A 70,185-nucleotide genomic window follows, 5' to 3' on the forward strand; every position below is an offset into this window, starting at 1 on the left:
TGCTGAACACCAACCCATCTGTGTAGAAAAAAAAACACACGAGCAGCTTCTGCAACTGCGAGGACAGTGCGGCCATCTCTCGAAACCGCTGTAAACGTTAACCACCATCCTGTCACCAAGCCCAACGCCAGTAAACTGAGTGAAGCTACTGCATGCGTGTATTTTTTTGACAAAACGTCTGACATTCATTGCCGCATGTTCACCAACAGCTGTCAGTAACTTCGATAGAGTCGTCCTGCGATTTATCAATGGTTGCAAAAATTTAAATATGAGAAATATTCAATATGGTACAATTAGTAATAGTATAATAGTAACCACAGCCTCAGTTCCACAAATTAAACAAAAATATTGGGGGGGGGGGGGCAATAGAATATTTATATATAATTGGTAGAAACTTCTGTGCCAATTAAATTAAATGTTATGGCACATTTTCTTCAACATGCCACAAAAAATTATATTTATTAAACCGTAAGATGTGTGTTGCCTGTAGTCCTGTGGAACATGAACGCTTATACAGTTCTATAACCCATCTCAACACATTATGGAGTCAAAAATCCAATATAATATCTATTTCAAAATTTTACATATATATGTATTCATGATTGTTGAGTATTTTAGGTACCCCAAGCAGATTGTTTTTTGATGAACAAAAGGATGTGTTTGAGGTGGTCAGGTAGCCGTGGAATCTACAGTGAATTTAAATATATTAAATTATAAAAGCCATCAACAGCACCATCAAAAGTATGCAACTGGGGACTTAAGTTTCTACACATTTGATCAGTGTTGCTTTGGCATAAAAGTGAGATACATTTAGTGTTCAGTGACACTAAAATCTGCACAAACTTTGAATGAAATTCCATGTATGAAATGACCAGAATATTCTGGAAAGTACAGTGTAGCCAGCAAAACGGTTTATACGGGAGAAAAGCTGTCATCCGCAGCCCTTTCATCAAGGCTAAGCCAGGCAAAGGCAGATGGGACTGATGAAGGTGGGGTCCGGAAAAGGGATCAGGACGGCAGAAGAACGGGCCACGAAGAAAAAAACAACGTTTAATAAGTTCTGCACTGTATCAAATGTACGAGCACCAACGCTATCTCACAATAAGGGTCAGAGAAATGCCACAATTTGCATGTGAGCATAGGATCTGGAGAAAGTGACAAGGAATGAGTCCTTCTTAATAGCCAATCAAAACGGAGATTTGGGAATGATGTGCTGAAGCCTTACATTCCCAGCACCGTGATTTGCTGACCGGACCGAAACTTGGCACGAGCAACAAATCACACAACAAAAGGTTTTCTGTAGAAAAATAACATTTTAAAAAAAGAACCATGTGCAGAAGCAAGAGCGCCAGGTCCTTCTGGGTCACGGTCCGTTTCAGGGTGCGACTGTGGGGTCCAGGAGAATAGAGGTGAGGTCCGCAGTAACTGCTGCTTGCTGCCCCCCCCCCCACTGCCTTTCCCCTCCACAGCAACAGCAGATGCTCACCATGTGCATAACTCTTCAATCCTTGCTGCTCTGAGGGCTCACCATCACCAGGGAGACTCCGTCCTCCTACATCGGTGATACGACAGATGTTACTACAGTTACACTGGAGGTTTTCGCCTCCCTCCCCCCGGCGGACGCGCTAAACGGCATAACAAGCCACATGCTTTTATTGTTCACGCTGCAATGCACGTGTTGATAGCTCGTGTTACACAACTGCATTGACCAAGCCTAATTCTTATTATGAGTAAGAAATGAAAGTCTTACTACAGGGAGGCTCCTATAAAGCAGTATTTCATTTCACGTTGATGCAAAGCGGGGTATTTACCCCACGGACGCCATTTCACAAAAATGACCTTCATGACACACCCATGAACTCATCATGACTTGAAATACTTGCAAGTATTCCTTACAGCATTTAGTCCACATGTGTTAGTTTATTTTACAACGGAGCACTTATTTAATAAATTATTAAAGGTAGCAAAATTTCTAAACACACTGCCCTCTGAGACAGTCCCTTGTGGAAAAGTCGCTCGTCACACGACGATCCGATACTGTCACATGAAGAGCACCGTCAACCACACCTACATTGTTACATACATATATGTGATACCAGTAATCGAAAAGTATTTCAGTACCAAACGTATACAGTTTACACGTACATGTATGTGCAGCCAGAACTGCAGACGTACAAAGAACAGAATTCCTTATTAAAAAAAATTCCAGCTTTATCGTTATAAATATTACTTACATAATTCATGAGCTACTGATGAAAAAAATATTGGTTCTGGGCATCAAAACAGCTGAGCAATTTGACTCCATGTGCAGCAGCTGGATCCCACGCCCAGCTGGAGAATAACTGGCTAGCGTTACTGCCGAATTCGTTTTTGCGCGTTTAGCCCTTAGGGAGGAGACCGTAGGACATGTTTTGGGTCGTTCACGTCACCCCTGGGTGTTTTGGCACATCATGCTGATGCGGGACGTGAGCAGGGCTTTGGTTGTCTGCTCTCAGAATGGAGAGGGAGGAAAAAAAGGAGTATTCTGTGGAGTGTGCAGCTTGGGGGGGGGGGGGGAGGGGGGTATCACCACACCTATGAGCACCAACACTGAGCCCGTTCTCTGCCTGCTGCCTTTGAGTTCTGCCTAAAAGCACCGTACCGCAGTAAATATACACTATGCTCACTGGAAACACTGCATTCTAAAAATGTAACACATTCTATATCCAAACTCTGACAACTGGCAGCAGGGCACAACTGTCAGAAGTTTCGATTTCGATATCTGACGAGTCACATGCCATTTCTTGTCGTCCCAGGTTTCACTCCTAACTATGAAACTTTTAGCATTTTAGCATTACGTCATTGTATGTCAGCTGGCTTTTCGTCGAGTGGGGGGGCTTTACGTATAAAAGCAGCCAAAGCATGATGTCATTCATTCTCTCAGACCCATCCGAATAGAAACGGTAGGAATTTCGGGAATGTTTACTGTTGCTCAGTTTTCAATCAAGGAAACTTAAAATACATTTGATAACCTTACAGTAAGCCATACAGTAAGCCTTCTAGTATACAGTAGGCCTTACTCATAGCATACTGTACACCTAGTATACAGTAGGCCTTGCTCATAACATACAGTATGCCTTCGAGTGTACAGTAAGTCTTACTCATAGCATACTGTAGGCCTTCTAGTATAAAGTAGGTCCTACTCATATCATACTGTAGGCCTTCTAGTGTTAAGTAAGCCTTACTCATAGCATACTGTAAGCCGTCTAGTGTACAGTGGACCTTGCTCATGGCACACTCCATCACAAATGACAAAGTCCCTAATTGGTACTTTCATGAGGAAACAGCAGAAAGTAAAATATCAACATCCAGCTGCAAAACAACGCAGTGGTGTCAGACCTCAGGGACCTCTGCCTGTCAGGACAGGTATTCCTCATATCTAAACTGGATCAGAGTCTCTGAACTCCTACCCAAGTAGGCAGTGAGGATGCTGGTATTCCATCAAGGAAATATCCCGATGAAAAGTACTAGATAAAGGCTCTGGGGAATGTCTCAGTATTAATCTACAAGTTTTGTTTCTAAATTAGTTAGCTTACAAAGTAGACTAAGTATAAATTGAAATATTATAGAAACAAAATCTGACGGCAAAGCATAATCCCATAACTACATCCAGCACTGTCAGAATCCGCGTTTTGGTTTAGTAGTTGCTCGAATACGAATGTGACTCGGCAGAGTCGAGGCTGATCAGGTTATGGCTGTGGAGGTCCCAAGGATCCCCGGGCATTAGTGGCGGGTCGGTGCCTTTGTTGTGCCCTGACCCGGTCTCCTCCTGCTGGGCAAGCAGTCAGTCACGGGAGACGTAGACCTGTGGGACAATGCTGAACACCCGGATCCGCAGGTGGGCCGCGATCTGGAGGCACACTGCCGTGCAGTACCGCGTCAGGTCTAATACAGACAGAACCTGTGCGGGCCAGGAAAGGCGAGACAAGAGAACAAATCCTCATTAGAGTCTCTCCCACAAATGACATCTGTACTGTCACAGCAATGCGATGACAGAGGAGACCTCAGGATGACTCACCAGTGCGATCCAGAGGACGATGTACTCATCGATGAAGCTGTTGAAGTACTGGTTAAGGAAGAGGAGGCCAGGACCTATGAACGCGGTGTCCTGAAGATGGAGCTCACTCTTGGTCATGTGGGCCACCTAGAGGAGGGGAACATCGGAGACATTACTGTCAATGTGGGCTGACATCATGTGAACATCACAGACAGCTGTGACCATCAAAATCAATATGTCCAGTGGCAGAATAGAAGTAATCCCAAACCCATATTACGACTTTATTTGAAGGGTATTCCGAGCATTGGGGTGTATTAAATGTAAAACAATGTTTGCTTAGTTATACAAGATTTCTGGGATGACACTGTGCATTATTTGCAACCACAAAATTCCAACATAATAAAGCAAAAAGAAATTCAAAATATTTTTTTAACCGCAGAATCTGTGACCCAGTGAAAATGGTTCCACAACCCACTTTTGGGTCGCGACCCACCGGTTGAGAATCGCTGTCATAAGGTTCAGTTAGCCGCTCTTTCCTTACCACCATCTAGAAAATGTTGACCACAGGAGAGAAACAACTCACCACTAGCTTATTTGAGATCTTGGCGGTGACCAGGCCGAAGGCTATTATGTACAGGCAGGGGTGGAGCTCAAACAAATGACTGGATGACTTCTTGAAGATGATGAAGGCCAGAGTAAGGATGAGGCTGATGTGGAGCCCTGGAGAAAGCACGCTGGTGTCCTGCAGGAATTGCAGAGCGCTTGACATTGGCTGCTAGATGTTATGTGTCAACATAGTGCAGAAAGAATGAATCCAGGTATGGTCCCCACTAACTGCAGCTGGTCACCTCCTTAGGTTCAGCTCGTTCGTGTCGGTCATACTGATTAATGAGGTTGATAACTGACGAGTCACAGTTTAAATACACTACTTATAAACAGCTACAATCATTTTCTTGGTAATTCCTGACCTGGCAATCCATGGTGATCTGCAACAGCATGTATTTTATGCTTCTTAAAAACTAATAGAACAACCGTTTTTTTCATAACCATTCATCAAATTCTGGGTCTCAGGGAGCATAGAGCCCATCCCAAGAAAAACAAGGTACTGGGCAGAAGAACACTGTGGATGACACAGACACACAGATACACAGACACACACACACACAGACAGACACACACAGACACACACACACACACACTACACACACGGCAGTTTACTGGCAACAGTTCAACTAAACTACACTTTGGACTGCAGAGGGAAACCCAAGTACAAACGAGAAAAGCCACATGAACATACAAGCTGCGCACATAGGAGCAGAGCTGGGAATCACACCCACAACCTCAGAGATGCTGGGCCACAGATCCTCCCTGAGTCACCATCCCAAACCAAGCAAACTTCCCCTTCTCTGACATTGCAAAATAGATGCTAAATATCAGCTACACATACAGTACAGACGCTCCACAGGTTACTATGGTCCGTGTTACGATATTTTGATGTACAGTATTTCAACACTATTATAAAATAAGCTTTGTGTTAATGATTTTGCCCAACTGTAGGCCAGTGTGAGTGTTCTAAGCATGTTGTGGTAAGCTAAGCTAGGCTATGATGCTTGTTAGGTTAGGTGTTCTAAAGTGCATTTTAAGTGCATCAAGTGCATTTTTGCTTTACAATATTTTCACCTTACGATAGGTTTATCGGAACGTTACCCCAATGTAACCCAAACAGCGTCTGTGTTATAATAAGTACAGTCAGTGCAAAGCAGAATCACAGAGGTGTCTGAGCAAAGCATGATCATTTTACACACATCAAGTTTAACAAGTAGGAACTTACAGCCACAGTGGAGCCATTTTTGCCAACTCCACCATTCATAATGACTTCGAAGTAGTTGAAACAGGAGTAAATGGCTCCACCGATTATTCCCAGGATGGGGAAGGTCTGTAGCTTTATCCCAATGACAGGCAGCTGTAAAGAAAGAGGCACGAGGGCTGAGGCGACGTTATGCAGACGTTACCGAAGCGTTCCGGTATTCAGACGAAGCTGTAAGCATGCGGAGCACAATGGGAGGAGAAGCCGATGTGGGGGGGGGGAGGTGAGGGCCGTGTCAGCTGTTCAAAGAGTTCATGGCCATGAGCGAGCTGCTGCCATGACAAGAGCATCCCATAATTACCTTGGCGCTTTCCCATGTGCAGTTTAGTGAAGCTTCCGTGGGCAGCACAGAGCAAAAGTGAAACAGAGGGTCTATTCAAAGAGTAATCGTGTAACACTGGGTATTTATCTGGGTGTGCTGTGACCCAATGGCACTGAGCCGTTAAAGGGCATGACCTTTGGTCACCAGTCATAGCTGTGGTTTGCACGGTGTCACATTTTTAATGGTACGGATCAGCCTCAGGTCTCATTTCCAATCCCACAGCGGTAACTGTAGAGTTTAATTACTGCCTAGAAGTAAGTAAAAACGGAGGGATCCTATTAACTGAGCCTGCCTGTGGAGAGCATCAGGGTTTGTGATTCTTTTGTTTTAATTACTTCACGTGGAATGGCCAGAGTGTGTGTGTGTGTGTGTGTGTGTGTGTGTGTGTGTGTGAGAGAGAGAGAGAGAGAGATACACAGAGACAGAGAAAGCAAGACAGACAGGCTGGAATAGGTAGACAGGGACAGAGAGACAAAGAGGCAGAAAGACAGAGAGAGAGAGAGAGAGAAAGAGAGAATAGGTCTTCCTTACAAACCCTGGGAAACAGACTGCATGTGGTGTTACCTTGATGTAAAGCCTTTCTTCAGGATAATCAGCATTAAAAACAATTATTTGAAGAAGAAAAAAAAACAGTTATGCTGGGGGGTGGAGGTAGGATCCAGACTTAAGGTGAGCGCCCATGTGAGGTCAGAGGTCAACCACAGTGCCCATGTGAGGTCAACCACAGTGCCCATGTGAGGTCAACCACAGTGCCCATGTGCATGTGAGAGAGAGAGAGAGAGAGAGAGAGAATGTATGAAAGAGAGAAAGAAAGAGTGTGAGAGAGAAAGGGGAGATAGAGAGAGGCGACAGAGGCTGTACCCTGGTGTCCCACAGAGCCACTCCTCCGAAGGCTGACATCAGGTATATCACCATGATGGCCGCCTGCACCTCCGTCACATCCACGCTGGAAGAGGAGAGCACAGAAGGGGATTAACAGCAAGCTGGGGCTGGGAGACACAGAAGAAGAGCCTGCAAACGGGTATCGTATGTGCAGGGCGAGAGGGAGAAGCTGGGACAAGCCCCGGGGGGGAGAGGAGAGATGACTGAGGGGGGGGGGGTTCCACTTACAGGCCAAATCGCAGCGTCCCGGAGACGTAGGCCTGCCAGTGCGCGCAGAAGAACATGAACATGCCCACGAAGCCGCAGAAGAACATCCAGTTTGGATACACTCCCATTCCACAGGATATGCACGTTCCCACGGATACGAACACTGGGCGGAACACAGGAGATGGGAAGGTTATCCATTCCTCTCTTAATGATGTTATAATGGAGCCGCCCATGTACGGTGCCTTGGGGTGACTGTTGTGAAAGGCGCTATATGAAAATGAATTGCTGGGACGTGCAAATAAAAATGGATAGCTTTTGGCAGAAAATATCACGAATGGTCACGTCGACTACAAGGACGGCATGTTAAAACTTTGTGCCTGTGATCAGAAGGTTGTTGATTCAGATCCAATGCCTGTCAGTGATGTCATTGTTGGGCACTTGACCACAAAACCTGAACGTCACTTTGGATAAAAGCATCTGCTGTACTAAAGTAAATAGTTAAACTCTATCCAAGCTTGTTCCCTCAAGGGCACAGCGAGTATGTGTGTCTAAGAGATCCCGTAACTTAAGCTACACTGTCACTACACCCTCCTGCTTCTCTATCCCTAGACAAACTGTCTAATCCTCCTGTTGCTCCACGCACAGCTGTGGGCAGAGTTACAGATCAGCTAAGTCCACAACATTTCTCTGACATGGTACCTGTGGACACAGCATCGCAGCCATGGTCAAAGAGCTCCCCAAGCGCCGAGCTGCTGTTGGTCCTCCTTGCCTGCTTCCCGTCGATGGCGTCCAGGGATTGGTAGATGAAGAGGCCAAATGCGCTGAGGATGAAGGCCCAGCTTGGCGCCTGTGAGAGCGAGAAAGACTAGTCACACCCTGCTGTTCTCCCATTGGCCGGAAGGGGCCAATCAAAGCCTTTGATGTTAATAAACATATTAACCAACAACAAGAAAAATGAAATGCCAAATGTTTAGCTTCCCTGTTTTTTGACAACTAAATGTATTTTTTTTTAATGTTCTAGAGACATTTCTTAAAATATACTTAAAATTCCATTGTTTGTTTTTCTAGCCGGATGATATTTCCAGTGACAAAATGCATTCTCTTGTTTAATTGCAACCAACAGCGGCTCCCGCTGCAGGAATCCCTTCACCATAATGATCTCTCCCAGCCGTGTAAACGGTACAGCAGGATTGCATCACCGAGTGGCAGCCAGCCGGACTCGTAAGCAAGAAATTACAGGTTCAAATGCCGGTAGGAGAACCGGTTTCCTTTGAGAAAGGTGCCCAAGTAAATACGCGAAAGATTCACTAAATGACTAAAGAACAAATAAGTCACCATAGCAAAGGTGTAGAAATGTCTGAAACGCAGGTAAATGAAAAAGGCAATCGATTTTTATTCGACCGGAAAAATGGATGAAAACAAAGGCGGAGGCAGTCGGGCCGGGCAGAGCTCAGGGATGAGGAAAACGATCCGGAGTGTTCCGGCACCAGTACGGAATACAAAACTGGCCCTCCTAGTGACAGGAACCAGGGCGGTTTATGACCTGTATAAGTGATTGCACGCTAAAAGGGATTTGTCACTGGACTCTCCTGTCATTCTCCTCAAAGACCCCAGTTTGGAACAGGAATACGACGACCACAATCCCACCTGGAAAAGAATGTTGCGTAACGTGGATTTTCACAGGGGAGGCGTGTGCATTTAGGGGAAGAGGGGGTGTCTGACAAAGTCAGGGGGCATAATGGCGCCGACGAGCAAACAGCAGAGCAGAAGCTTAAAGCCCATGGAGTGTTTTGTTGTTCTTTTGTTTTTAAACAACCGGCATGCCGAACAACCTGTTCTGTTACGCTACTGCAATCACGCGAGTTCCGCAAAATCATATAATGCAACTGGCTGTTTATGACCCAGCTAAATGGCGAGGCCCGTTTTATTTTCAGTGTAATGAAATGCAGTTAGCAAAAAGGGCATTACAGCTACACAACATTCATCTTGTGGCTTTGCTCTGGAAAAAGCTTAAATCTGATTCCCTGCATGTATATAATTAGCTACACTTACAGAGGTAAGACCTCTTAAGTATGATGCATTTTCTAGCATAATCAATGCAGAAGCAGGGCGACCGAACTGAGCGAGAACCTGAACAAGCCGGTAAAATGAATAGTTTGCCCTTGTTGACCGGAGGTCCAACTCACCCACGCAGCGTTGGCCGTGAAGGGGCGCTAAGTAGGACTCATGCCCCCACTGTCCTATCTACCTCCTCGGCCCAGTTACGCTGCTGTAACGGAGAGCTGGAAGACGGAACAGTGACTATGCGGCAGGAAAACGCATGTAAAATTGGCATGTGGGGGACAGCCAATCAGGGGCTTGAGCTCACTGACCAGGGCCTACCAGCAGAGATAACCATAACGAGGCAACTGGGGGAGTCAGAGAGACAGCGAGACAGGCTGTTTAACAGCATGCGCTGCCTGGAGCATCACCAGGTGTGTAACTGTGCATGCGTGAGTGTGTGTGAGCGTGCACACGTCTGCCCCGCAGGTCCAGATGTCCCCTCAGTATGGACGCTCTCAGGCTGCCAGGGCCTGATCCTCCGTCTGCTGATGCAATTCCCGTTTCCCGGCTCCTTCCCAGAAACGCACACCTTAAAAACGCACGCGGAAGAGAAAGGCCAGACATGCAACCTTGTAAGGCGGCAAGATGTCACTCGACCATCAGCACAACGGTGATGAAACCTTGGAAATAAATACAACCCAGAGCTCCTCAATACCGGAGATGTTTATTACAGCCGTTCACTGCCTCCCTTATAAAACTTTTAAAAGATCCTCTGTAATAAACCACCTGACTGACAATATCTTTTTGTGCAAACATAATAGGCAGCAGCTTAATGTGCTGGGGGGGGGGGGCTAGACACCGACCCCATTGCCCAAAGGAAGTGCCTCCCTCCCCCCACTGAGCAAAGATATGTTCAAAGTACATCTTGCCCCCTGAGGAGCCGGAATTAAAGTTTTTATGAACCTTCTGAATTCCCAATATTTGGATACCCTGCACCTGTCCTGCACGTCCACAAATGTCCAAAAAATCTCTCAGCCAGAGGTCCAAATATCGAACTGCATATCTACACACAAAAGGGGTCGTGGTCAGACGTCCAAATACTGAACATGACTTGCACGTCATGCAGATGTAGATATGGTCCTGGACCGACCAACGCGATTTAGACAATGTCCGACAGGCATCTTGTGTTTGCTGGGCCGGTGGCGCACCTGCCCCTGTAAGAGTCTCTGTCCACCCCTGTAAGAGTCTCTGTCCGACCCTGTTAATGTACATATGGTATTAAACGAAAACACTTCTAAAAAAAAAAAAAAAATCAGCCAAATAATGTAATAAATATTGAGAAACAAAAAAACTTAATTTTACCTTAATGCTTAGTCTATTTTAATCAGCTTTATAACCCAAGTAAGGTGACACTTACAAAGAATTTCACTTGACGTTTATCTCCAATACATAGAAGACAATAAATATTAAATAATTCAAGTAAACATAAAAGAAAATAGAGGTATTAGGTACTTATAAAACCTATACTACAATACTCCAAATAGTAAATATATATGTACTCTAGATGTATACAAACTGGCTGTAACCGTAGTGACACAGTACATAAAAATCTAAAAATCCGTTAAAATATTTAATTAAAAGCAGCACGATGTGACTGTTTTGCTGTCAAGTCCTCTGATAAAATTCACTGTGTTCAAAGCTACGGTAACTTCTGGCCGGGGACCAGGCGGTGATGTCTGTCACTCCTCACGGAAATGTCACCTGTCATCTCGGGGGGATCGAGCAAGACAGTGAAGGGTGACTCGCAGACAGGAATGCGTCCATAGTCCTAGTGTGTCAAACTTATACAATGTTTAGCTGATCAGTTTACTTTGATCCAGGATGTTTGGTGGTTACATCCTTTCCAAACCAGTCGATCGTAACTATTCGATACAATGTCGCGCGAGAGATAACTTGGGGGGGGGGGGTGACGTGTTGGAAACCTGACAAAGCTAACATTGTTCTCAGTTCGTAGTAGGGTGTGTGACTATTCAGCTGTTTGCAATACGCTAACCGAGTGCGTTAAAATAATATCGATCACGGTAAACGCCCGGAGAGAGCAAACAAGTCCGCACACATGCAGGCAGGCCTTGCGGAGCGGGGTGGGAGATTATAACACAGGCGTTATTGTGAAAAGGAAGGACCAAGTTTGTCTAGTCACGCTAGTCGTTTGCTAGTTAATATTGAAACCTGACAACACCAATAATAATAATAATATGAAACTGCAAGTGCGCATAGGTGTATGTTAATAAGATATTTAATGCAACAGTTATCACAATAATTCCTCAAAACATTTTAAAGCAGCAAGCCGTTTGCACATTGTGATGAAACAGGGATGCCTGAATTCGCCGCGAGACAGGGCGCCGGTGCCGGACGGCACGAGCATGTGGGCCCCCGCAAAAAGCGCCACTCAAAGTTTACGGTGACCGGAGCCAAAGCAGAGCACCGCTTACCTCCTCCGTGGCAGACGGGCAGTAGAAGACCAGAATAACCGTCGTGACGATGTTGATTATAAGCCCTGTAATGGTCAGTGTATTGGGAGCTACCCAGGTCGGGATCTGCTGAACCAGCCAGTTCCAGTATATCTGACAAGGCGGCTCGAAGAGGGAGCGCCCCGACGCGCTGTATTTGTGCTCCTCCAATCGCTTGAGTTGCTGGGCTGAGAGCGGCTCCAGCCGCACAGCGGATGGCATCGTCGCTGCTCCCTTAACGCGCTGCCTGCGGTGTCCGGCGGCTTCCAACACGCGCCACCAGTCCGGTCGGTGCAGGGTCGCGCATGTAGGCGCTGCGCGGCGGAAGGCGTCCTCGCGCTCTGCCAGCGATCCGTGCTCCCCGGGCTGGAGACTCGAGCGGCTTGGACAGGAAACTCACGCCCGGAAGAGGATGCGACCGGGAAATATGAATCCCAAAGCACGCCTTCTACTGACTATATCTGCCACAGGGGTCGTTGGAGAGGAAAATCCGTTTAACTGATGCGTGCTCGATAGCTGTTTAATACATTAAAGGCAGTTTTCATAAATGACGCCCACAAGAGAGATAAGTCCAAATCTACGTCCATAAGTAACGCCCGCACGGTCAGACTTCTTGCACTGTGAAATGGTTCAGCTTCAGACCGCTGGAGACTGATATGATTCCTAGTGACTCCGAGCTAAAGAAATCTACCGACTGCTTAAGCATTCAACTACAATAAATAATAAGCTATACATTGTGTTCACTGGCGTCTGATTTCATTTCCAGAATTCGATCAATGCCTCTATGTTCTCACAAATGAAGTATATAACGAATGTGTGCAATGTAAAAAATGTGCCTCCATTCATGTAATACGTATCCAGCGTTTTTCATCAGTGCTTGCTCGTTGTTTCACATTGTACAGAATCATTTTAGAACCTTTTGTGGGATTATTTTTCCCCATACGTTTATAATCCTATTTATGGAATACATATAAAGTTTTAATAAAGTAACACACTCCAACACCCTCATATATACACATGACATTTTATTCATCTGCCTTCAGTAAATCATAAATTACAAATGAGTGTGGAAGTTAAAAGCATGCTCTGATCTCCAGGCTGAGTAAACTATGTTCTATGGCCTCACAAAAAAAAAAACCAAAAAAAAAACAAAGGTTTTCCAGTTATTTTATATATATATATATATATATATATATATATATATATATATATATATATATATATATATATATAAGTAACTGGAAAACTGAATCACCAAGGTACTGGCTAGAGGCTGGTTTAAACAGACTTCTGTCAAAAATCAAGAGACCTTCCTTAAACTTCTTCCCCTCTATTCAGCTCCCAAATGAGGGCGTTTACCGCAGTCTCCCCTTGACACGTACAAATCACTGTTGAGTGAAATCAGAACTATTCATTCAAATTTTCCACACTACCAAACATGTCTCACACAAAGCAGTTTGCCAAAAACACCACTGACATGCTTTTGAGCTTGAAATAGTTGTTAAACATCAGCCTTTAATAAGACAGGGCCTGAAACAGCTGTATATATACTGAGTCTATGGCAACAAGCTCCACTCTTGCAGTACAGACAGCATGCTGTGTTGAAGCCCCGCCCCCTTTCCTTCCACGAGCCCCTGATTGGCTGCAGATGGCTGGGACGAAGGAGGGATGGGTGAAGCTCCAGTGCAGAAGCCAGTATTCCGATCACTTCTTCTCTGGCTCAGGCAATTTTGACTCGTTCATAAACTTATCAATCAGATGTAAAGGAACTCCGCGATGCAGCAGGTCAGAGAAGTTCATCCCCCCTGGGGGAAAGATGAGAGGCCCAGTCAGTGTCCGTGCAACAGGTGAGAAGGGACCACTTCAGCTTAAGGTCTCTAGGGGGGTGACAACCTCAGACTGAGTTAGGGGTAGGTGGACTAAAAAGAGAGACTACGGTGTGGTCAGTGATCAGGCTACGCTGCACGGTATCACATCGCAACGTAATCGCGATTACAGCGGGATGTGATGTTGTGCAGTCCGAGATCAGACGGCAGAGGAAGGTCATAGTGGGGGGAGAAATTTTGTCAGAAGAAAGTGAGAGGAAGAATATATGTGAACACTAGTCAGAAAAAAACTGCAAGCCCCTCAGTACCAAAAACCCCCAAAGATCTAGTTGTTCTACAGTCTGGCCTTCTGGACCAATGAACAGATAAGTAGTGAGTAAAACCAAATACAAAGTGCTCTTCCACTCAAATAAGGTATAAGCAACTTGTATGATTGTGACATGCATGTAACGCTCTCATTTGCTTTCTAGTGGAATTTGATTTGACTCTTGTCTTGTTTAGCTAGGAGAATGGACTCTGGTATAGTTCACTCTGGTCTTGGGGTTACTCACCTTTTGTATGGTAAACTTTACATGAAGATCAGAAAGCTGTTAGCAGGGCAGATATGTTATGCAAGCAGGAGGCTCAACGTCAACCTCTACTACAGACAGCCAAAGTCCCTGAGTTCCCTAAGGTAAGACACTTCAAGACAAGCACAGTGTAGCATACATGGACAGGAGACTGAACACGCATTCTTCCACTATTTACTAACAAAAGCACATCATTTATTCATGATTTGGTCGCACACCATTAGCCATATTTGCTACACTGTTGCTCTGTCCTGAAGTCCCATTTTTCCTTTCACCGACTTTGACTGTCTGCCTCTTAACTCCAGTCGCTGAGCATCTGCTGGATTATTGGCAGGTGCAGAATGAATGACATAAGCTTCATATGCCAGAACCATATGAAAGCTTACCTTGGATGAGAACATACATTCACAATTCCTTGGTGACTAGGGGAGAGAAAAGAAGAGGGGTCAGCATAGTTAAAGCAGCCAAGGCCCAAGTGTCCGATTCCGGCACACTGTCACGAGACTCCGCCGTTCTGGCAAACCGACTCAACTGGAAATCCACTCAGTGTCTCTGAGTTTGGCTCAAACATCCACACGTTTTTTCCTAATTTATGTACCCTATGATCAGCACGCCTGGGGAACAATAGCGATCGTGTAGCTAATTGGCCGTTAGCTTGCCTCCTTTTTTTTGGACCTACTGTGGGAGTGTTGATACTTCTCCTGCTTTAATATCTATTTTTGGTGCTGGATTTAAACACCGTATGATGTCATTTGTTTTTTGAGTCTACCCGTCATGCTTGTACAAACGCCTTGTAGTCCACAATGTGTCGATATTTAGTGTTACGAATTTTGGCAGTTGGAAGTGTGTGTTATGAAACTGAAAGGAATTTAACTCATTAGGTCTGAATACTGGAGTTATAGGTGTTTCAGGGGACATTAATTTGGTGACTAAACCAGTGACAACAAACTTGTAAAAGTGTGAAATCGCACCTTGTCGCCACTTTGAAAATCTTAAGAAGGTGACTTTTGTCTTAATATCATGTAAATATTTTTATTACACTTTTCTACTTTTACTAAAGCCACAAAGATACAAACTAGACTTTACAAAAGTTTTTAGTGTGCTACAAAGCTAAGTAAAAATAAAAATAAAAAAGCAAAATATTGGCCTTAATCCGTTTTGCTACATGGCAAGAAATTAGTTTACAACTGGTGCATTATGGGAGGAGGTGTATACTGAGAGTAGTTAACACGATGTGAACAATGACGCATGTTGGTCAAGGTATGGAGAGTAATCCAGGGGTTAGAGGTAAGAACAAACCATAGGATGTAACATGTGGCTGTGATGTCATTATTAGGCTCACATGCACCTCAGTATGCATGGGAAGAGTATAAGGGCATTGAAAGGTTATAGAGATGAAAAAGTACATTTCACAAAAGGGACCCCTTGGAAATCATCGTAGTAAAATCCAAAACAGAGCATAAAACAAAGGCAAAGAAGAATCAGACAAAATGAAAATCAAAACAAAAAATGCCTGGAATCTAAAAAACATTGTTGAAAACAATTAAGCCAGACTAAGAACTCAAACTGGCACTTCAGCGGTCCAAGAAATTTCCCCCCAGTTCACCGATTTCTCTGCTGATTTTGTACCGTTTACCAGTGAATGAACGGCTTTCAGCTGGCCTAGTGACCGGGCCGCCATAAGGAGCGAGACAAAGCAGAGAGAGAGGGCGCATTTCCGCCGACGGATGTGATCCTATTAGGCCAAACTAAACTCCATCTGCAGGTGAGCATACAAATTACTGGGTGTTTTCTAGGCCTAAAGAAAGTCTGTCCACAGGGCTAATGTGGGCTTCATCTTACGCTTGCTTTAGAAACACAAACCTACAGCAGACCTTCATGTTCCTGCCAGTCACAGGGCCTTAATACCACTGGATTTCATCTGTCTTGGAAGAATCATTTGTGAGAGCATTTCCCCCCCATGTCAAACTGACATAAACTAGAGGGATTCCTTCTGGAATTATTCCGTGTTGAATGGTTCATGGCCACACGGTAGCTCCGAAAAGTCTTTTTGCTGTAATTAACTTTTACACAATTGGTACATGATTAAAAAAAAATTATGGTGCAGTTGAGCATAGATCAATAGATCAGCTTCAGAGAGCCATCCAGGAATATGAGTTCATGCTGAAAATGTAGAATAATGTAATGTGCTCATGGGAGGAAATATTGAAACCAAAAGCCAAAGCCAAGGAGATAAAAAAAAGATATAAAAAAAACCTTTCAGAAATGATGTGAGGTGTGCAGTAGGTCATCAAAGCCAATGAACGGCTCCACCAAAAGCAAGAGCAGCAAAGGGCATTCCAGTGCCCCGCTGTGAACGTTTGCACATGAACATGAAGTGATTCTAGGTTTCTCTGCGGTTCATCTGCTACTGCATGTTTTATTTACCGTTATTCAGAAGCTGTAATTGATTTTTAACATGCAGAGTCACCTCTGCCCCCAGCAGCCAGCCTAGTGCAGACGGCCCCAGCGAATAGGTGCAGCACGGTTCAGGGCCAGCTGCCTGTGTATACTCGGGCCGGCCGCCAGCCACCTGATATGCTATCAGTGACAGCGGGGGGGGGGGGGCTTTTGAGCCTGTCCATATGGAGAGGAGTCCGAATGGAAACACCTGGAAGGAGTCCAAAGACTCGGCCACTCAAAATCTCCATATTCTTCTGGCAGAACAGAGTCTTAAGACATTTGGAGATAATAAAAATACTACCTCAACAGCATTTAAAAACTGATTTTTATGTTTAACCTGTGTAATTTACATAAAAATATACCTGTGTGTGCTTTGTTAATTAGGGTATTTATGATATGTGTATTACAGTTTTAATGCAGTTATCATTAGATATATGGCACAGTGATATTCTGGAGAATAAGGACTGACCTTTGACCTCCAGCTTGCACTCCACCTGTGCTTCCCCAAGATCATTGATGGCCTTGCATGTGTAGACGCCCCCATCGTAGGGACTGGGTTTGCGAATCTCCAGCGTGCAGACGCCCTGGTTGCTGAACATGCGGTAGCGTGGGTCGTCGAGGATTATAATCTTGTTTTTCATCCACATGACTTTAGGCTACAGCCAGAATGGAAAAATTACACGTTATTTTATTCGAATGACAAAGGTGTCCAGAACTCAGAGTACAAAGGATGTTAGAATACAATGAATGTATCATCTCCAGAACCTCATTTTGCACATTTCACACATTTTAAATGGCCTTCAGGCTTCTTGCTTGTGGATGAACAATGCTGAGTGGTCAAAACAAGGCATGGACCTTGATGCAAACAGCCTGTAAGGAGGCGTTACTCCTAGCAGCCTGTTTCAGGTCAGGGGGAACGACCTGGGGTTCCTGAACAGGGCTGGGACAGAACCTGAGAAGAGGCAGGTCTGCATATGGCCAGCATGAGGATGACAGACCCACCCGGGGATTGGCACGGACACTGCAGTTGAGCCTGGTGTTGTAACCTGCCACAGCAAACGTGTTGATCAGCGGCTGGGTGAACTTGGGGGCCTCAGTGAAATCGTACTCGTTGTAATCCGGAATCTTCAGGTTCAGGCCTGGGGAGGGAAGGTGACGGGATTGTATGATACTGGCACTCAGCAAATCATGGGGGAATCGGGATCAATATGCATCTGTCCTACTGTTTCTGCTTCTAAACATGCAGAAGCATTCTCCATTCGCAGCGGGTCACTTTCATATGACTCTCACGTGAAAAAAGAATTTATTCTCTGAAATAAAAGGGTTTGGCATGTAAAAAAAAAACTGCAATGCAGGAACATAAAGAGCATACAGTCGTGCAGGAAGACCTTAGGCTTGTGAATCAGCAGGGAAGGATGTATGCAAAGCTGACTTCATATAAAAGGGGTGTTTTTGTAGAGACTGTCTTTACAATAATGTGTATCTTAGCAATAAATCTTTTGATAAAGACTCAGGAGTAGTGACCAGGGAAGTGGTGTAGCTTCTGTACTAGTAATTCAGTGAGTAATCTCTGAGCTCCCTTCGTCTCTCCCCCCCCCCCCCCAGCTACTTCCTGGAGTTGCGGCCAACCTGCACACACCTTCCTTGACGATAAGGGCGCTGTCCTTCGTCACGGTCGCGCTCTCGCTCAGTCCGCACATATTCTCCGAATACACACGGAAGAAGTACTCGTTCCCCACCACCAGGTCGGGGATGGTGATGCAGGTGCGATGGTAGTGCTCTATGCAGGTGTACCACTCCTGACACGGGGTGGAAAAATGGCACAAGATCAGCATGGTCAGCGACAAACAACACTCTGCACAAGCCACAGTTACTGAAGGGCTCAGCTCTTACAGAACACAACTAAATAACGATACAGCCTAAATAATCAGGCCCAATCCAACAGCACCAACAGCTACACACCATGGTTTTCTTGTCCGCTTTCTGAATGGTGTAGCCAGTAATAGGGGCGTTGCCATTGTCTTTCGGGGGGGTCCAGTCCAGCGCCACGTTGACGCCCCACACTTCATCTATTTTAACTGCCTGAGGAGGGCCTGGAAGGTCTTTTGGGGAGGGAGTGGGGGTTGGCAAGACAATCGTTTTGATTTTATACATTAAAAACATAAATCAAAGCCTCATTATAAATCATGGAAAATATTTCGTATAATATCATCTATCTTTCCGCAGTGCAAAGTAGAGAACACCCTAGCTGGGGCGCCAGTCCAACGGAGGGAATGTTTGGGACGGTTTGGGAAATTCAGAGATACCTAAGTGCCGGTTCTTGGACTGTAAGAGGAATCCTATAAAGCACAAGGAGGACATGCAAACCTCCACACTCACAGAACCCTGGTAGGGGGTGAGATAACAGTCCTACCCCCTGAACCACTAAACCACACTAGTTTAACACTATGTTAAATGTACAGTATGTAACGTTAACATTTTAAATGCATATACAGTGGTCGCAGCAAGTCTTGGGACATTTGCTTAACTCAGCAAAAATATAACAAATTTATTGGCTTTATGACAAAAAGCATTACTTAATTCATTTGTTCACAAAAATTGCAACATTTTTACAGAATTAAGCAAGCATGCCAAGACCTTCTGGGAGTACTGCATTGCTGTCCCAAAACTTACCCACTATCTGGATGTCCAGGATGGCAGTGTCCACATGCTTCTCCACCTGAACACTCATCTGATACTTCCCGGAGTGCTTCCGCTCAGCTTTGCGGATGAAGAAGATGCTGTCGCAGTCCGTGTTGCGGATGCTGACCTGCGACGGCTCCACGATCTGCTCTTCCTTCAGCCAGGTCACCTTAGGCCTGGGTTTGCCCTGGAAACAGGTCATGGGACGACTGAAGCCAAAGGCATGACATCATCAAAATAATGGCATGACATCATCAAAATAATAAGACAGAGACGGCCAGTAGTGCCCGACGAGGCCTGTTGGGTTTTTATATGTCAAAACTGACTTAAATCTTTAGCACATGCTTCTAAACATGAAGCAGCAGGATGATTCCTCTTTTCAAGAATTATTTAGCAGCTTTACCACAAAAGGTACGACGAGGTTGACAGCCTCCCCAACTTTACGGATGTACGTCTGCTTCAGATGCCTAGGCACTCGAATCTTGGGCGCCTCTGGTGGGTTACATTGGCGTGAGAAGGTGGGATTAGAGGCAGATGGGCATACCTCACACTAGAAGTTATTGTACTGTACATTCAGATTCATTCATTCACATTCAGAGTACTTAATTTACCCCAAAAAGGACATTTTTGGGTTGCAGTAGCAATTCACATAAATGAAAAAGAAATGCACACACACACAACGTAGGCATAAAGGAAGACATAACACATAAGTTATATACGTACAAATATACAAAAGTACTATACTGGATTTAAAAACTAAAGACTTACCCTGAAGATATGCCTTTAAGTGTGCAAAATAAATGTAAATGTGCATTGTGCATTGCCTCAATGGAGAAGACTCCACTGTGGATGTAGGAATGACCTCCTGCAACAAATCTTATTGCAGTGGAACTGAAGGAGTCTCTGACTGAACAAGTTGTCCGACCAACTGTCTAGAAGATGTATAGTACTATTGTACTAAGTATAATAACTTGATTTTAGTAAGACTCTTGGTGTGCAAAAACAAAATAATCAGAACTTGACCAATGACCTATGACCTCACCTACCACCTCTTTGACCAGGATGGCGTGCTGGGTGGTCCTGGGTTGGCTGGCTCCTGCAGCATTGATTGCCATGACACGCACTAGGATCTTGCCCTCTGTTGGCAGGCCAGTAATGGTGTACTTGGTCTTCTCTACAAGTTCCTTGTTAGCAGGAATCCACTCGTCAGCTGTCAAGCACATCGCATCATCATCGTCAAGCTAAAGCAGGTCAAAAATAGACTCAGTAATTCAAGTACTTCATGAAAGCATGCTATATTCAGGTTTTTTTCCTAAGGAGACCATGTCCTCGGTCTGAAAACAGCAGCGAAGAAAGCTGGCCGTGTGTTTCACACTCTTTAGCCTGCATGTATATAGGAAAATACTGCAGAAATGTCACATATCAGTGCTATATGCAGTGGCAGTGTGTTAGCCGCACTAGCTACTGAGCAGCAGCCCCGTACATCCTTCGAGGCACCATTCCAGCATGTATCCGTCCAGCCCCGCCGCGCCAATGGTGTCTGGCGGCCGCCACTTCATGGTCACCGTGGTATCCGTGACCTCATCCACCACCAGCATTGTGGGCTCACTGGTCACCGCTGCAGGAAGAGAGCATCAGAGAGCATCAGAGAGCAAGAGAGAGCATCAGAGAGCAAGAGAGAGCATCAGAGAGCATCAGGGAGCATCAGAGAGCATCAGAGAGCAAGAGAGAACATCAGAGAGCATCAGAGAGCAAGAGAGAGCATCAGAGAGCATCAGGGAGCATCAGAGAGCATCAGAGAGCAAGAGAGAGCATCAGAGAGCATCAGGGAGCATCAGAGAGCATCAGAGAGCATCAGGGAGCATCAGAGAGCATCAGAGAGCATCATTCACCACAATAACGCTCATTAACTAAACTATAAACTATGCCTATTTAGGATGCTGACAATGCTACAGTGCACATCATCGTAAAAAGTCAGTCGGACAGGAAATTACACAAATGCTACAGACATGTTTCATGTAGAAATTACAGCATCGTGCCTCTCAGATGACGTGGTCTTATATTTCCAATCTGTTACATTTCCGCTCCTACGAGCTGACTTTCTAAAAATGGTTTGACTGCAGCTTACAGCTGGGTCAGAGTTTGGGTGGGAGAAGCCAAATGTCACTAAAGCGTTATGCCCCACATTATCTGGCAGCCATTATAAAGACATATTTGTCTTCCCCCCCAGACACATGTCACAGGCAGAACAGCCTGTGTCGCATTGTTTGACGTGGAGCAGCTGCGGGGACGGGAGCTGGGCAGCCCAGGCATGCGGAACGCCTCCTTTCTCAGCTCACAATACAGTCCCTTTGTCTGGCCCTCAGAGGAAAACAACACCCTGGAATGACTTGGCACCGCCCAGTGCATGATGCGTGTCATCATGGAGAATAACACAGAACGTCAAATGTGACTTCAAACATCCATTCATCTTCCGTACCCACTAGTCCTATGCAGGATCACAGGGTCCAGACTCTATCCCAGAAGCTACATGTATTCTGAATTATGGTACAATGAAAAATGGCTTTCCTGTGACCTCCTGGGTTGTGCTTTTAACCATTAGGCTAAAGTCCCAGATCCTTGTGCACAGGGTAAGGTTCCATGCCTTAGGGGACTAATATGGGCACCAGAATGCTCACCCAGGGGCACGAACGATTTCGAGGGCTCGCTGGGTTTGGATACGCCGATGGCATTCACGGCAAAGATGCGCACTTCGTAGGGGACCCCCTCGATCATCTTCTTGGGCTCAAAGGTGGTCTCTTTGCAGAGGTCAAAGTTCAGCCGCATCCATCGGGAGCTCTGCTTCTTTTTCCTCTCTATGAAGTAGCCTGACAGATAGAGGCACACGAGCATGAGAACAGTGAAATACTGATCCCATGTTTGTTATTCATTAATGAATAGTGACACATCTTTTATCTCTAGTAGTTACTAGAGATATTTGTACTATATTTGTTCATGGTTTGTACTTCAGTAGTCACTATTGAGTATTTGTGAAGGCTGTGTAAAGGCTTCTATTTGTGGTGCGAAGGGTGACTCATTACTTTGTTTTAGGTTTATTTTGTAAGCAATTTCTGAGAAATTGCGTTATTTTACACCTAAAATAAGGGATTTTCAAAGCTCAGAGGTGGTATTTACCTTACAGCACCCACCCATATTTAAACCTTCTTCAAAGTCCTTCAAATTCAAATATCTCTGAGGGCTGCACTCATTGAAGAACATTAGCTATAGTCCTGAATCTCCTAAATCGGGGTTTATAACACCCTATTTACCCTAGTTTGTACAGCAACGTCCCTTACTTACCTAAGATGGGTGACCCTCCATCATAGTGAGGGGGACTCCATGACATAAAGCACCAGTCTCCCCCCACTTCAGTAACGAGAGGGGCTTCTGGTGGATCAGGAATATCTGAGAGGAGACAATCCATTTTAATACATGTTAAAATTTCATCTAAATAGTTGTTCTTTGGAACTAAATCCTGACAGTCTGTTGATTTTTCAACTCCACATGCAGAACAGGATCTCAGGAAATTCTGACAGTGATAATTATATACAGTATACATAAAATAATTTGCACAACAATTTGCCATCCATCCATCCATCCATGTATAACTTCTCATCTAGTACAGGGTGACTGTGAGCCTGAAGAATTTCCTTGGAAGAACAGGGTATGAGGTAGAGGACATCTGGGATAGGATGCCAGCTCATCGCAACCTGAATACTAACACACAGAATTACACACTAAATGCAAGTTAGAGACACCAATTCACCAATAGCCGTGTGTTTGGAGAGTGTGGGAGTTCCCAGCAGAACGGTATACCTACAGTAGGGGAACATTCTTATGATAACTGCAGTATGTACATGATTTTGGTCATAACAGTGCTGGAAAGATGTCCACATGCAATCTGGTCACCATGGCATCAGACATTCTGGACTGACACATCCTGTTTGGGGTCTTTCTCAAGCTCCTTACCCACAACCTTCACCTTGACAATGGCTGAGTCTTCACCCGCCTCATTCTGGAGTACAATCTTGTAATTTCCTGTGTCTTCCCGCTCTGTGATATCAATGGTCAGGCTGGTGTGGTCAGGGAAGGTCTCAGCTCGAACACGGCTGCCCGTGTCCAGAATCACCTACAGGGCGGGGGCGGGGGGGCGTTCATTCTTCCCTTGTGTATCACAGTTCTCATTTAGGACAGTACACAACCAACTACATTGGCATCCTTGCACCCCTGTTCAGAGCCCCCCTTGGTTGCTCCCAGGGCAGTCTAGACTCACCCGCTCCCCCTTCATCCACACCACTCTGGGGGCCGGCTCTCCGCTGATGGGGACCTCTAGCCTCAGCTTGTTACCAGCTACGATGGTCACAGTGTTGTCAGGGAAGTTCAGACGGTCCAGATGAACTCTTGGGGGGTCTGTAGGGATGAGGTCACATGACTCGTGTGATCTGTTTGGGTAGCCTGTGTCTGTGGACTTACACTGTAGTCCCAGGAATTTACCTTGGCTTACATTGCAGGCATGGCTCCTTAGCTAGATGTACACTATATGGTCAAATATATGTAGACACCCCTATCAATGAGGATTGCCTAAAAAAGCTACGCCCATTTCTGACATAGCTGTATAATTACGCATACAGTCACACAGTCTCCTGCAACAAACATCAGTGACAGAATGGTCGGTTGTACAGTAAAGGTCAGAGACTTTACACTTGCCGCCATCATAAGATGCCATCTTTCCAACAGCTTAGTTCACCACATATCTGCCCAGCTAGAGCTGCCCTGATCAGCAGCTGGTGAGGTGATTGTGATGGGCGAAATGGCTGGGAGCAAGTTTACAGACAAGGATCTCGCAACACAACATCAATACCAAACCTGAACAGCAACAAACCCCACCAGCAATGAATCAACACCCAATGGAAGGTTTTCCCTGAAGAGTAGAGGCTATTATAGCAACAAGGGGCAGATCAACTAAGTTTTAATACCCTTAGATTTGGAATGAGATGTTGGCCAAGATGGTGTCCACATACTTTTGGCCATATAGTGTATGTTCAAGATTTAGTGCCCTAACTTGTTATGTCTTTACCACAGTGCCATTCTCAGCTATCTTCTTCTCCCAGAGGGCCTTACCTATGATATGCACATGGGCGGAGAGCTTCTGAGTATATCCCTCAGGCACAAATGTGTAATCCCCTGCATCGGCAATTACGGAGCTTTCAATCTCTAACCTGTGGTTCCTGTAAGGACAAAAAGTGCTCAATCAGGAAATTATTAAGGATGGGCACCTTTGAAAGGCTGTTAAAAGGGCCATCTTTGTCTAAAAGCACTTTTAGAAATTTGGATCCTTCAAACGAAAGAAGGAATAGGGTCTTTGTACTAGGAAGATCTAGACAAAGGTTTTTATTATGTATTTATGGGCTGAGAGTCTTCATTTGGAGAAAATGTATACATGATTGGATGAAGACAGCCAACGGAAGCTTTTACCAGATGGAAGTTGCTTCTCGGCTACAAAGACGATGGGACGTACCTGGCTCTTTGCAAGATGTTGATGCGTTCAATGGCCTGGATCGCCTGCCCATTGCGGTACCAGCGGCCGGGCACGTTTCCCGGGGAGATTTCACAGTGCAATTTCAGTGGCTGGCCCAGGCGAATCGTTATGTCACTCAGGTCCTGTATGATCTTCAGGGGTTTCACTAGAGGGAAGGCAAGGAGAAGGAAGGAGATAACAGGGTGGCTGAGGAGTGTCAGAAAGGAAAAGTAACTCTGAAAGAATGGGAGGAATGGTTTTTAAATAAAATAAAGTTGTAGGAAAGCAATGAAAAAAGAAAGAGGAATAAGATAGTTCGGTAGGCAGTGATACATACAGTCAACTTTCACTTTGGCCTGACTAGTGCCCCCAGTGGCCATGAGGGAGTAGGTGCCTGAGTCCTCCCTCGTAGCATCATCAATGATCAGCAGGTGCTTGGTTCCCTCGCTCTTGATCCGGTAGCGTGAGCGAGCTCCAGTCTGGACCTCCACACCATTTTTCAGCCTAGGAGACAGAACTATGGCTCAGGACACAGGATATGGATTCCTAGCCACAATTTCCTTGTGAGAAACACTTCCATCAGTCAATTTAGCCATCTTGGCTGTCATGAGCGACTGTGGGACAAAGGCAAGCAAGACACACCATCTGACTTGGGCTCCCTCTTCAGACACCTCGCACTCCAGCTCGATTCTCTCATTTACTGTGGTATTTACAGGTTCGAGCTCTTTGACGATATTCACCGGCAACTCTGACAAGCAGGAGCAAGACAAAAGTCACAGGTAATGACAACATCAACACATCAACACGTTTCCCTAATAAACACACGTACATATCTCGTCACTGTCCGATGAAAACTGCGTATTTTACTTTTTGATGATTGTGACTTTTTACTATAGATGAAATACGCCCATTCTCCGCTGTCTACTGATAGCGTTTGACATCTAATTGACCAATGAAAACATGTTTTATGAGTTCATGCAATTAACTACTATTAGTATGAAGCAGTACCGTGTTTGTACAAATTAACATTTGCATGCATGATGCTTGTTTGTCTGGATTACTTTACATCGCTGATTTTACCAACTATAGCTATCTAATTAACATCATTGACAGTGAATATAAAGTGAAATTAGTTTGCATCTCCTTGACACTGACATATATACCTCTCTAATAGTAATCCATGTAAATCCTTTTAGGACATTAAACCATTCACTGGCTGCTGTGTAAAGACAGATTTCTACTTATGGTTAAAGTGTCTCATGTTGTTGTTTTTGGTCTATTTTATAAAGTAGTTTCTGAGAAAATGCTTTTTTTTCACCCTCCTAAAATACTGGATTTTTGGGGACACAAGTTTTTCATGATATGTGTGTGTATCAATATCTGTGTACGTAACCTATGAATATATAATAGAACTGAAATATACCTTTAACAAACAACTCAGTGCTGCACTTCTCATCACCAGCGCGAACGGAATAGGCAGCATCATCATTTTTGCTGCAGTTGTTGATGACCATGATCCGTTGGGTGCCCTTGTGCTCAAAGATATATCTGTGGAATGGATCTTTTCATCAACGCCCTGCCCCAAGAAGTACCTCACAGTCTCCCAGAAAACAAAAAGTGTCTCAAAGAAGAGAGGACAACACAATTTTCTTGGACAGGCTTACAGATAATCACAACAAAGGGAGTCTCAAAAGTACTGTTCTGTGTTCAGGAAAGGGTTCAGGACCAGGGTCACTATCATCAATGCAGAGATGAAATGCAGACTTACTTCCTTTGGCTTGGGGAACGGCAGCAGATTGCAGAATGTGCAGGAAATCGACGTTAGGGCAGGCAGGGAGGAAGGTCATGGGGACACATGACAGACAACAGCACAGAAGGACAAAGAGATGTCATGTTGAGAGGGAACTGGATAAACCGTTAATGACCACAAGAAGAAAGAGGACAAGGGGGTGCAGCATCAAAACCAGGGATCCTGAGACAGGGGCCCTCAGAGTCATAGACTAGCAAAGATACAGCAGCCTCCCAGATGACTTTGTCTAGCTCACAATGTGTTTAACCTGAATTTCCAGGTGAAAGCTGATTGGGCCCTGAGTACTCCCTACCCTGCCACTTACCAATTCAAAACATATTGTTGGCTAATCATCCTGGTTCACCATACTAGTGCAACAACAACACGGCAGCTGTGAGCTTTTACATTATCTGGATTATAAAGGTAAGTTCTTCTGCAAATGTGGTCTGGAGGCAAACAGATAACCAATAAGGCAACAGAAGACAGTGAGGAACATACCACAAAAGAAATATATTCTATGGAGAAATTCCCCTTTATGTCATTCATTTGTAAGAAATTGCAAAGTGAAAATGTGCAGTAAGAAGAAAAGAGACAGGAGAGGAGGACATCACTTACTTTGGAGTAGGACGGATCTCCTGTCCATTCTTGTACCACTTCAGCTCCACTGTTGGGTCTGCCAACTCCACCACAAGCCGGATTTTCCCTCCCTTGTCTACTTGATATGCAGGTTCTAACTTCTTCGCAAAAGCTTAAAAAACGGAGAATATTCCTTGTATTTTCTGTACTGCATTTTTAAGGCAAATAAAACCCAGGGAAGCATTGGAAATACACAAGTGAGCTGATTTTGATATGATGATAGAACTCATGTGAGACTTGCTATCCACAGTTGCGGATCTTCATTTGTCTCTCTGAGGGTGTTCTCACACTAGGCAATATACCATGGCAAGAATGTTTGACCCACAAAGTTCGGTTTGTTTGACTACTGTGATTGCCTGCAGAGGTGGGCCAGGGCATGGTTTAGTTAGACTCAGTACACACAGTATGATCGCTAACCATGCCTGAGCACTGAACACATATATGACATCACTGGTGTGACTAGCACACGCATCTGCTCATGTACACCATACAGGAAGTAGACCTGGAATGTCAGATCTGGTAAAAACTCTGATATGTTTGGTAAAAGATGCAATGATCTTCTTATACATGCAGCAGGATTCAATAAAAATTGTTGCACCGTATACTCGATAAATCTATATAAGGGCTATGTGTCATCACACCCAAAATGACTCCAAATAAGCCACATTAATCATGAATTCCATTGTGCTGTGCAATCATGCCTTTCCTACGTTTTCTTTAGCCCAGGAAGTCACACGGTGATGATGAAACCATGCTCGGTCCCAGAACGTTAAAGGTAATGTGGGCGCAGACCAGCAGGGGAAGGGGAAGGGGGTACAATCATGCTTGGGTATGTTACTTGGCAGGGGGCCAAGTGTGAGTACACCCTGAAATGCCCAGGAAAGAATAACTTTCTTTTTAGAAATTTCTAAGCCATAGCCTCAAAGTCTCTTGACCCCAAGAACGAGTGAAAATGTCTTGGCTACTGTGTGAGCTTGGGAACAGTGTAATTGTGTAGACATGACCTAAGTAATATGCCAATAATGTCTGGGACCTGGATTTTTACCTTCGCTCTTCTTCTCCTCCTTCTTGGTCTTTTTCAACCTCTTGAGCAGGCCCCGCAGGTCTGTGATTCCATACATGAAGGCGATCTTCTCATACTGGTCTGGTCGGGCATTTTTCAAGATCTCCCACACATCTACCTCGGGCACCTCCTCTTGCTTGGGCTCCCTGGACACCAGACATCATGCCGTGACGGGTGTTAGCGTGGGGCTTGACAGGCAGAGCTCGCGACATGTTCTGAGGAACTTCTCTCTGGAGGCCAGGGCCAGAGGCAATAGGTCACTGCAGAAGAGGTTTCTGGGTATACTGTGCTGTATACTGTATATCTGCTAGGCTGAGCAAGGCATCTGGAAATGAGATTGTACTGTGAATTGGACTTTCTGAGGAATGGACGTCTGCAGAAACACCTCCACCTCTTGGCTTACATCATGTGACAACATGACATCATGCAACTGTGCACTCTGGAGTTCCTCAGGACATGTCGCATGACGAGGGGGGGTGGATTCCGATACTCTTTCTGCCTGCAACTGTGGTCGTGTGACTGTCTTGGAGAGGAAGGGGGGGGGGGGGGGTTCTATGGCAGTAAAATACAAATAGCGTATATGTAATAATGTATATGTAATTAATAAGCTGATGAAATAGCTTAATTGCCAAACATGTTTAAAAGCTATATATTTCTAAGGAATTGACGGATTATTTCTGCATTTACCAATATGGCATTTTTTTATGTAACATGAAACATGAATGGGAAAAGTGCAATCAATGGGCAGCCCTAATGTTCCGTAGGAGTAGCTTCTGTGCAAAGCATGCTGGGATACTGGTGGTGGCAGGGAGATGGACATGGAACTGCGGTGAAAATGATTCACACTGGATGTGATTCAGGGGAAATACTATTGGACAGCTGCTATCTGCCTGTAATGATTGAAGTACCATCACATGATGCTAAGTAGATTGTGTTAGACATGACAGCACCCAGAAGGCCACTGGGGAAAAGCCTAACAGGGCACTTGTCTGTAGATGTTAGCAATGCATTAGCAAAGATGTTAATGAGCAACATTAATGATCAAGGGTCCAGTTTAGTCGGTGATTTCATTTTTCAGTCACGCCACCAATCCTTTCTTTCGGAGACATTCCCCAATGTCTGAAAGTTTTGAGGCAAAAGCAGATAAAATGCATTTCCATTTTTTTTTAATATGGTCTCATTACCGTTTGTCAGGTATTAAGAAGTTTGACATCCACACTATAATAAATATACCATATACAGCACATATACGTGTATATATATATATATATATGTTGCAACGTAACAACAATGTAGCGGTAACACTATTTTGCAGCAGCATTTACAATCTTGCTCACCAGCGGGACACAAACGCTTGTGAGAAGCTGCTATCTGATATACCCATATAGCACAGAGTGACCTACAGCCCCTAGAACTGCGGGCTTCTCAGTGCCATATGTCTGTAAGGCAAAAGCCCTTCCCAGGTTCGATCCCGGCTGCTGTAGGATGCATAAATGCTGCCTCTAAATGAAGTGTTAGGGCTACTCTGGGCCACCACTCTTGCTTGCCCGGGGTCCTCGGGCTACAGTCCATGCTGGTGAGACTGCAGGCTTATACTACTTACCAGTGTTAAGATCGAATATTTTAATTACTTATTCATTCTACTAACCTGCTGTTTCTGAATGCATAGGAGAAAAAAAGAGTGACTTTTTTAGGACCAATGGGAATGGAATCATAACATTCTGGTGTCAATCTATTAAGTCCAGCTAAAGGAAATATTTGTATGACAACCCAAAATGCAATTGTCTGTTGTTTTTTGCCAGCAAGAATAAAGAGTTGGGCTATATATTTGAGGTTTAAGTTGTATTATTTACTATATATTGCTCAATTAAATAGATTTACTATAAAAGGTTCATATACTATAAAAAATAAAATACAGTACTTGTGAATATCTTCTGTTTAGTACCACGTTAAGACTAAATTTTGAAGGACAAAAGTGTTTCATGATTGGCCTGAAAAGCTGGGTGTTCAAACAAGGAAAATAAACAGGAAGTAAGAGCAGCTGAAAGCCCTCAGTGAGCCAGTGATGCGTTGGTAGGAACAGCCTCCAGCCGCCAAGAGGCCGACTGTTTTTCTCACCTATGTTTAAGGAGGCCACTAAAGTCAAGCTCTCCTGCGTCTTCTTGCCCATCAGTGCTGTTGTTAACAAGGAAAGATTAATAAATACCACAGACACAGGCACCACAAAAACGATGCGTAAAAGAACAATGCAGAGCAGCAGCAGATAATGCGATCTATGCATTAGGCGCAAACTAACGCATACTTGGGCCTTATACAAAAACGCTGTCGTTTCCATGGTAACTGAGACTCTGAGCGAAGCGGTTTGTATAAGGAGGAAACTGAGGGTGATACACATGATGATGTTCTCTCGACAGCACCTCCACAAGGCAGCATAAGGAGATCGCCATGTGCGATCTGGGACACTTGCATTGCTTTTTGACGCATCGTTGAACGGGAGTCTCCCTGAATGGTTTATTTATAGTTTGAAATGGTTCGTATCCGGTTGGTGTGCCAACTTGGTTGACTCACCTTGTGAATTTCCCCTTATGAAGGCCTAATCGCTGTGAAGGCTGACGGCAATCGGGGCATTTTGCCAAACCATACCCCCCTATGGTTTGCCGAGATAAGTGCCATGGTTTGCCATGTCTGTCCATACCCAACCATAAAGACACTTGTCTCTCCCAGCAGTTGATTGCACATGTGCCGTGCTTCAGCAGCGTTAACCTTCATAAGAGGGAGCGTGCAGCCATTTTCCCCCATTTCATTCCCTTAAACAGGCCCTTAAACTATATTTCATGTTATCTACAGTCAACAATACTAAGATGTGTAAACTTAAGAATCTACATTACACAAATATGCAAAGGATTAATATGGCCTATGCTAATCTGCTAAAGTCTCAGGATTAAGATCATAATGTTACTAACAATGTCACTATTCTTCAGTTCTATATAGAATAAAATACTGTAATAGGCTGTAGTATTGTTGCCTATAATTAACCAGAATCATTGTATATAGTATCAGGTACCCAGAACAGCATAATAATAATATTTCATATATCATGAATTAACCTGTGAGAAGACTGACTTTTGCAAAATCCACTTGGGTAGTCCTCGATAATCCCCAAATTAAAAAAAAAAAAAACTTCCCAAATGATATCAGTTCAACCATGAGAGTAACATCTTAGTCGTCTAAGATAGTTGCTATGGCACTGATGGGTACTTTGTTACCTTCTCTTAAAAGCAGAGCGGATGTCGATATTTTGAGCAGCTTCTGGAACATCTGAAAGACAGTAAATCACAAAATGCATCTACTCTCATGCACTTTGCGGCCAACTTATTAAGTACTTCTGTGCGTTAATGCAAACATCCCACTTCTACAAATAGCAAATCATGTGCCTACGACTGAATATTTACAGCATGTAGACAAGGTCAAGTACAGTTACTGTGTGGCTAAGGATTAGAATGGCTAAGACACGTGATCAAAGTCATTTTAAACATGCTGTTATTGCTGGAGCCAGACGTGGTGCTTACAGCATGTCAGGAACAGCTGCACTCCTACGATTTTAACGCACTACAGTGTCTGGAGAGTTTACAGAGAATGATGCAATACTTTAAAAAATCTATTCAGCGGCAGTTCTGTTTCCGAAAACGCCTTGTTGATGAGGGAGGCCAGAGGACAACGGAAGGTGACAACTGCAAAAATAACAGCTCAGTATAACAGTGGAGTGCAGAAAGGCTTCCCCGAATCCAAAGCTCGTCAAGCCCGGTTCTGGAAACAAAGGAGGGTCCCACCTGCTCCTACCTAGGGGTACCTAATAAAAAGGCCCCCAGTGTGCATCCAGCTACAGAACACTGTGTGACTGACCTTTAACTTCAAAGTCGAAGGAGCAGCTGTCGAACTTGTCCTTGTAGGTGACTTCACATCTGTAATTCCCGGAGTAGTCCGCCTTGGCCTTAATGAAGTGCATCTCAAAGGTGTGGATCTACAGGTGAACAAGGCAGGAAACAGGGAGCTTCACTGGTAGGGTCCTGCAGGACGACACATTAACACCGAAGGGGATTCTGACAAAATGTCTTGCTCTATATGCATGTGGTTGTGTGTTTTTGGTATCGCCTACACAATGTTTAAGACTGTTTAAAAACCCTAACCCTAACCCTAACCCTAACCCTAACCCCGTTTCATAACCCTACCCTTAACTTGCACTACCGGAGAGCATCTCCAGACACATTCCAGGTTACCTGCCTATTACTTAATTACCCAACTGTTGGTCACCACCTGCAGCTGTTTATCTAAGTGCCCTATTAATGTTTTTCCTGACACAGCACTTGCTGATTCTTGGTGCCATCTGTCTGGTTCTTCGGTGATCTATGGCTTGATAATACATCATATTTCTTGAGCAGTTATGGATTTTTTTTCTTGTCCCTATAATAAAGGTTTTTGGTCTCAATATACTTTCAATTTTACCACGTCCATCACCTCAGTTTACTTTGCAAACTGAAGACCAAATTTCACCTCTGCTACTTCTCGTTCTTTTGGATTTGGGAGACCACTCTGCAACTGGGTTCACAGCTAATCCTGAACAGCCCCGTTTGACGTCTCGTTGAAACATCAAGGGCTGTTTACCTGAACTTTCAAAAGGGTCAGAGTTCATATACCTTGGTGAAACGGTCAAAGCTCTCCTTTAGCTGCAGATGTTTCCCGGTCTTGCTGGCCAGGTCCATCCATTTCCCCTTGAACCACTTAATTGTGGGTTTCCGGAGCAGGTCTTTGGCTTCCACCTTAGCAATGAAACTGGCATCGCCCCCTGACAATATGCAAAAGTCAGCGATCTCCACTGAGGGCTGCCATTTTGATCTCTCTGCATTTAAGTCACCTAAAAAACTGAGACGTCCAGTTTTCTGTCAGAGCCGGACTCCCACCATCACTGCTCAACCAAGCTGCGATCGTGGAACTTACCCACGTTGATGGAGGTGGTCTGTGGCTTCTCGATGAGCAGGGTGGAGAGTGGGGGGGTCTCAATCTGCTTGTCCAAGTCCTCTGGAGGCTGTCCATCTCCCAGGGACCACACTGCTCATTCAGGAGAGAGGCACCGTCACCTAGTCAGTGCCCCTTCAGAAGCGACATCTGGCTGACCCACACAGGACGCTTTGACTCATCTGTTCATTCTCATTCGTCAGGATTCGGGAATCATGGAAACAGCCACACATCACAGAAAAAGCACTCACCAGCTTCACTGTTGATAGTAAATCATTCATTGGAAAATGGTAGGAGAATTTTTAAGAAAGTTCCATACAATTCTTGAAATGCACTGAATCCATCTTATCCATACCTTTCCAGTATCTTCCGTAATATTATTCTTGTCTGTATTCCAGCCTTTTCCTTGCATATAGATAAATAATCACCCCCTACAGGTTCCAGTGCTGCTCTAGCAAAGTCACTGCGGTTATGCAGTGGAAGCTCAGCTCCATCTCTACTCCCCCCAAGGCTCAGTATCCACATGGTTTAACAAACCAGCCGCGGTCTGTACCTGACCCCACATTTACGAATGTTAAGAGTACGGATTGAAAATGCGTCTGGGTTGGCATCGGACATCGCTTTCCTATAGCATTTGAATGATTATTGTCGTTGTTCCTGTTATTGTTACGGCTACTATCATACAATATTACCTGAGTCCTTCCTCCCCACAGCTGACTCAGGAACGCTATCATCTAAACGAAGATAAAAATATGTTTATAAAATAAAATGTGCAATGGTGACGGAAAGTACAAAGCAGCAAGCACACGGCACACGATAGACACAAAGGGGCAGGCGTGCAGTGTTAGTGCAGTGTTAGTGCAGTGCACCTCAGTGCTATCTTTAGCGATCTGCATCTGTGCTGTTGGGGACTAACATAGTGACATGCTGTACTTATGTGGTATATCATCTGGCAGCTGTGTGAATTATTCCTGATTAGCTCAGCGGTTATTGCTTGGCCCGCTGTACCAAATATCTGGGTTTGAGATCCAGCCCTGATAATGATAGAAGAGAGAGGCAGGCGTGAAATGTCAAAGTAAAACAGGTATGATTTTTGAGGGTGGTGTGTCGCTTGGTGGGTTAAGATGCTGTGTTTATGATTGGAAGGTCGCTGGATCAAATCCCATGGTTGGCAGACTGATGTCACCACTGGGCCCCTGAGCAATGGCCTTAACCCACAACTGCAGCAGGGACAGGCTGACCCTGATTTCTCAACAGAAAAAAAGAAACACACAGCTTTGGATAGAAGGCTGTACTAAATAAACTGAAGTGTAAATATTCTTCTGCAACAAATAATTTAATATGTGACAAAATACAGGTATCCATCGACTTATGCCTGGGTTGTGTCTCAGAACTAAAGACGTAAGTCAATCTGAACGTATTTCAATCATTATAGGGCAGAGGTCAAATATACTGTATAACATGAGATACAAAATCACACAGATTTGACTAAACCTCTATAGACACATTGTAGAGGATGTACAGTTGGTTTGATTTAGTTCTTTCCACACGCCGCACACGTGGTACAATACATCCTCTAAAGTCCACTGCGCCTGCATCGGACGTCTGTTGATATATTTTATTAATGCTGTCATGAGACATAAGATCGATCGAACGTTGCAGGATGTCACATAATAGGACATAAGTTGATGGATGACTGCATATGTGATGAAAAGAATTTCAAAGGACAGTTTATGAATAAGTGAAGTGGTGTTACATGTTAGCATAGCAACGATAGCAAGCATTGCATGGACACAGACAAGGACAATTCCATGTGACAAAACAAACCATTTAAGTGAGAAACTGTGGAACACACATTAGAACAGTCCCTCTCTATATGAATGTTAAGGCTACGGATTAAAGCTGCACTCCATTACTCATAATAATTAACTGGCTGCAGAATTCTAATGTAAATTCTTAAAAACATTAAAACATGTCTTAGAACATGTTTATTATGGAAGAGGCAGTTCTTCCATGTCAGCCTAACCTACAGGCTCCATCAGAACTGAACGTCTGTTATGAATTGTAAGCCATCCTTACTAGCAAGGTCTACAGACAGTTTCTTGAGTGAACCGGCGTCGTCTGTGAAGGGAAGCACAATGAGAATGGAGGTGAAAATCTGCCGATCTTAAGGAGAGGAATATGAAGGAAGAACAGGTGGAGCAGGCTGAGGGTGGAATGTATAAGCAAAAATATCCACCTAAAGTACTAATTATGAATGTAATGAAGGTCCATCTACTTTTTTAAATCCTCTAACATTTGTTCCTTGGAGTAGCATTGGAGTAGCAAGATTTAAACATCTAACTCAATTTAGGCCATTTCATAGATTGTTTCCTGTATATCAGTTATGCTAAAAATGTGCGTTGAAACAAATCAAGGATGGCTTTACTACAGCTGGACATAAACCTTCATCAGTACAAACATGTACACGTGTTACTTATAAATATATAAACACAGACTGCACACACAAAGCACATATACATTGTTTCTGCATATATGATAGATGCGTAATGTCACATCTATACAATTATATAACCAGGACCAAATAAAAGAAGCTTTGTGTGCTTGTAGGAAAGCTGTCTTTCACATTGCATTTTAAAGGTAGCACACATATGAAAAGCATACATGTATGTGATATGCGTATACATACATAGCATTAGTTGAGAAGCTATGCGTTATAAAAATGTTTTATGCAGGAAAAGCATGTGGACTAATTGATGAGCATGTGCCCATTAACCTACTGTAACTGGTGCTGCACGTCTCTGAGGAAGTGAACGGGAGTTTCTATTTAGTGGCTTACGTAGAGTTTTACCGTATACCGAAGAGAATGCTTGCTATTGTTTTTGAAAATGTTGCCGACAACACCTTGAACACCTAACCGATAAAGTCGCCAACAGAGAACGTAGGTTGATCTATAAACTTGATTGGAATGTCCTTGCCGTCCCGGACTCTCAAACAGAGGAGATGGATTGGTTCTATATTCACTTCATCGTAGAACCTAATATTTATCGTCATGGTCGGGGTAGAAGAGGGGTGGCGAGGCATGGTTATTACAGTTACCAACCTGAAGGGGGCGGCGGTGAAGGGGTGCTGATGCCGGTATCCTCATCTTTATCTGCAATAAAGGTGTGATTGGGGTACCAATCGTTGAGGCCCACGTCCATCACCGGCAGGGAGGCAGAACAAGCAACGATAAAGACACGACACATAAGACCACATGTATGTTTACGACATGGAGGGGGGGCGTGATGAGAGCAAACGTGTATCGATGAGACAGAAGCACACACGTGTGACACCACACACGTGAAGGTGGCACAGAGGAGGGTGGTATGGATGCACTCGTGATCACCGCAGAGAAGCGTGACGTGTGAAGCCACGGATGTGTGTGTGACATGGAGGGAGGGGAGTGGAGGCAGACGTGCGCTGTGGGAAACAAGCGTGAATAAGACCATGCATGCTGGTGCAAGATACAATAAAAACTGAGGAACGTCACACAATGCAGTCATGGGGAACGCTAGTTGATGTATCCAATGGATGGAGACTCGGCAGTTAATCAGAATGATGCCATGTCTAGGAAATTGACAGATATATCCTCCAGCAGAGCTCTTTGTCAGGAGGGCCCAGGTCCTGGGCTCTGTCTCCAGCAGCAGAGATCACCAGTGAGCACCTTCTCCGTATCTCTGACACGCCTTCACAGTTCAGCGTGTTGACTTGTGCCGTTTAGCACTTCCACGGAGAGCAAACACGGAAGCTTACAGTAATCAGCATATGAATCTAACGGGCCAAAACGATCTTCACCGTATCCAAGACATGAGTAATAGACAGAGCAGATGACAAGCTGAAGATACATGCAGCACTAATGGGGAAGCTGGTTTCTACTTTAGTCATGTAGCTCCACCACAATGTCAGACAAGGTCAGCGGAGGCTTGCTGACAAGTGACAGCTCCGGGTCCCTGAACTTTCCGAGAAAGCGACAGGGGTCCGTGATGCGCACTATCTGTGGCTCGCCGGTGATGTCACCGCTGCTGCAAACAGAATCCAAGCCGGGCCCTTTATTTGGGCCGATCGGCAGCTGTCGGCTCTCTTTTCCAGGAGGGGCAATCCTCTGGGGGTGGGGGGCATTTACACAAGCACAGAGCCTGAAGGTCACACCCAGCTTCCGCCCTTCTGGGATGGGAGGTGGAGGTGTAGGTGGAGTTGCCGCCGCGGGGACCAGCCCGGTGCCCTCCTGCTCCATGTTCTTTGGCAGCTCTGGGCAAGGCGAGGCTGGCAGGCGTTACAGACCAGGGCGTAGCAGTTCAATATTGGGGGGACACAACTTCATAATTTAAATGCATAGGTCTCTTGTTTTTTCTTGAGGGGGGAGGGGAGTGAAGCCAAATAAAAAATTTGGGGTACACCCAACCCCCCCCCCCCCCCTCCCCCGTCCCCCTGTTTCCTATGCCCCTGGTTACATGGACTCATACAGAACACAGTTACGGACCATCAGCATGAACCCAGTACTCACACATCAAACGCTGGTTACACAAACATCTCATAGACTGTACATAGTAACTACCCAAAAAAACACATGCTGTGCTCACACAGGTTACATACACACACTCTACTCTCACAGGAACTTTTCACAATTATGTCCCACGTCCGTTACCAATACTTTAAACTTACCTTTGTGTAAAATGACTTATACGTGGATGACAGACCCTTTACGTATTAAACTGAGCTGTTAGTGTGTTAATACTTTCTCTCGCAAATGGACCACATCTGTATTCTGGAAAACATTTAGAACATTTTCAGTGAAGATGACAAATTTGTAGGACGAGATCTGTTTCAAAGCACTAAGTCTGGGTTATCTGGGTTAACACACAAACAAAAATGAGCATGGATCTTATATTGGCCCACAGTGTAAAAAGCATCTGCGATGCGTCGAAGGCCATGTGACGTTGGTGATTTAAAAAAATACATCCTCCAACCGCACAACTGGAAAGTACACTAAAATTAAAGCTTTCTGCCACAGGTTGTACTGAAGCACATGAATGGTGTTTATTAGCTGAATTATTATTGGTTAATAATGCTCTTCAGCTGTCACCTCCCACCCAGCAGTAAAAACTCACTCTGAGCCACTGCCCCCAACCCCTAATACCGCACCATGTACATGCAAAAACACTGCATACATTTAGCACGCTGTCATTATATTTAGGTTTTTCCCTCAATAACAATTTGAGTTTAATCATATTCTTGAACTGGAGAGTACTGCTACAAAGCTTATCAGCGCCACCTAGTGGCTGGAAGTCATGAGCACACTCTGGAGACAGTTCTGTACTTACCAGGGGGAGGGGACATGCAGGGCACCTCCTCCGTGACCCCTGTGTCTACAGCCACTATGGGCTCCGTCACCTTGCCCTCCATGGACTCCTTCATTTCCCCCATTACCACTGGCTCTGGTACCTCGTTTGCAGCTTCTGTACAGTACACACAGCACCCCCACCCTCCAGCTAAAGCAGTGGGCCTTCAGTGCATCACCCAGGCTGCAAAAGCACTGGGCGAGCACAACACTGGAGCAACGCTTAACCAGCTGCATTGCACTGCAATGCATTAGGTGGTTGGCATAGATATAGAATGACTAGACCAGTCCTCAGCCTTGGAAGCCACGGTTGTATTTGAAAGAAGAGTTGAGCTGTGATGTATAAGAACCAAATCTTTACTCGTATTTTCATTCACAACAAAAGATTGTCAAGGCTTTATAGCAAGTGTATTGTAGAACAAGCTAATGAAAGGTTAAAGTAAATTGTCAGTCTAGTATTCTATATCTGCAGTGCAGTGATTCATTGATAAGCAGCATTATCCAGCTCTGTGCATCTGTGCATTTTGAAATTTCACTCTGTGACGAGTCTGAATTTTGATTTAAAAGAGTGGCATTTGCATTAACCGCTCTCATGAAATTCAGCGGACATTACCATTTATGCCACATTCTGATGGGGTTTTTTACTCATTAAGAAATTGGATGTTTATAAAAGCACTGAAAGCCAGATCAAGAGCCAGGAGGCATGAGGCCTTCCGTTTGTCCACCCGCCACAGACATCTGCTGAGCACGGAGTTTGGAGAACAGCTCCTGCTCTACACTGTGAGAGAGGCTGGGGTCCAAGGTGCCCCCCCCCCCCCCCCCCCCGTCACAGCTCATTCACACGTGCAAACCCATGCGAATCGTGCACCAAGAAGCCAGTGGCAGCAGCAGGACCGAGCAGCCAGGCAGACGGGGCAGCAAGGCCAGTGCAAGGCTGTGCAACTGTGTGTGTGTGTCTGTTTAATCATATGTATGTGTTCAGTGCTCAAGCATGTTTAGACATGTGACCAGTGTGATGCAATTGTCAAAGTATGTATATACAGACAGGTGTTTCTATAAGGAGCCACAGATTAGTATGACGGGATTGTGTGTGTTAGCCTGCCAGTAGTCATGAGAGGCTGGTTGGTGTGTGTGTGTGTGTGTGTGTGTGTGTTTCCATGTTGCCTGAGTGCATTCAGCTGCCACAACGGATCATGTAGAAAGGAGAGGCAGGGGTGTAAACAAAATGAAGGTAGTAAGGACCTCTGACCACCCAGAAAGTGTGTACAAACAAACAAAAATACGTGACAGGAACATCACCAAAAAAGTGTGCCAGTACAACCGTGAAACAAACAGTGAGGATTAAACAAACAGATAAAGAGAGAAGATATCGATGGAGAGAGACGTATCTAAGGCACTGGACTGTGATGACAGTGAAGCAGACAGCAGAGGAAAAAGATGGGAGCGGATGAACCTGGGACAGAGAGCTAAAAGCAAATGGGTGTAACAGGAAGTAACAGACGAGCGAATGGGATGGTGAGAGTACACAGGCACCCACCTGGCGGAGAAATCTCAAGTGAGATCTCAGGGAGGGGCAGGGCCTCAATACTGTCTGGGGCAACATTCTCTGAGTACACATGACAGACACAGGGGGGTGACACTCCGCACCACCAAAGCACAGGGGCCAAGCACAGAGTATGAAGGCGCACGTCCTGTCAGGCGACGACACAAGAGCCGGCTGGTGTGACGGGAACAGAAAAGCTGCTATGACATGTGGGGTAGATCGACAGGGGGAGGGAGACCTTGTATGATATCAGCATACAAGTTTTGCACTGATCGAGTACATGTGACAAACACTGTAGCAAGCAAAAATGCTGTACCAGTGGGCTTTATGACAGAGACTTGGGGCTTCCGAGCTACACTATGAAGGTCAACCCAGGCTTCAAGCGGCACACAGAACTTCAGGGCTTCGCAAATCTGTTGGAGGTCCTTAGGGGTTCGAATGGCCCATGTGAGGGGGGTGTTTCACAGCATAGGTGGTTCTCATTGAGAATTGCATGAGGAGACAGTTATTCGTTTGCCAGAGCTGTAATAATCATTTTTTCCAGTTTATACTCTATGCAGCTATGGCGTTGGGCATGTTTTCACATTGAGACCGTCTAACACTGCTAACAAAACTGGGAGTCCTGCAGTGATGATGACTAACCTGAACCCTAACCCTAACACTAACCCTAACATGAACCCTTCCGTGTTAAACTTCCTCATGTTCCACCATCCCAATCAATCTTCCAAGAGTCTTGAGTGTTGCATCTGTTGCGTCTCCATCCCCGACGTCATGTTTACTCTCGTTCAAGCACAGATCAAGTCGCACCTACACATGGGACCTCAGACAGCTGTCTGACCTCTGACCTCTGCTCATACAGTACAATTTTAAAGTATGGGGTGTTTTACTCACCTTCAGGAGGAGCACTGGTGGTTTCTGTGGGGGAGAGAGAGATTTCTTCTAACTACGCACGTAGCAGTAAATCTCTATATATTTTCTTAATTAACAGATCTGCTGAGTGGCAACAAAATGTAGCTATTAATAAGGAACAGAAAGTCAAAGAGTAGGTAGTAATTAATTTTCACTTAGTCAGCTAAGAATTCTATTAGTTATTGACATAAACAGTTGACAATATTTCCCTGGATTCTAGAAGCTCTGTAGAAACTTAAGTTTGAGGGATGTCCAGGTTTAACAAAATATTTCAAAGTAAGCAACGCTGTTCTCATTAACTTAGATCAAAAAGAAGCATTTTTTACACCAAGGTCAGTGGGGATTTAATTAACTGTAGAGTACAGCAGATAGTTCTTATATTCATTTATATTAGCACAATACAAAATCTAACCACCGTTTAACTAACCCTAACTATACCTGCAAGGAGAACTGAGATGCCTGGTTTTATCTATAATATTTCCCATGATATTTGTATGCTCCACAATTTGTAGTGATTATAGGACATTTTTGCACCCTGTATTTGGTATTCAAGTTCCTATTACATATAAAATTAATTTCATGCATGACATATGAAGTAATACGAGCAGTTGACAACAGTCAATATGACTGTCTCCGGATTTGGCTCGCCGTAGCTAAACTTGGACGGATAGTTACAGAAAGGGTGCCAGACCTTTCCAGAGCAGATTCTAAACCACAGAGACCAAAGACCTCCCTTCACATTCCAACAGTGACACGTTACTCGGCCCCTGCAGACCGCCGCCGTCACTCAGAATAGATGGGGCTCCGTCTGGCTTTCTTCCTGAATGGGTTATTCTCAAAACACAACATTTCCTCAGTGCAGAGTCGATGATGGTGACTGACTCACAAATGAAGCCGTGGACCCCTGGTGGAGACTTCGTACCATGCAGTTTCCACCACTAAGCCAGAGACAGAAACATGATGATGATGAGACTCCCAGGTGGATAATACCACTCAGCCTCATGTTCCTGCACAAACGTTCTCCTCATCGTTCTTCCTTCAGGAACACCAAGTACTTTTATGGCCCTCATCAATTTCTGAGAAGGCTACTGAACCGCCATCGCTAAGGACCCAGGAGGTCACTGGATATCACTGTGCAAGCCTTTGGCACGCTCATGATTCCCCAATACAAGGCAGCTCTTCACCCTGCTGCTCCCAACTGCTCCTAATGGGGTGATGTGTAACTTAACAGGTTAAGAATGCCCATGTATGGTGGGTTGTGAGTTCAAACACCATGCCCTACAGAGTAACCAGATGCACAAGAATTTCCTCCTGGGATCAATAAAGACTATCTTATTCTTTATGACTGTTGGGCCCTAGTACATGCCTTTATCCCTACTTGCCCCAGGGATATTGACTGACCCTGTTCTCTTCCTTCCTTGTATATTACTCTGGACAGAAGTTTTTGCTAAAAAAAAAATGTAAAAACGTTATCGTAGGTTCAATTTCTAGATGTTCTCCTTCTCCAAGGCTAAGTCAGAGCGTGGCTGGAGGAACAGAGGGTCTTATCGAGCCCGTAGGAAGGCCTCATTTCCCTCACCAAAGATCATATCTGAGTTGAGTAAGGTATTGTTTTCAAGCCTCCAAAGATCCCAGGCAGCTGACCACCCGGCAGGTATTCCCAGCTGTCGCCACGGCGCTGGCTGTCGACAGACAAGCTCATCAGGCTCTTTTTCTCCGACTGCTTCATTGGCTTAATATAGATCTTTTTCTTCAAATAAGGACTCTTCTGTCCACACAGTGAGCTACCATGCAGTTACTAGACAGGATACCCTAGTCTACAGTAAAGCAATATCCCCGGAAGGCTACATCTCCATGGTTAACAGGTGCTACCGAAATATGCAGAGCAAAAATTATGGCCGTCACAAAGGCGACAGGAACAATAAACTGCAACCATCATAAATATACTCAGGTGAGGACATGTAATCGACACCAAGAGAAAATCAAGGCTGTGGCATGCGACGGGCTGAACAACACCTCTTTTGCTCCACTGCATGCTCGTGCGCGCGGAGTATGTGTGTGTGTGTGTGTAGAGCTCTGCCAGATAACTGTTCCAGGCCACAGAGGTCTTTGGGTTTTACATGCTGAAGCTCCCTACCACAGGCAGAGGAATAGAGATTAAAAGGGCAGCCATTCTGGACTATTCCGGGGTTCTGTAATCCCTGTCCCAAGGGGAAAACAGACACAGGTCTCCTGTCCTTCAATAAAAAGAATCCCATCATTTACCAAACTAAGTCTGCAGGCTCAGGCCAAACTTGTCTACTTTAGTCTGGCACTGCCTTTTCTCGAGAACAATGACGTGCAGTCCGTCAATCTTCTTTTTTCAGTCATTGACAGCTGTCCAAAGAAGACACCTGTTTAGCAGATAGGCTCTAAACAACATTGTGTTCCTTGTCAGGGAACCTGCAACCACAACAAAGGCAGTCCTGAGCACTAAAGTTGGGTTGTTGTATATGTGAGGGTTGGGAGATGATACAATGGTGGTTCACTAGTGCACTCATGAATTAGGGCGAACACCATTCACAGGACTGTTGTAAACGGAAGCACTCGCTGAAGAATTAGTGTCAGAGATTTCTTTCTTCAGGTGCATAAACAAATCAGAGAAGCAGAGTGGCACGAGGAGCAATCAGTGCTATAAACCGATTTTTTCAGCCTAAGTGGATTTCTTTGTCTGTCAACATCAGGCAGCAGATGGGAGGGTTTCAAGTGTTACCTCATTGGCAATTAACATATTTATAGGGAGGCATTACAATAACAGAGACAGAGCAAATTTCAGAGATTCCACACATGCCTCTACTGATCCTCATTGTTTGTGTACATCTGCTAGCTGGCTGTGTGTGACACAAACTGTGCAAAACTATAAACATGTTTGCCCATAGCTATTTCTGTCCCACAAAGGCCAATCAATCAACAGCCCCTCGGGTCAGCAATGAGCAACCAAAAAAGGGGGAGAGGTTATCATCACTCTCTGCTTAACGCAGGAGACTTCAATAACCAAGTAAGTGACACCCAAGACCACATGGGAAGCGTGTAGTCTGGTGTGTGATGGCTTCACTCAACGTGACAGAACAATGAAGTAAAGTTGATGCAGATAATGTGTCTTTCCAGAAAAGCCTGCTCTTCTTAGTTACATTTCTCATTCCTTATTCATCAAAGAATCACAATCAAAAATCATCCATCCTTATTCTGACAGCGGATAACAACAACTGGGTAAACAATTACATATTTTATATATAGCTTTCTTAGATGTGGTGATGCACTTCTTTGGAGGTAACAAGTTCTGATGAGTTAATATCATGCCAGGAGTAATACAATACTTTCATCAAAGTCATACTCTGAATTCCAGGAAGGTGTCCACAACAGACATGTCCAAGATCTCTCAATCAGTACTCTAATCATCAAAAGGATTAATTTGTGAAACCACTATTTACTATATAGTCTGGCTTTACATGAATTTGTGGTATATATCTTTTTATGTGCAAATGTAAATTTCTAAATACTATGCCTCAGGGTTAGGCTAATATCCTTTCATCACTACATTAGGTCATGCTAACTGTTGACTAGCCCTTCATCCCAAAGTAAAAAAAAAAAATTGCACAAGTTGCACACACACCCATTGAGGGGGGCGTAAGAACGTAAGAAAGCATCGAAACTTTCAGAGTTCCTTAAAAAACACTTAAAGTAAGCAGCTTAAGCAAGAACAAAAGATCTGAAGGGAAAAACCTCTGATCTAAATCTATATGTTTTTGTGAAAACAACCAGCAAACTATTATCCACTTGCATCCATGTTCCGCTCTGCAGTTTTCCTCTGGCATTAAGATGAGTAACAGGATGCTCTTACCTTTAGTTGTGGGCTCTGGCATTGTGAATGATGCTGTTATACCAGCGTGACCTGATCACAGGTAGGCTGCGAGCCCCAGGGAAGAAAGCCGGAGTGAGGGTCTGGGATGGGACCCTTTGCACAAGCGTGACCAAAGATTAGGTGGAAGATGAACAGGAGAGAAATGGACCTTCAGTCCACAAGAGTGGCAGCTCAGTGACAAATTAGGGGGTGAAAGGCTACTGGTCTTTATACAGAGAAGTTTTGGCCCCTCCTCTAGGTGCTAGACAATGAAGTTACTCTCTCCCCAGCTGCAGCATCACACCCCTCTAGCCTTCCTTTGGACCAGCCCACATCCATCAAAAACTTCTTCCAGAATAAACCAATGGATTAAAACAGGAGGGATACATACGGTCCTTCAGGCCAGGTTGGGTCAACAAGTCCTTCCCTAGCAACACCCATAAGAACCTTTGACAGGGAACAAGGGCAACTAGGTTGGATTACATACCCCACATGTCATTAGTGCTGCTGGATTAGTAATGCCATAGCAGTGAGAGTGCAGTGTCCGGGGTGGGGGCCGATCCAGGGAAGTGTGATAAATATCACAGGGAAGCTTATATTCCTGAAAATTTGCTTCTGCCAGCCTTTACTCACCTGACTCTAACAGTGTGTGTCACATACTGCCTAGGTGATGTAATCTTCTATACAAAAGCCAGCACTGACATCTACATGACTTGGTTCATTAGTGAGTTGGGAGAACCCATTTTATGATTGGCCTCTTTCAACACATGGAAAAGCCTACTATGTTTCCATCAAGTTCCACAGAAGAAGCAAGAATAAGGAAGAAACAGAAGAACAAAGACGTACGGATGGCAAAGAAATGCAACATCACCACTGCTATATAAGCCAGTGAAGCAGGCAGAGTGTGAAGGTGGGGGACGGTAAGAGACTGCAAGAAGGGGCGTGGATTTCATGCACGCAAAACAACAGACATTGAGTATCACTTTGCTTTTTTTCCCCATCACCGTAAATCAATAGACTGTTTATGTAATGTCAGTAGACTCACTGCTCCTTAAAGCTCACAATGCACTGATATGCAGCAAGCGGTCCTTGACGATCGTCAGCCACTTGTAGGTGGCACTCTGAGTGAAGTGAGGCTTGTGGGCGGAGCCCATGCATGATGCCCGACGCAGCTCGAACAAACCGGAGCTACCGGGTGAGTCTGCAGAGCTCCTGCCAAGAGCAAGATCTGCTTAATCCAGGAGGGATTTCATCCATGAGCACCAGTCTGAAAGAGCCAAAGCAATAAATACTAAAGAGATGCCTGGGAGCCAGATATATTGCCTATACTTAGAAAGCTATCATAAACCTTGACATTTGACATGTCTGACATGGAAAGAGAGACTGATGGTAAATTTTGAGATTGGCATCATTGCTTTAGTTCCTAATTAACTTTTTAGCACTTGAGTGAGCAGTCAATCAATCCCAAGACTTGGCATTCACTCTAGTGAGCAGTAAATCAATCTCGAGAAGAAGACTTGGGCAATGAGGCTCAAAAACCATCTGATTGAAAGAAAGAAGCTTGATTAGTTCTGATGTTTCCTCTTACAGCATGTTATCAAGAGGCTAAACAGGCCATCTACAGTATGGAAGCAGTGTTGTGTTAAAGACCTGTGATTACTGTAAGGTAATTCTTTGTACCTCTCCTCTGCATGCAAACAGGTGGGGGATGATAAGTGTCTTCTTGACAATTCACTTGACAGTCAGGACAGAGGCCCCAAGCAAACATTCACACAGCGGTGATTATGGATTTACCCCTCCACCTCAAATAAGAGTTGAATGCCGCATGTCAGGACACCTCATATATCATACGACAGTGTTTCCCAGTCCGGTCCTCGGGGACATGCAGCCGGTCCATGTTTTTGCTCCCTCCCAGCTGCCAGCAAAAAAGTGGACTGTCTGGCAGGGAGCTGGGATGGAACAAAAACACAGACCATCTGTGGGTCCCCAATGACTGGATTAGGAAACACTGTCTTACGAGACTAATATGAGGACAATGAGAATTAGAATAAAAACTAATTACTTGTAGAGTGTGATTAAGGAATTGTAGAATTTCATGCGACTTGTAAATTGACTAATTTAATTTTCAAGCTTATTGTAATCTTCATAAATTTGTGTTCTTGACACTGGAACATAACACCACAATAACTGGCAATATTTATTCACCAGACTGATGGATTTTTATAAATTGAACTCAAATACGTAATGAGTGTAAAATTAACACTTTCAGTTTTGCTGTGTTGTTGATGCAAAATTCTGTATTGATAAATAAAATAATGCAACAATGCTGGTAATTCTTTATTTTGCAATCATCTCTGCATTGCTCTTGGGTGTGGAGGGCTTTGGATCAAAAGAATATTCGCAAAGAAGAGCACGGTTAAGGAGGGGTCCCGAGAATCTGGCTTATGTAACAGGTTTCAGAGCCAGGTTTGAAGAATGTGGCCTTTCTTGGTAGCAGACACAGAGATCTGTGTTAGACCATATATATCCCAGGGTGGGTTCCAGTTAGATGAGGGGGGCTTACGGTAATATCATGTGGGCCCTGATACAAAGCACCCACAAAACATTTGGAAGTGCTCTGGCTGGACGATGAGTCACATCACAGATTGGTTTTAGCCGTTACGTCATAGCAGGGGAAGAGAAATGGAGTGTGAGTGTTTTCCCAAGGTCTGCAGCACCCCCTGCTGGCTGACCCCATTCTGTGCAGTACACAGGTACACTCCTGTTTTGAAAGTGCATTGTTAGATCAAAGTCAATATAACTCTGAAGCATCCGAGTCTCATTCTGGAATTCTAGAAAGAACAACCACAAAACATCTATTGATGTATTTAACTCATCAACCAGTACGCCATACTCAGCTCATCTGTTAAAAGGAACCGCAGAAATCCACTTAACAGAACCTGTAGAACAGATGGCCCAGTATCTTCAACCACTATTATGCTGACTTAATTTCTCGGAAGCATTGTGCCACTTTCAAAAGCTATTGCACAAATTCAGAAATTTTGCCTAGACTGGAACTTCAACATGTGATGTGTTTACTCATCTATAGACAAATATTAAGAACCACAAACACTTGTGCAAACTTCCGCCACTCTCGGCGATAAGGGCATTATTTTAACCACCATTTCTTCCTGATCAGTTTTGCTCCCTTTGGAATACAGACCATTCTAACCCAACATGGAAGGCATGGACAATGAAACCATAAATAGATTCTTCTCTCCCTCCTCTTAAATAAGGAGATGGAAAATGACTCTGTGTCATGATCAGAATTTTGGCCCCTGAGAAAGGATCCATTCCTGAGAAATTGTTTTCCTGTTCACATGATCCAGGCCATACTTGTATCAGCTGTGTGACTTTATCTTGAGGATGTGAAATTTCTTCATGTTGAAGTCCTCCCCTCTCTCACTCACAAAAAAATCCAATGTGTGGGCTTTTCTCTATAAATAACGCATGTTACAAAATGCAGATAGTTGGTGCAGACTAGCTCGCCTTTTTACTGGTGTGGGAATGAATGAACTGGGATGAGATCAAACGACAGGAATTACAGGGTCCTCCTGTCTGATCCTGGACACTGTCAGTAACACCCAGATGCCCAATGCACTCCAACAATGCTCCAGGTTCTCAGAAACATAAACCTCTCATAATCTGGGTTATTTCACATCATGTGACCACGCCAGCTCTGTAAGGGCAGGCCTTCCACAGCCAAATAGCACAACGCTTAAGCATTTCATATGACAACATTCAAGCCACATATTTCTTGGAAGAACAAGGGGGCAGGACAGGTCTCCATTTGTTTGGCCTGGTAGGAGCTGATAATATAAGGGCAAAATCAGCTGAGAGACTTCAACCATCAGATTTACTATTAAGATGATGTCAAACCGGCAGGATTATTACAAAGCAGAAGTAGGCTATTCAGAAATACTGTATAAATATACAGAAATGAAAAAGCATAACATGTGGCAAAAACTTTTCCCAACAGTCTTTTGCCATTACTTGAAACTTAAAACCAAAATTGTTTCCTAATTCACAATCAAATATTATTAAGCTAGATAATACTTTTCATGCAGTTAATGGGCAATGAACTAAACCTGCTTAACAGGTAACTAAAAAGAGCTTATGGCGGTACCTTTCCGGAAATATATTTCTGTTTTCATTACTTTTGCCTTAGTTTTTTAACTTTTAGGTTGGTTAACAGGCTATTTATTTATACATGTAAATAACGTTTCGTTTTTTCGAGCGGTTTTATATACATCAAATTTACAATTCTGAAAATGTGGGGATGGCTGTGGGCAAAATATTTTGAGAAATACACGAATCATTGTGTTAATAACAGCGGTTTTTAGTCACTTCATTAAAACTTAGTGAGTATAAAAGTGAGTTTTATAAAAGTATAAAACTTCCCCAGCTTGACTTTTTATACCGCGGTTAAGTTAGCCTCATATTCGATATTCAGTTTTCCGGCTTTAATAACTTTTACTGGAAGTAAGTTAGGACGTTTTTAATGACAGAATTGTGAGGAGGCTAACTTAACCGCGGTACTTTATATATCTTTAAATAAAAAACATTAACTTCTCTTTTTTTTAGACGGCAGTAAGCAGGCTTGATATACTGTAGCCTCACGTCTCTGGGGGTTGTGGGTTTGAATCCCGTCCCTGCTGTAAATGTGCGAGTTTTCCGTGTTTTTCCTGTACTGCCGCCCTACCGCACCGTGTGTATTAAACTTTTTAATTTAAGCGGCGTTTTACTGACCTCTACTGGCCAAAGAAAAACTGTTAAATGATGCCTACACAGTGCATGCATTTATAAATAATAATAATAATTGATACTTTATTGATCCCCATGGGGAAATTCTTTTTACACCTCCCCCAACGTACTCTCTGTTAGTGAGAACAAGCTGGCTGCCAATGGCAGCCACCTGTTGAGGTCTTGCTCAACGACCCACAGATGGGCCGAGGTCAGGCTCAAACCAGCGACCTTCATGTTTATTTTGCCCATTTAGTCTTTTGAGGACCTACTCTGTATGGTTTGAATCTATGAATAGAATGTTTTTTTGGAGAAAAATAATGATTTACAGAAAATGTGTGTATTGGCACTAATTCCAGGATAATTCTTACACACGTTCTGCTTGCAACTTACCATTATTGTGGACACTGTCACTGCTGTCCTAAATATGTTTCATTGGAATGACATATTCACAAATGTTCTAACATAGGGCAATGCCACTTTCAATCTTAATTAAAGTACATATTGTTTATTTGTTTTTTTATCTTTTGAGACTATGTATGCATAGTCTCAGGAGATATTCAGGGTAACATTTCACTGCAAGTTATATGTGTATAACTGTGCATGTGAAAAATAAACTTCTTGAATTTAGTTGAATTTATGATATGTGTGATCTGACTAACGGATGCAATCATGCATATATAGGGCAACATCTTCAAAATCAAGCAACCCAGAACCAACCCAGTGATATCAGATTCAATTTCAGATGAACTGGCCTAGCCAAGGCACACATTTAGTGTAAATCATTTTATTATTTTTCTCCAAAAATACATTCTATTCATAGATTCAAAACATACAGAGCAGGTCATCAAAAGACAAACAGCAAAAAAAAAAAAAAAACAGAAATCTCCGCATTTATGGAGCAACAACATGGCAACAACATGTTCCCTGGGTTTCCTAAACGCCGGAAGCTTATATTGCCTTGGAGGCAAATAAGAGAACAATGATTACTGACTAATAAAAAAATGATAATAAAATAGAGCTAGAGTTTATCAAAGTGCCGCATGTCCCCAAGATACAAACAAAAGAGCCTTTATTCTTGCAAAATAATCATACACACAAAATTAACCAATCTATATTTACAAAGCTTTGTTAGGATTTTACCACTGCAGTGAATATCGGGATGGTCGCAGCGTTACAGGAAGCCATTGCAACACACTATACATCAAAACATATCATTTATGAAGGACAGGAAAAATGAAATTACACCATGATAAAAGAGGGACATTTCGAGTGGAACATGGATAGACGTGAGCACAGGTCTGCAGTGACCACAGAAACAGGGACTGGAGCACAAAGAGCCTCGGATCACGGCGTCAGAAACAGTTCACCATTTTAGGCATTTTTTCTCAGAGCAAATTGCATTGTTCTTACTAGGCGTTCAGCATTTACATGTTTTGACCACTTTAGCCCAGCCTGAGCGTGAGATCATAGTCATTGTCACAGGGATAGTGTCCATACCAGCCGTGAAAGTCTGGTGGCAGAGTGTCATAGTAGACCTGCTCAGTGGGGGCGCACTGGTGGTGAGACACATCTCGTGGGGGATGGACAGGGGCGTGGCCAGGGGCGTGGCCAGGGGCGTGGCACTGCGTGTGGCCCAAGCTCAACCGCTGCAGGATCAGGGGGTTGAACTGGTAGGTGAGCTTGCGGCGGATCTTGACGATCTCGCCGGTGCGGCTGTAGTTCCGCAGGGCGCGCGCCATCTTCTGGTAGGTCATGGTCTTGCGGTTGCCCTTGCGCTTGCCCCAGCTCTCCGCTAGCCTCTCCTTGTTCTTCGACACAAAATGGAAGGTGCCGTTGCTCCGGTCGGCCCACTGGATGGAGTCAGCCATACTGGCGTCATGCAGGGCTTCGTGCAGGTATTCATAAAGGCGGAGCTTCTTCCGGCCTGTTGGGGTCACAGATCCCAAAACCTACTGGCTCAGTCATATCAAAAAAATTCCATCCCTCCCCAGGAATCATTATATCAACCCACCTTTCCCATTCCGCTGTGAGGGAAACACTGGGTAAATCTGAGGGACTTCACAGGGCGTGGAAGAGGAATTAGAGGTCTCCTGAAGAGTGATGCCCCAGGGCTGGGGCTAGGAGAGAGAATAAGTCACACGTTAACATTTCACATTTATTTATAAAAACGACACAATCACATAAACAAGAACAGAGGTACAACATTGAGCTGTATGCCTCACAGAGGGTGTGCAGCTGGCTGTTTGTTCTGGAAGTTATATTACAAGTGTGAATACTCACAGGCTGCTCGCCCCAGTCGTACGCGTGTCCCGGTGCGCTGGGGCCGGGATTATGGGGGTAGCAGGGACCACCAGGCTGTCTGGCTGAAACCGGAGCTTCCAGCGTCTCATAGTATTTGTCTAAAAAAAAAAAAAGGCTTAATAATTATGACAGAAATGGAGGGTGATTAGAGGATCGGAGTCAGGTTACAGGGAAGGTGAGAACTGACAGGACACAATAGATTCACAGAAAAACAAGAATAAACGCTGTGATTTGGCAAAACACGGGCAAAGCCGTAGCCGTCAGTCTGCGCCGGACGGTGTACTTGGCTGGCTCTGTCACGGGACATCGCGGGGACTCAGGCAAACCCATACCAGGCTCAAACTGCAGCTCGCTGGAGTGCCGCTGGATGACATCTATGGCATCCTGGAACTCTTGGTTAAAGTGGTCCTGGTCCAGATCATTCTGAATGGAAGCGGCAGGTACATCGCATAATCCATCAATAATTATATCAGAAGACAAACAGCAGTGTAACTCAGCACAGAGCAGCTTCCAAAAAACAATGAGCTGATATTCTAACATGACATATAAGGTGAAACCACTGAGGAACCTTAATTAGTAATTCTGACATATTTACATGCATAAATGTTCGTGTTTAAAGCCCAGTATTGCCTATTGCTGTCAATAGTCTGATAGACTTTTAAAGTTAGTGCTATGACTGTTTAGTGATACAGAGTAATAACTCACCATTGCTGGCACCTGACGATTAACTGATGCTGGGCCAGAGAGGATGCTGGCTTCTTTATATATGATAACCTCCATCCCCCCCAAATGAATGATGTATCAGATAAAGACACGGGTCGTTTTAAATATGTCAACGTCACCTCCTCACGGCACGATCAGAGCACTTTCTGTAACTTCTCTTTTTGTAAATGAAGATCAGTTATTCCTCCCACTGCCAGCCATCATTCCGGCCGGGCCGCCCAACACCGTCCATTGTCACCTGTGCTAATGCACAGCCCAGTGTCTTCTGGGATATTCTGCCACGAGACGCCATTTGGGTCACAGAACAGCAGTGAAGTAGTGGCTCGGATCCTGTTCACAATTAATACGGAAACTTTCAGCAAATTACCTTGTGGATCGATAACTAAAAAAAAAAAACTATTCTATAGCAAAATTGGGAAACAGTAAAGCTCTCTGTCCATCCATCCATCCATCCAACCTTTAACTGCTTATCAGGGTTTTTTTTTTTTTTTTTTTAATCCATTTTTGCGACAGATGATTATAACACACACAACCCTCATATGGTGCATTAAGTGTAACATGGAAAAACTTCTTTTTCATTTCTTTACACTCCATCTGTAAATTATGTATACCACTTCTTTATTACAAAACATGCCACACTAAATAAAAACCGACTGACATTTATCAGGTGTGTTATACAGTACATGCAGATCATACTGCACATACATTTACAGCTGTATACTGCATTTAAACTAGTAAAGTCTCTTCCTGGGCAATTTGAAGTGTATAACGGGATTGGGATTTGAACCTGCAACCTTTAGAATGTAAATTTAAGTTCAAAACCATCTGCGCCTCGACAGATGTTTTGATTTCGTCCGTACTTCATCAGTCCAGCTCAGTGCTGTTTATCAAGGGGAACATCCGGACTACTGCGTGACTTATCTGCTTTGCTTTCCATGTATCCCCACTGTCGTTCAGCCACAAAAGAGTGCAGCTCCAGGTCTCAGAGCTGCAGCCAGCCATGGCATTTTGAGTCAGTTCTGATCAGTATTGTGGAACAGCACGGTCAGACGTGAGACATTTCAGGAATATGCTTACAGTATAAATATAGTAATAGCACATTTTGTCTTAATTATACAGTAGTGTGCAAAAGTCTTAGGCTGTCGAAAGAAATGTTTAAAGTTATTTTTCTGGGTAGTAAGTGCACATTTGCGGAGAACAGTTAACACAATTTAACATTAGAACACAAATTAAGAGTAACACAATAAAAACTAGTGAAAATTTCTTCAGTTCTCCAAAAACTTACTGATACCTTGTTGGACGGCTAGACAAACACTACCTTGGTTCCCAAACCTCTCCTCAGGGGCACCTCAGTCATTCCATGTATTTATTAAATTTCACCGCCAGCTCACTTAATTAACATAATTAGTTTAAAAATTCAATGACATATTGATTAGCTATACCAGGCATGCTAGTGGTCGAGTCAAAAAATGAATGGGTGTATTGTACAGTTGCTGCAAATACTGGGGTGATTTTAACAGAGGTTTTGCAATGGCTAAGCTAACACACTTTGACAGGCATAATAGCGTAATGCTACACCAACATAAAGATCATTTGGCTGCCTATGACTTTTGCATGGTACTGTATTTTCTACATATCTTTGCAAGACATGGTGGAGTTCTCAAATTGTCCATGTGAATGGAGTTTGTGCCCTGTGATGGGTTGGTGCCTCATTCTGGGTAATTCCCTGTCTTGTGCCCGCACTTTCCAGGGTTGGCTCTGTAGCCCTGTGATGAATGGATAGATCTTTCCATCAGATCATTTAAGAGCTCCAAATACACCTTTTTATCATCACTTCCTGGGACACATGGACCATCCTTCTCCATGGATGACCAACTAGCAGAACGTGAAAGTGCCCCAAAGAGACTTCGTAGGTGATGCTCACTGCTCACTCACACAGTGTTGAGATAGGCCTCTTATGTCTATCACTCAAGCTTCTCAAAGACTATTATAATGAAATAAAGTCAGTCTGTCATTCAGTCATATCCTAGAGGTATGTCACTCCAGCCAGTTCTCTTGTGTGGTTCCTCGATGGTGGAATGAGTTTCTGAACCACGTCTGGTCATCAGGCTCCCTCTTCACCTCAAGAATCAAGACCCAGCTATGCCCTAAATTCCTCTAGAGGCCTGATAGTTCTTTTCCTTCCCTGCATGTTATGCTCTACTTCTGGTCCTTGAACAGTCTTATTAGGTTCTTGCTTAGTTATGTAGTGGTTGTGTAACTCTGGCTCCCTCACTGCTTACACCTGTACCTGGGCATTCACTGGAAGCTCAGCCTAGCTGCACTTTTGCCCAGTTGACTGCTTGACAGAATGCACACTACCGGTCAATTGTATTTGCACACACTGGGATTTTCTACATTTGCTAAAAATACACTCAGTATTCCATCCATCCATCCATTGTCCAACTTGCTTATCCTACTGGGTTGTGGGGGGTCTGGAGCCTATCCTGGAAGCAACGGGCATGAGGCAGGGAACAACCCTGGATGGGGGGCCAGCCCATCACAGGGCACACTCACACACACCATTCACTCAGACATCTAAGGGCAATTTAGTAACTCCAATTAGCCTCAGCATGTCTTTGGACTGTGGGGGGGAAACTGGAGTACCTGGAGGAAACCCCACAATGACATGGGGAGAACATGCAAACTCCACACACATGTGACCCAGGTGGAGACTCAAACCCAGGTCCCAGAGGTGTGAGGCAACATTGCTAACCACTGCACCACCATGCCACCCCCCACTCAGTATTCTTTACCAACAATTAAATTCACAGCATGTTCACCATTTGATTATCTTTATTAGCAAGAAAATGTCAGATCTTTGATTCATCAACGTAACTTCCTTTAGCAGTTATAAAAGCAGAGAAAATTCAAGGCATTCTTTCAACAATGGACATTAAATACTGCTCTGTTTCAATGGATGAAACAGGTAACTAGTGCATTTAAAGTTAAATTTCACTATGCCATCACCACACAACCAGTTAATAGGATGTCAGACATTGCACTGTTACATACTCTTTCCAAGTGATAAAGGAAATTTGTTTTATTTGATTTATATCTTAATTTATAATTGTTCAGTCAACTTTGCAATGCTTGACAAGAATAAAAAAAAAATCTGTAGTTTATGAAATAAATGGAAAAGTGGTTAAAACCTGTGGTGAACACAAACGTTTCCTGGTAGTGAATGTTTGTAATGCGCTATTTGCCTTTCGTCTTAGTGTCTGCTAAGTTTACTTCATGTAAATGTAGAGATGGCCAAGAATTTCAAAGTAACCTCAAAATGCATCTGTTTCCGCTGAAATCAAAACAACATTTAAGCTTTTTAAATTGCATGCTCAATAATTAAAGGGTCAGGGTAACATTCTTCTAGGGTAAATAAAAAGCCCACGTGCATCAGGGAACGTTCTGCCACCCAAACAAACATTTTGAGAAAAGCCATCACAACATGTTGGTAATAAAATTTTTAAATATAAACTGACAGGTTCCATCACTTCCCCTTTCAGAGTGAGAGAGGTAGAGATTTGCCACCTGGCCAACAAGATGGAGAGATTAAGGTCCGCGGTGCCCCAAGGCTGGAAATGCAGAGATTACCATGACCATGCAGGAGAAGTTGATGCAACAGTAGACATGCTACTGGAATTTAACTCCTGCGTGCAATGGGTAACAGACTGTATGCATTTCTGAGGGTTTGCCTTGAACCTGCTCTTGACACTGAAATCAAAAGGCCATTTAACCGGATGTTAATCATACACATACGTCGTGCCCAAATGCCTTGTTACATCTGCAGCACAACACTCTTGGTGTAATTAAAAAGGAGAATGTAGGGATGCGTGGAGATGAGCGAGCATATTAAATGTTTCATACTGTTTGGCTCCTGGCTGACTAGCGGCATAATTCAGGCATGGAGAAAACAAATCTGTACCCTGGAACACGTGGATTGCAGCTTCTCACAGAATAACAACAATTCAGCAGTCGGACAGTTCACAAATGTGCATTTGTCCAACAGGAGTACTATCTATCCATCATCTCTGCTTTACAATCCACAGGTCTGTTTTATGTTTATGGTATGCTTTCTGCAATTTAACACCGTTAACATGCTTTAAACACATTTATATACATTGCTGCAGCCTGCATTTCAATATTACTGTTGCAGAAAATGAGTAGAAGAGATGATACAGAGGATATAAGGGGCCCAACACAGCGTCCAATACAGAGGCTACACATGCAAAGGACAGTCATGTGACCAAGACAAAGTTTTATGTTTACAATTTCCAGTAAACCAGGTGGGAGTGGATTTTATCTCATGGAACAAAAGCTCTTTCCTTCCTCTTCTCTGCAGCCCATTTCAAAAGGACAACTAGTATCAACAGCAATACAGGAAGAGCCCTATAACCACAAAGTACCTACCGCCCCCCCCCCACTCCACTTCTTTGTTCCCTCAGTGCCGAGTGAAAATAAAGAAGTGCCCGGAGCTAAATAATCTCCCTAACAATGCCGTGCCACCCAGAGTCAGGGCGGCACGGTAACAGATTTCACGGAGACAGCCAACGCCGTTGTCGGAGCGAATGGCTGCACCAGCCGGCCTGTGTCCTTTTGTGTCTGTTGCTCATCGGGCGCCCGGGCCGAATGAGGCACCCCCCGGGTATCACCCTCCGCTCCCTGCCGCAGGTGGAGAGCCATTTCCTCATACACCAATTATCTCGTAATCAACACACTTTCACACTTCCACTTGAACTGGCCCACAGGTGTGAAAAGATAGGACAATTAGAACAACCATAAGTGTTCCTTATATACATAAACAGTTAACCTATCATTTTTCAAGCTTTATATGACTCTATTATATATACAGTATCATGAAAAACATGGAGGCAATCAAATAAAATGTTTACATCAATTTATCTGGAAAGTAAGTGTATATTAGCTCAGATAAAAAGACACAATTAGAATATGTGCAAATTAACAGTAACACAATAAAAAATTAACAAAAAAGTTCTTCTGTTCTCCAAAAAAAACGTTGCTGATATCTACTGTAGATGGATGGTTAGATGAAGACGGCTTCAGGTTCCAAACCTCTCCTCAGGGGCACCTCAGCCATTCTGTGTATTCATTAAATTTCACCACCAACTCAATTAACTAAATTATTGATTAATAAAAAATTATTAAATGACTCAGTGAGGTATTGATTAACCAAACAACGTGTGCTACTGGTCAAGTCAACAAATGCATGGATATGTTTGATGGTTACCGCAAATACTGGGGTAACTTGGGGAGAGGTTGTGAAATGGCTAAGCTGACACACTTTGACAGACATAATATCATAGTTTTACACCAACATAAAAATCATTTAAAGATCATTTTCAAAATGTCCAAATGTGTGTGCTTTTAATCCTATCTTGTAAATTACTGCGTTTTATGAAAAGTATGTAGCTGCATCATAATAAAACAGAATATCACTGATTTTTTTAAATGATACCACTGAGATTTCTACAGAACTGTCTCTTGCCGCATGAAAATCATCACAGTTTAGTGAAACGTCCTTTGCATGTTAACAAAGACAGGGAAGGTAGGCACCATGGTAATTCAGAACACAGATCAGTAACCTGACAGTTAATGGTTCCAGTTCCAGATGGGCTCTCTTGAAGATGACCTTTTGTTTTCTACAAACTTTGAGTTAAGTTCTTAACCTGATGTGCTTTCTTTATCATCATCCAGCTACTTATGCTGATAAAACAAATTCACTCTATATAAAAGCATTAAATGGACAAAACAACAGTAATAGTAACATTAAATGAGACAATGATTAAAGCAGCAGTCACTATAATCAATGCCAGGCCTGCTGCATCTGCATCATCATTCATCCTACCATGGGATTCAGAATTTAGTTGTTGCAGCAAAATGACTATCGTGTAGCTCAGTAGGCCCATAAATTGGTAAACCTAACCCAATGGCTCACTTTTTCGTTAAGAAATAAAAGAATTGCCCTATGATAAAATCTGGCTGGCTGCCAAACAACTGCATTTAAAAATATATGTTAACTTTTGTTAACCATAGTAACATGTATTTGACATGGAATGCTTTTTAAGGTTACCTGCCAGAAAATAACACTACAGGAATACTACTACTTACAATACTACTACTACTATTAATAATAATAATAATAATAATAATAATAATAATAATAATAATAATAACAACAACAACAACAAACCACTAACTGTGCCTTATATCCGTCACTGTCACCTCTATTCAAAGTGAAGCACAGTTATATCTATATGCATATTTGATGCATACATATAAATTGTCTCTCATGAGACATGGACCAGCATCCTTCATCTTCGCCTAAGGGTCCAGCTGCCCTCCTTGACCATAACCAACATTTTCCTCTGATAGTCTGAGCAGAGATTTGAACCTGGGTCCCTCGGTTCCTGGAATAATTGATAATCATCCACTGTAAATCACCATGCATTGTTACTTCACTGGAAAATTCACAAGCAACTTTTGGAGTTTTATTTTGATTATTTCATTAGTTTTTCTTCTTCAGAAAACGAAATGAAACATTCCTTACCCGCAGTACCCATCCCTTAGTCGCAGGTAACTGTTCAGTACATGGCTCGCCAGTCAGGAGGCTCCCTGTTTTGGATAAAGGCACCAGCTATACAGCGAAATGTACACGTAAATACGCCGGGGAGTGAATTCAGACAAATAGCTATTTTGGCCTAGTAACCAGAACGAACTAGCGAAAGGTGGGAAGTTATTGGGTATGTGGGGTACTTGATGCTTCCTTAAGGAACATAATTTCAGTTACTGTAGCTGATAACAAAATTATGTGATTGTAATTTGTTTATCAGAGGACACGGCTTAGAGTGAATATCAGCGAGGAGTTCAATTATCAATACTGAGTTAAAGCAGGGCTTCTACAATGTTTGAAGGGAGCAGTGTGGCGGTCTTTATTGCCGAAAGTACGGCAAACGTAACATTACAGCTGCAGTTTCCATCTGCCACCGCGCGGCGGAGGCAGACCGCAAAAAAACATTTGCGATTTTTTTTAATTACCACGTTAATAGTCACGTGACGCATACAACGTCATCCCTTTTGTCGTACGCGGAAGTAAAAGTTAAATACCAGAGAGAAGCACATTCTTTACGATTCAACTTTTGTTTATAAAGCTCTATTTCAAGGTTTAATTAGTTTAAAAATTATCATTCTTTTATATATGTATTTTAAAATCCGACAGTCTATCAGATTGCGCTTCGTACGTTTGGCAGCATTTCGCGACGGTTTAAACTGGAAACTAAAAAAATAGTTTTACCTTGAATTCGAGGACACGTCACTGTATTTCCGAGTGGAGTACACTACCAGGTTGAAGAAGGAATCAGGCTTGGGAAAATATGGGTACGATTTTGAAATTCATAAATAATGCTTCAAAGTACATAGCAGACACTTTAAGACTGCAGCCTTTTATCATTTCTTTTTGCTGATGTGTTTTATTTCCCTATTAATTCAGCGATCCGGCTTTAACAGGAAATAACCCTCTCAGCAGCCGTAGCGTAGCTAAACGTTGGCGTTATTTTGAGACAGTTCAGTGCTGTCGAGCTCCCCTGACTCGTCTCGCGAAAGCGTCGGTGCCTCGCCGCACATTCTCGTTTTCAGGTTAACTGCTTGTCAAGCTGATTAGATGTAGTGCGTTGGCGTACGAGTCTTACTTTCCTCATCATAATATCGTTTGTTTAGCTACTACAATCAAACCATTAGGATCGCATGCTGCTTCGCCATTAAGTGAATTCATTAATCAACTTAATCAAAGGTAAGTTTCCTGAAGTCCCCTGGATCATAACTCTTATGGTCCCTCTCCACAGGCGGGTTTTTTTCCAGTCTCTTCTCCGGCCTCTTTGGCTCCAGAGAGATGCGGATCTTGATCCTGGGACTGGACGGCGCCGGGAAGACCACCATTCTTTACAGGCTTCAGGTCGGAGAAGTCGTCACCACCATTCCTAGTACGTATATTTATTGAAACTTGACGACCTCAAGAAGCTAGACTACCTCCAGTTCTTTTAGGACTTTTACCAGATAAACCCCACTAAAACAATCGAATGCAAGTGTTTCTGCCAGCGGTGTGTCCTATAAAACATGGGCAATACAGAATAGTAGTGTTGTGCGCTGGCATTGAACTCAGTCGGACCCATCTGTTTCCAGCTATTGGTTTCAACGTGGAGACTGTGACATACAAGAATCTGAAATTTCAAGTGTGGGATCTCGGGGGTCAGACCAGTATCAGGTACAAATGAGTCCATCATGCCACATGGCCTCCCTTGTGTTGGCAAGTCACAAGGGATGTTGCATCATCATGAAGTATTATAAACAGAGCTTTTTACAGTAGCTTTCATTCTTACTGTCACCTTGCCTCCTAAGGCCATACTGGCGGTGTTATTACTCCAACACGGATGCAGTGATCTACGTGGTGGACAGCAGTGACCGGGATAGGATGGGAATTTCCAAGTCAGAGTTGGTGGCAATGTTGGAGGTAAGCGAACGGGACTCTGGATAACAGGATGTGGGCAGGATCAGGGTCTTGATATGCCAGTTTGAAGACAGTGTTGACAGATTGTTTGGCCTCTGCCCCGTGCAGGAAGAGGAACTGAAGAAGGCAATCCTGGTAGTGTTTGCTAACAAGCAAGACATGGAACAGGCGATGACACCTACAGAGGTGGCAAACTCCTTAGGCCTCCCGGCACTCAAGGACAGGAAGTGGCAGATCTTCAAAACGTCGGCAACCAAGGGTACAGGACTGGATGAGGCCATGGAGTGGTGAGTGAAGGCCGACATGGAACAGTCATTTTAGAAATAACTGCAGAATGTATCATTTATAATCTCATTAGGCGTATTGTTAAAGATAGAGGACTCATGTTTTCCCCTCCCGTAGGCTTGTGGAATCGCTGAAGAGCAGACAGTGATGTCAGCAGTGACCTGTTACTCGTCCCCCCTGCCCCCACACCCTGTGTAAATACTCCTCAGTTACACCCAGCACTCTATTCCAACCCAGGGAAGAAGTTGCAGCTCCTGCTGCAGCGGAAGGACATTACACTAGCAAGGTGTTGGGAGTTGCACACAGTCTCCAGGTTAAACAGCTGTCCTGACACTCCGTGTGCTAGTCTTTTGTATGGGTACCCATTCCTTTTTAATTCCCATGTGCAAGATTTATTGAGTTGTGTGGTCAGATTTCATTCTTTGCACTGAGATTTTCGGACTGCTGTTTTGCTATGTTTTAGTTGACACTAACTGTTTTGGTTTTCCACACCTTTTCTGCATATTTATTTATCGGCTTAAACGTGGAGCGGACTCGTAAATTTACATGAATTCACACTGAATAAATCAAAAGGGTTATTCAGTTTCAAAACACGGCCTGTTTTATTGTTCAGTATTCATTCCTGGACTCAGGTGTGTGTTGTGTCGTGTCCACCAGGAGATTTCCAAGCTTGACATTTGTCCAATTTTAGTACATAGCACTCAGTGCAGTTAATCTTACATTACACCTTCACAACTCATTGACAATTGTACAGAGCAATCATCTTTAATAAAAAAGAATACAATAGCAATTGCAACCTTACATGTCATTTCTCAAACCTCTGATATTGAGTACTGGTCCACATGATGGTTTAACCTAATTCACAGGGGTGCCTGGGCATCAAGATTCTCACTGCATTATGGCCAAGTCTCTTAACGTATGACTGCGACTCTTCTTTGCCTTGTATCCTGGCCGCAGAAACTCAATCTTTCTCTTTTTGGCCACGATCTTACTCTGGTGCTTCTTTAGCTTTCTCTTGGCTGCAACATCAGGGTTGGCAACAGCCTATCAGAGCAAGAGAAGTGATTATGAATTGATCTTGTTTACGGGTCAGGATTCAGCCATTCGGCTCGCATTCACAAAGATGACTCACGGTAGCACATTCCTAAATATACATCATTAGAAGCATGTCTATGCTAGTAGGTGCAATGATCTCCACCCTGAAAACTCATGTTCACTTTCATTGAGACCAAAATGAGGTCATGCTGTTTAGATGTCCACAGCAGGCCCTGTGACCCACCTGCATTGCTCTGTGCTTCTTGCGCGTTGCCCTTCTTTGTGTGGCCTCCTTCTGCACAGCAGCAAAGGCCAGAGAGAAGTCCTCCAGGCCCACCTGCTTCTTCAGCAGATCGATCAGCTCCTGGGACAGGTTCTTCAGGGTGGGGTCTGGGACAAAGACCATGGCAGACCATGTTGCTATATGGCTGTGACCAAAATCCTACAAGTTTCTTGTCAACTTCAGCGGCAAAAAGACATCCTTCATAGATACTGATCATGTCTTGGTTAGGGTTGGGTACCGAAAACCGGTGCCAATACGGAACCGGTACCTATATAACCGGTATGTACTGGACCGAAACAAAACGCGAATTTCGGTGCCACTTAGATGCCTGAACTGTCGATTGAAATATTTGTTCTCTGGGGCTATGATGACACAGTTGTAATAAGCATAAGATTCATCAACACACACGTGACATCATCAGGAAATGAGACCATCCGAGATGCGCGTGAATGCAGCAACTAACGTTACACTTGCTCTGACGGCAGCAGGTGGTCTACCGCTATCTTAGCTTGCTAAATTAAACAACTTTTGTTAAAATGCCTAAAACTAAACGGTCGAAAGTGTGGCTATATTTCACAAGAAAGGATTCCAACACCGCGGCGTGCAGCAAATGTTTTACAGCAGTTGCGTGTAAAGGGGGAAACACGTCAAATCTAATGAAATATTTGAGGGTACACGGAATAAACTTAAAAGCAGAGGGATACACCGTGCTTGACAGCTTGCGGACAACAGCTGGCACGATCGGTGTGGATAACCCCAGCCCCAGTCATACCAACCGTAGCAAAAAGGAGTCCAGCGATTATGATGACGACAGCAACCTTTCCGCAGGTTAGTAGTAATGTTATGTTAAATTAACATTACATACGTGGCTTATGTTTTGTTGTTGTTTTTTGTATTTACATATATATTCATATATACTTTAAACTTTTAATATATTGTTCAATTTTAAGCATTAAATTTTTTGTTCAATAAAAATGTATTCTTGAGTCATCCACCATCATTTTGTGGCTTTTGTAAAGTATCGGTTCAGGCACCGTTTTGGCACCGGTACCGTTTTAAAAGTATCGATTTGGCACCGGTATCGAAAAAACCCCAAACGATACCCAACCCTAGTCTTGGTCTCATCCTGGGGATTTACTGTTTACTGTTCTCTTCCAGAAAGAATACAATAACAATAACTCCAAGCAGCTTCTACAAGCAGCTTCCTAATTGGTTTTTAAAATAATTTTGAAACACATTCCCATTTTGCAACAGTAGCTCTGACTAGAATTTTCACCCTACAGCAATCAAGCCTAATTAAGCAAACCCTTTGTGACACCCCTCTGATGTCCCACCTTGCTCAGCATAAGTACTCTCCAGCTCTCTGAAGAGCGGTGCGATGATGGTGGTGAGGTACGGCCCGATCCTCTCTTTGCCCAGGTCCATCGCCATGGCGCCCAAGAATTTAAACACACACGTTCTCTGCCAAGACAGACACACACCAGTCCACAACAAAAGTCTCACAGTAAACCAGTCTACCAGGAAGGGCTGGCTGGTTATCACCAGGCAGTGTATTTCTTAGAGTAAGAGTGCAGTCACCTTCAGTGGAACTTTGGGCGCATCTGCTGCCTCCCTTTTTGCTAAGACCGACAGCTTTTTCATCACCCACAGTAAGGAGGGAGGCCTCTTCTTCTTCAGCTCATCATCTTCTTCTTTTTCCTCATCTTCCTCATGCTCTTTATCCCCCTCGCCATTGGCAGTCTCAGACTCAGGCGAGATCAGGTAGATCACCTTTGCCACGAACACCAGATTTTTTATCACCTTGGAACAGAAGGAAGCGGCGTTGGCAAGTGGAGAGATCAATATCTGTGAGAGTAGCTGTATTAGGCCATATTTTGGTCTGAATTGTACATGAAATGCAGAAGATCTGATACATCAACTGAAAATTAAAATGGATAACATTTAAAATTCCTCTGCTTACACCAGAGAGGCCGCGCAATCATAGCATTCATAACCAGCTATGTATCTGGGGATATTCAGTAGAATGTAACCCAACCCTTACAGAAATTCATAAGAAAATAATGAAATGCACTAACAAGAGACAAACAGTCAATATACATCTTTGTATGTTTTAGGAAATGTAATCCCCACTGCAGTGCATGTGTGTGTGTGTGTTTGGCTCTAATCTGGTCTGATGAGTATTTTGATGTCTGTGGAACCAGTGACCTCCTCGGGTTCCTAGACTTCTGTTGACAGGGGCGCCGTAAGGCGGGGGGCGGAGGCTAGAGAATTTGGAAAATAACTGGATTGGTCTGGACTGGGGGGCTCAATATGATATGCCTTCATGGGGGCCAAAATCTCTAGCAACGCCCCTGTCTGTCAATATAACGTCTTAGGTATGCATGTGGGATTCTCCATTGTTGGTTAGTTTTCAGAAAGCAAGATTGATAGCTCCATGATACTGTACAACAGTCTTCAGAAAAAAGAAACTATCCAACAAGGCAATCACGTATTGTTTAATATTAATTAATGAATTCTCACTATTAAAACAGACTGCATATACAAAAGAAGTGGACTTTTATAATAACGAGCGAATCTAGGAGCCATACACTAAATCCACAAACTTTTCTAAAGACACGCACAAACCTTAATTCTACCAAAAATGATCTTACTTAAAATATGGCAATATTACGGAACAAGGTCTGATTGTCCTGATGGTCAATAGAGTCCTGCAATTGTTGCTATGGTAATAGAACCCTCTGTCTTTCATGGGGTGATGCCAAACATTCCATTCCCAGGCCTTGTGTGAATCAGTCAGGATAAAAGATATGCCGGAGACTTCCTACCTGCTCGCCCATTGACGCATCAAGAAACTTAGACTGGAGCTGATGACAGAAGCACAGGACGAACTCCCTCATCTGAGAGGAGGGAGGGAGAAAAAGTGAATAAGGGTCACCGCTGGAGCCTCAGAGCCCTGACATCCAAAACCTTTCAGATAAGGTCAGATATGAATGAGAGTTTTGTATGAGCAGAGTTTTGGATGCCGAAAAATTGCCAGGATATGAAACTGTTATTTAATACCACTGTATATTGTTTTTCACTTCAAAAGCAGTGCAGGGAGGGATTTCATGCAAAACATCTCTCAAATCAATTTATCATGGGTGATTTGATATGTGCTATTTTGACTTAGTGAAATGGTAAAAATAATAGTTTTCCTGAGAATCCAGCAGTACACACTTAGCAGCAAATACCGGTGAAGCACTTTTAAGCAGCTTGTATCTTACCTTCTTGTCGAGGTTAGTTACCAGGAAAATTGTGGCAACAGCTCCAGTCGCTGGGTCTCCGTCCTGTTGATCTCTCCACTGGCCGACCAGCTCCTCGGGTTTGTGGGCCGCAAACAGTTGTCCAAAAACCTGGGAGGCGGTCAGCCATACCCAGAAGTGAGGGTAGCGCAGGTGAGCATGAATGTGACCTGAAGGAGAAGCAGGAGAACATCATGCCCACGGATCGATCTCATACCATAAAGAATGCGAGTTACACCTCCGCTTGCTACTGCTTTACACCAGCAGCCAAAATGCATACCGCCGTAACGCTTAAATGCTAAAAATTGACGTGAAATTGTGTTCATGTTAAATACGAATTTTTGTCATGGTTCAGGTACTGCAAAGGGTGGCCATGTGCCCCTGGTCTTACTCCACACGTTAGCGAGGGTTTCACTCGGTTCCTGCAGTTGAAGGAAGTTGCAGTCCTTGATGAGCTTCGTCAGAAGCACCAGGAAGCTAAAGAGCATTCTGTCAGCAGCCTTCTCGTCTGCTTCTTCGTCGATCTGATGGATACAGACAACCTTTTCACCCATGTGCACATATGGATACGGCTACTACTCTAACCTGCAACATGTCTAACAAGCCTGCACCCAGGACACCACGTTTACGCACTGATTTATGATGTATAAGCTTTGCTACAATCGATCAATGGACATACAACGTTTTAATCTTGTCTTATCAATTGGATTAATTTGTAGGGTATCAGATCAGTTTGTAGTAGCAGGGGTGCTGCATAAAAAATAGAATGGATCTGAACACCTCAGGAGGACCGAGTCACTCCTGGTGGCCATTTCGTCCATCTATGTCTTTATCTTAGCATGCTTATGGGGAACCCACGTCTTCATAGTTGTCGGGGTTGATCTCTCTCTCGATGAGCGGAAGCAGGGCGCTGAGGCGATGAGCAAACTGCATCCCCTCCACCTCAACAAAGAGTCCACAGACCTGTGCACCTAGTCGCTGATGGGAGACCTAAAAGCAGAAGAGACAATGGTTATTGTAGGGGTCAAGGGTAGGCCACCATTTTCTTTACCTCCTGCTCCCATTTCTAGATCGATGCTGGTCAGATAAAAATATCCATGGTAGGAGATGACCAAAACTGCTCACCTTGTCACTGGAGAGCCAGGTGTTGACAAGAGCATACATGTTGTTCTGATGATCCAGGTCGATCTTTCCCAGCAGGGATTTTATCGCCAGTGCTGCCATCTTCTTACAGCCTGGGGAGTCGTCATTGACCACGGACAACGCCAGAGGCACAAAGAACAGGCCGCAATGTTCATGTAGCAGGTCCTAGCAGAAACAACGATGAGGAGGATTGAGGAAGCTACCTTAGAAGCACTCGTGATTTTGGATGTGGCCGCTAAACATGTTAAGTAAATGAAATACAAGAATACCAGGGGGAAGGTCTGGATTATGTAGGCCAACATTTCCAGCGTAGACTCTCTCCCTGTGTCATACGCATAGCTGAAGGAAACGAGTAGGTGAAGTTAGTCACAAGACCACAAGAGTGCTCTTCAATAATCACAGAGACCTTATCAAAGTACAACGTATGGTGCACCCATCGTTCTGCCTTACGTCAGTTGTGCCACTACAAAGTCCAAGTGTGGCTTCAGCTTCTTCCCCAGGGGATAATCCAGGAGGTACTTCATGTAAATCTGGAGCAGGAAAACCATTTTAATCCCACTCATACTCAGCATCACCATCACAGTCAAGTCAACCCACCCAAGAGGCGTCCACACCTGTCTACACTGCAACCTGACTTGTCCATTCGCACCAGTGATGGACAGTTTGGCCACTTTCTTCAACACGTCCTCCATCTCAGGGACCACCAGCTTCCTCGAGAGGATAGCCTGCAGCAGAGAACAGTTAACAGGAAGCAGGAGAGGTTAGCTGAGCTGAACCTGTTCAGCCTCGACCAAAGGAGACTAGGGGGGGGGGGGGGGGGGCGCATGATCCAGGTATATAAGATTCTCACAGGTCTGGATGCTGTTCAACCAAATAGTTACTTCAATATTAGTTCAAGTACAAGAACCCATGACCATACGTGGAAATTAGAGGGAGAACATTTTAAATTGGATTTGAGAAAGCACTTCTTTACACAGCGTGTAGAGAGAGTATGGAATACTCTTCCTGTTAGTGTAGTGCAAGCTAAAACCTTGGGCTCCTTTAAATCAGGGCTAGATAATATTTTAACAACTCTGAGCTATTAATTGAGTTCTCTCCAAGCGAGCTCGATGGGCCGAATGGCCTCCTCTTTGTAAATTTCTTGTGTTCTAACAGGAACATAAATTCATATGTTGAGCCACGGAAGGCATGGACAGGTGAGCGACACTCTTGTATTGGGGGTTACCTTCAGTAGGCCAAAGGCAGTGGCTTGACGAGATCGGTCATAGATGTCCTCCTCAGCATAGCCCAGCAATACCTGCAATTGCTTCTGAGAAACCGGTTGTTTTTTTGCGCACTTCACGAGGATAGAAATGGTCTGGCAGGGACAGAGAAGGGGAAAAAAAGAGAATGACTCCCAGAAACAAGGACACAACGATAAAGAACAAACAGGAAACAGGTGAAACAGTTAGCTTCTCAAGTAAAGTACCCAAAAGCATGAAACTACAAGCTAAATGTATCTGTCTAAATTTCTTTGAAGTTCATGCGCAGCGATGATAGAACTGTATAGAACTGAAGACAAACAAATGTCCATGGCATGTATGTAGAAGCAGGGCCTGGTGGCCTTTGAATCACCTTAAAGCAGTTGACAACCAGATTGAAGTTCTCCCCACGGGCTGCACCAGCCTTGGCATAGTCCTTCAGCAGGACGAAGAGCGTCTTGGTCAGCTGGTCTGAGCTCTCCGCCAGTGACGGCAGAGGGAACTTCAGGACCCATGTGAAGGCCTGCAGGGCTTCTGTTATCACCTGCTCACACAAACACGCGGCATTAGCACAGTGTCACATTGTGTTACATTCACACACGCGCAGTGCAGAGCAGTTCCAGCTCTTGCAGTAGCACGCAAATGAGCTCGGTCAAGCAGCTGAGTGGCGTCAGGAGCCAGTGCATCCTAGGCACCAACCCACCAGCTGAGGGCAGCACTGAGGCAGGTCCTTACCTTGACATGCATGGAGTTCAAGCAATCCAGCAGCAGGGGAACAAACGGGTCCAGCATTTCCAAGGTGGTCATTTCAGATGAGTTGACCTTTGACTTCTTTAGACTCAGGTGGAGTAGCTGAAGGTGGTGGTGGGGGGGGGGGGGGGCACAGGGTACAGTTACTGAAGAATAGGTAACACACCAAGTGCATAAACACCACAAGGATGCTGAGATCAAACAGATATAAAACATCATAAAACATACGGCTCCAATAAGATGCCCACCTTCAGTCCCGTGTCGACCAGGATGTGCATGTTTGTTTTACTGCTGATTAGAGCCTTCTGGCCACCCCTCTTGGGGGTGGGGGGCAGAAGCAGGCAGCTGGGAGGGGGGAGCCTGGGGTCTCGAGGGGGTAGAGCTGACACCTTACCCCTGCAACACATAACAGTAAGGAAACTCATCTCAGGATCCACAAGACTCCCAACTGCTAATCCATAGAAATATGGGATTGTTTACATTGGCACAACTACACAGATATGAGGGCAGTGTGCGTGTGTGTGTGTGTGTGGGGGGGGTGTATATATTACATAGTGAAGATCCAAAGTCCCCACAATGTGATAAAAATCTGATTTCTACCTTTGCACCTCCCACAAGGATAACCAAAATTTTATAAAAATCTCT

At 44.1% G+C, this 70,185-nt stretch overlaps 5 protein-coding genes across 11 annotated transcripts in view; 1 reads left to right on the top strand and 4 right to left on the bottom strand.

The window, feature by feature from the left end:
- Positions 1-1,030: 1,030 nt before the first annotated feature.
- chpt1 (choline phosphotransferase 1) lies at positions 1,031-12,293 on the bottom strand. Of its 4 annotated transcripts, none has more exons than XR_011989458.1 (10): positions 11,850-12,292; positions 8,014-8,161; positions 7,336-7,477; positions 7,087-7,171; positions 5,868-5,999; positions 4,620-4,778; positions 4,058-4,183; positions 3,798-3,940; positions 1,487-1,552; positions 1,031-1,386 (listed from the first exon to the last, which is right to left on the bottom strand). XR_011989458.1 is itself a non-coding variant. In XM_023816872.2 (10 exons), the coding sequence occupies exons 1-9, from the start codon at positions 12,087-12,089 to the stop codon at positions 1,502-1,504; spliced, it is 1,179 nt and encodes a 392-aa protein (XP_023672640.1). In that variant the 5' UTR covers positions 12,090-12,293; the 3' UTR covers positions 1,031-1,386; positions 1,487-1,501. The 4 variants fall into 4 exon arrangements, 3 of the variants coding, with proteins under 3 accessions (XP_023672640.1, XP_023672639.1, XP_023672641.1); XM_023816872.2 differs by having other exon boundaries at positions 3,845-3,940; positions 11,850-12,293; XM_023816871.2 differs by having other exon boundaries at positions 1,031-1,552; positions 3,845-3,940; positions 11,850-12,293.
- Positions 12,294-13,382: 1,089 nt separating this feature from the next.
- Positions 13,383-45,366, bottom strand: mybpc1 (myosin binding protein C1). Its single transcript, XM_072700107.1, is given in 34 exon segments — positions 13,383-13,672; positions 17,174-17,360; positions 17,707-17,843; positions 18,344-18,503; positions 18,667-18,806; positions 19,378-19,573; positions 19,790-19,878; positions 20,429-20,596; positions 20,870-21,004; positions 22,065-22,253; positions 22,726-22,830; positions 23,395-23,554; positions 23,699-23,835; positions 24,547-24,653; positions 24,944-25,109; positions 25,281-25,447; positions 25,586-25,691; positions 26,367-26,491; positions 26,712-26,720; positions 27,348-27,480; positions 28,414-28,577; positions 30,550-30,606; positions 31,698-31,749; positions 32,335-32,452; positions 33,126-33,274; positions 33,427-33,537; positions 34,137-34,178; positions 35,524-35,565; positions 36,548-36,598; positions 37,636-37,749; positions 38,808-38,942; positions 40,362-40,430; positions 41,259-41,282; positions 45,157-45,366. Coding segments are annotated over 34 exon segments (4,056 nt in total). The 5' UTR covers positions 45,179-45,366.
- Positions 45,367-50,801: 5,435 nt separating this feature from the next.
- Positions 50,802-59,789, bottom strand: spic (Spi-C transcription factor (Spi-1/PU.1 related)). Of its 2 annotated transcripts, none has more exons than XM_023816829.2 (5): positions 59,570-59,789; positions 52,575-53,295; positions 52,222-52,340; positions 51,953-52,058; positions 50,802-51,865 (listed from the first exon to the last, which is right to left on the bottom strand). In XM_023816829.2, the coding sequence occupies exons 2-5, from the start codon at positions 52,780-52,782 to the stop codon at positions 51,384-51,386; spliced, it is 915 nt and encodes a 304-aa protein (XP_023672597.2). In that variant the 5' UTR covers positions 52,783-53,295; positions 59,570-59,789; the 3' UTR covers positions 50,802-51,383. The 2 variants fall into 2 exon arrangements, with proteins under 2 accessions (XP_023672597.2, XP_023672598.2); XM_023816830.2 differs by lacking the exon at positions 59,570-59,789 and having other exon boundaries at positions 52,575-52,665; positions 52,948-57,434.
- A 327-nt stretch (positions 59,790-60,116) lies between these two features.
- arl1 (ADP-ribosylation factor-like 1) lies at positions 60,117-62,597 on the top strand. Of its 2 annotated transcripts, none has more exons than XM_023816863.2 (6): positions 60,117-60,396; positions 60,861-60,998; positions 61,198-61,279; positions 61,414-61,525; positions 61,631-61,809; positions 61,925-62,597. In XM_023816863.2, exons 1-6 carry the CDS (start codon positions 60,393-60,395, stop codon positions 61,953-61,955), a joined length of 546 nt encoding a protein of 181 aa, XP_023672631.1. In that variant the 5' UTR covers positions 60,117-60,392; the 3' UTR covers positions 61,956-62,597. The 2 variants fall into 2 exon arrangements, with proteins under 2 accessions (XP_023672631.1, XP_072565640.1); XM_072709539.1 differs by lacking the exon at positions 60,117-60,396 and adding an exon at positions 60,552-60,654.
- utp20 (UTP20 small subunit processome component) overlaps positions 62,383-70,185 on the bottom strand; it is a 28,943-nt gene continuing 21,140 nt past the window's right edge. For both annotated transcript variants that reach the window (XM_023816862.2, XM_023816861.2), the window contains exons 47-62: positions 69,789-69,936; positions 69,526-69,642; positions 69,164-69,334; positions 68,775-68,906; positions 68,164-68,274; positions 68,000-68,079; positions 67,819-67,888; positions 67,532-67,714; positions 67,265-67,396; positions 66,798-66,930; positions 66,389-66,576; positions 65,951-66,022; positions 64,704-64,925; positions 64,460-64,586; positions 63,087-63,232; positions 62,383-62,851 (exon numbers count right to left, since the gene is read on the bottom strand). In XM_023816862.2, coding sequence (XP_023672630.2) covers positions 62,696-62,851; positions 63,087-63,232; positions 64,460-64,586; positions 64,704-64,925; positions 65,951-66,022; positions 66,389-66,576; positions 66,798-66,930; positions 67,265-67,396; positions 67,532-67,714; positions 67,819-67,888; positions 68,000-68,079; positions 68,164-68,274; positions 68,775-68,906; positions 69,164-69,334; positions 69,526-69,642; positions 69,789-69,936 — 2,188 coding nt within the window. In that variant the 3' untranslated portion in view covers positions 62,383-62,695. The remainder of the gene's footprint in view (positions 62,852-63,086; positions 63,233-64,459; positions 64,587-64,703; positions 64,926-65,950; positions 66,023-66,388; positions 66,577-66,797; positions 66,931-67,264; positions 67,397-67,531; positions 67,715-67,818; positions 67,889-67,999; positions 68,080-68,163; positions 68,275-68,774; positions 68,907-69,163; positions 69,335-69,525; positions 69,643-69,788; positions 69,937-70,185) is intronic.

Source organism: Paramormyrops kingsleyae, chromosome 1 (genome assembly GCF_048594095.1).
Source record: "Paramormyrops kingsleyae isolate MSU_618 chromosome 1, PKINGS_0.4, whole genome shotgun sequence".
Classification (NCBI taxonomy): Eukaryota; Metazoa; Chordata; class Actinopteri; order Osteoglossiformes; family Mormyridae; genus Paramormyrops; species Paramormyrops kingsleyae.

What these genes read in the sequence shown, in the direction of transcription:
- arl1 (XM_023816863.2), top strand. An exon ending in AGTCGTCACCACCATTCCTA is followed by an intron (nt 60,999 to 61,197) that starts GTACGTATATTT and finishes ATCTGTTTCCAG; the next exon opens with CTATTGGTTTCAACGTGGAG. An exon ending in AGTTGGTGGCAATGTTGGAG is followed by an intron (nt 61,526 to 61,630) that starts GTAAGCGAACGG and finishes TGCCCCGTGCAG; the next exon opens with GAAGAGGAACTGAAGAAGGC.
- spic (XM_023816829.2), bottom strand. Translation starts at nt 52,782, where the DNA reads ATGTTAGAATATCAGCTCATTGTTTTTTGGAAGCTGCTCTGTGCTGAG. An exon ending in CGAGCTGCAGTTTGAGCCTG is followed by an intron (nt 52,341 to 52,574) that starts GTATGGGTTTGC and finishes TTTTTTTTTTAG; the next exon opens with ACAAATACTATGAGACGCTG. An exon ending in ACGACTGGGGCGAGCAGCCT is followed by an intron (nt 52,059 to 52,221) that starts GTGAGTATTCAC and finishes TCTCTCTCCTAG; the next exon opens with CCCCAGCCCTGGGGCATCAC.
- chpt1 (XM_023816872.2), bottom strand. Translation starts at nt 12,089, where the DNA reads ATGCCATCCGCTGTGCGGCTGGAGCCGCTCTCAGCCCAGCAACTCAAG. An exon ending in GCCCGTCTGCCACGGAGGAG is followed by an intron (nt 8,162 to 11,849) that starts GTAAGCGGTGCT and finishes TCGCTCTCACAG; the next exon opens with GCGCCAAGCTGGGCCTTCAT. An exon ending in TGGCTCTGTGGGACACCAGG is followed by an intron (nt 6,000 to 7,086) that starts GTACAGCCTCTG and finishes CTTTCTTTACAG; the next exon opens with CTGCCTGTCATTGGGATAAA.